General features: G+C 44.8%; 1 long non-coding RNA gene across 1 annotated transcript; it reads left to right on the forward strand.

Annotated features, from left to right (window-relative positions):
• The first annotated feature begins 25,436 nt into the window (after positions 1-25,436).
• On the forward strand, positions 25,437-47,393 carry LOC121829814 (uncharacterized). The gene is made up of 5 exons (XR_006072890.2): positions 25,437-25,572; positions 28,260-28,454; positions 31,599-31,673; positions 34,006-34,075; positions 45,228-47,393. It is a non-coding gene; the product is annotated as an uncharacterized LOC121829814 (long non-coding RNA).
• The last annotated feature ends 24,696 nt before the right edge of the window (positions 47,394-72,089 follow it).

A 72,089-nucleotide genomic window follows, 5' to 3' on the forward strand; every position in this document is an offset into this window, starting at 1 on the left:
ACTCATATTCACAGCATACAGAAAGGCATCCCACAGCAGATCATCAAAGACAATTTGGGATCCTCTTCAGTCTGAAGATGTTATCAGAGGAATCAACATATCAAGATTTACTAACCAGGGCCAGTGAGATGGCCAGGTGGGTAAAAGTGCTAGGTGACTTGAGTTTGAGTTCCTGAAGCCATTCTCTGACCTTCACATTTTGGCAGGCAGGCCTCCCCTCACTCCACCTCCACCCCCTTACTCCATAGTAATAAAGATTTTTCAAATTTACTAACCAATCTTTCTTGGCCATTCATTTGCCTTTCCCTAGACTGCTGCTCCTAGAGACTCCAAGTCCTTTTTCTATGTCCCATTGCTTCTCTTCTTTGTGAAGATGCCAGGTAAACCTGAATTCAAAGTTTCCTTCTCCCATGAATCTGCAAATTACACACAACAATAAACAACATTGTGTTTTTTGCTCATTAACTCGAATTTTGTTACAGGAGGCCCATCTCAGCTGAGAAATAAACATGGACAGGAAACTACATTTTCACTCTACCACTTGTCTTTCAGCATGATGATATATCTGTGGACCAAAGAACTCAACTCAGCCACCAAGAAAAAAAAATGAGGTCTTAGGAGAATGGGGGACTATGTGTGTTGTATCCTGTGCACAATGCTTGTGTGTGAGAAACACCATATCCTGAATGGTGACTAGGCCACATCCTCACATATGTAAGGACAAGAGCAGGTGGGAGGATTTGAGGACCAGTCAATAAAAAGCTAAATAGGCTCAGGGCAATTAGTGGTTTCCAACATAACACAATGTGTACACGAAGTACTGAGTACTATTTTCAGTGGTTCTGAAATTTTAGACACCAATATTTTGAGAATTCTGTCCTTACATAAGCCTTGAATAATGGTGTACCCCATTCTTAGCTCCACAGTAAAATTTGCTTATGTAGGGTGCAGTACTTTGGAATTTGTATTAATTATAACATAGTGACTTTGTTTGGTGAAAGTTTGGGTGAAGAGATGTAATTTAAATCTTCACTTTTGTGAGTGTTGCACATATGATATGATGTTTGCGGAAACTGTAATCTCAGCTTCATTTAGCCAATTTTCCTTATTAGGGACCCATTCATCTCTGAGTTTATAGCATCTGAGTATGTAACATAATTATCAAGATTTCTTGCAACAAATTCCATAGTTAGCACGCTTTATAAAAATTAATTCGAGCTGGGGAGCTGGCTCAGTCAATACAGTGCCTGCCACAGAAGCATGAGGACCTGAGTCTGGGACCCTAACATTCATGTAAAAGTTGGCCTCGATGGCATGTATCTCTGCCCCCAGCCTTGGGGGATGGAAGACAGGTGGATCCCTGGAACTTCTTGGGTCAGCCAGTCTAGTGGAATCCATGAGCTCCAAGTTCAGTGAGTCGTTCTGACTTGGAAAGTAGGGTGTACAGCAAGGAGGATACCTGATGTCAACCTCTGGCCACCACTTACCAGCTCATACATGTGTATGCTCACCTGCGTGCACACACTCATATGAACATGTATTTATGTGCACACACTCACATGAACACAAATTAATTCAAGGATCAGGCATATAGCTCAATGATAGAACACATGTTTAGGATATGCAAGGCACTGAGTCTGATCCCCAGCAACACACACACACACACACACACTGGGGGGAGGGGAGAAGAGAGAGAGAAACTGAGTAAATAAGTACATGAGTAGCTGTAAAAACCAATGACATCATGAAATCTGCAAGCAAATGGATGGAACTAGAAAATATCATCCTGTGGTTGGTATATTGTACACCCCAATAAACTTATCTAGGGGTCAGAGAATAGAACAGCCACTAGATTAGACATAGAAGCCAGACAGTGGTGCCACGCATGCCTTTAATCCTATCACTCAAGAGGCAGAAATCATTGGTCTGGATCTCTGTGAGTTCAAGGCCACACTGGGAACAGAGCCAGGCAGTGGTGGCACACACCTTTAATCCCAGGACTTGAGAACTCATGCCTTTGGTTGAAAAGACACATGTCTTTAATTCCAGGAAGTAATATGGCAGGACACAGAAAGGTATATAAGGTGTGAGGAAACAGGGACTCGCGCTCTTAAGGCCTGAGGACCAGGAAATAGAGGCTTTTTAGAACAGTTCACCTGAGACCCTCAGGAGTGAGGACTCAGAGGCTTTCAGTCTGAGGACTAGTGGAAACAGGATCAGCTGAGGAGTTGGCGAGATGAGGTTGGCTGTGGCTTGTTCTGTCTCTCTGATCTTTCAGAATTTACCCCAAAATCTGGCTCCATTTTTTTTTTATTAATAAGACCATTTAAGATTGTGTTACAACATCCAAAGTGAGGTAGCCCAGACTCAGAAAGACAAACATGGTATGTACTCACTCTGAAGTGGATACTGTATATAAAGCAAAGGATAACCAGACTATAACCCACAGCTCCAGAGAAGCTAGGTAACAAGGGGGATGCTGAGAGGGACACATGAATTGCACTGGGAAGGGGAAATAGATGAGATCTCCATGAGTAAACTGGGACGGGGTGGGGGGGGATAGTGGGGAGGGGATGGGGGATGAGAACATGAGAGAACAGGATGGTAGAGCTGGGAGAGGGACGGAGTGGGAGAGCAATGAAAGAGATACCATGATAGAGGGAGACATCATGGGAATAGGGAGAAACCTGGTGCTAGGGAAATTCCCAGGAATCCACAAGGATGAACCCAACTTAGACTAGTAGCAATAGTGGAGAGGGTGCCTGAGCTGGCCTACCTCGGTTATCAGATTGGTGAACACCCTAACTTCAGAGAGCCTTCATCCAGTAACTGATGGAAGCAGACGCAGAGACCTACAGCCAAGCGCCAGGCAGAGCTCCAGGAATCCAGTTGAAGAGAGGGAAGAGGGATTCTATGAGCAAGGGGAGGTCAAGATCATGATGGGGAAATCTACAGAGACAACTGAACCAAGCTTGTAGGAACTCACGGACTCTAGACCAACAGCTATGGAGCCTGCATGAGACCACACTAGGCCCTCGGCATGGCCGACAGAGTTGTGTAGCTTGGTCTGTATGAGGTGCTCCTGGCAGTGGGATCAGAATCTATCCCTGGTGCATGAGCTGCCTTTTTGGAGCCCATTCTGTATGGTGGGATGCCTTGCTCAGCCTTGACGCGGGGCGGGTGGGGGTGGGGGTGGGGGTGGGGGTTGGTCCTGCCTCAACTTAATTTACCAGGCTTTGCTGACTCCCCATGGGAGGCCTTACCCTTTTAGAGAAGGGGATGGGGGGGGGAGGGAAGGCTGGTGGGAGCAGGAGGGGGGATGAGAGGGGGATCTGTGGTTGGTATATAAAATGAATTTAAAAATATTCTTAAATAAAAAAAAATAAGCACATGAGTAAATGTACTTTCAAAAGAAGAAAATAGATTGGATACTTTACTTTGGCCCTTTAAATGTAAACTGCCCGTAGATAATGATAGAACTCACTAAGGTGGTAGTGGGTGATCACATGGCTTGACATGTCAGCTCCTGGGGATTCCAGTCACTGCACCAGAGATCTTCTCTCCCTTGACCCCTGGGCATCATTTATAGGAACCACAGCCACCATCTTCCAGTTCCTACCAAAGGAAACATTCTGCCCTTATAGGAACTTGGAAACAAATGATCACTGGGAGAAGAGAAACCCCAAAGCCCTGACAGATTCAGAGCCACATTCTCCTGGGACACTCTAAAAGGTTCCTAAACACAGCGGCTGGGATATTGCCTGTGCATTTCTCCCTTTCTCTCACCTTTGGGGTTCTGTTCCGGCCCCCTGAGAATCAATGCGCACAACAGAATTGCTGGTGTAGTGATCTTTTTGCTGACTTAAGCATTCTTTTCTACCAAAATGGGAACAGGGCTGGGAAAGAAAGTGAAATCTGGACCATGGGGAAGTAATGAAGGGAGAATTTCATTTAGACACTTGATTTCTTTTTTCAACCACAGTCAGTCCTGGATTTATGACCTCCTTAAAACAAAAGTCTAGACTACAAGTCCCATTAGACACACCCACTTCCAGAGCCATAGCTACCACCATAAGGCTTTGTTACTACACTACATCTTATCATAGGGCAGGGGAAGAGGAAAAATTTTTAGCCTCTTTAACAGATTGTCATACTCCACCTCTGTGATGGTCCTAATGTCTTTGTGACTAACAGGTGAAACCTTGGGGCAATGTATTAACTAAACAGACCACCAGTTTCTACCAGCGAGAAGGCTAAGAATGGCCTCCGAGGGCAGCTGAGGCCTACAGCAGAGGCTTGCTGGCTTTGCTGCCCACGATATTTTCACCAGTGTTTGGAAAGTATCTTGATGTATGATTTTCTTTGTTCTGTTTCTGTAAAACTTGGAATTGTTACCAACTTTGAATTTGGGGCAAACTGAGTCTGTTTTCTAGGATCATGCTCATTCATATTTGACTCCAACATAAATCATCTCTTGTCCACTTTGAGATGAGGACTGGTTTTGTATCAACATTATTGAGTATACCTGCCATACACAAAGAAGATACTCGGGGAAAGTAAGTGGGTCTCAAGAGTAGATCTCAGCAAAGGGGGCCATGAGTCTAGGTTAAAAGACATCCCTTAGCTGAGATGAAGGAAGGAAGGCATGGGGGTAACACCAGCCATGAGAAGATGCTCCAGAAAACACAGCAAACACGAACAAGGGTTTCCACTGGGTAGCTAGTTCTGCAGATCACTCATGTGACTCTAAGGTCTAGCTTCCTGAACTGTGAGTTGTGGCCTCATATAGGATATACACATATATAGGATACAGCATAACAGAATGTGGGTGCCATGAAAATTTGGCTAGGAGCAAAGATTTCTGAACATTCAATGACCAAAGGTTAACTCAAAATCATTGCATAATAAATTCAAAATGTGTCAGTGCTAGACTGTTGCTGTATTTTCTTCCTTCCTTCCTTGCTTCCTTGCTTCCTTCCTTCCTCCCTCCCTCCCTCCCTTCCTCCCTTCCTTTCATGTTTGTGTTCATATACATGCATCTGTACTTGTTCATATGTGTGTATAGTGGGTTGTGGGTACTCATTCATGGAAGTCAGAAGACTACCTCTGTCCCCCACTTGTCATCTTGTTGAGACAGAATCACTTCACTTGGTGTGTTACTATTCCCCAACATAATGTTTACATTTTCCTTTAGAAGAGTAAATATAATATTATTTCCATTTCAAAGTATAAAGATGGTGTTGGTTTGTGTCTTAGTCAATGTTCTATTGCCATAAAGAAACATCGTGACCACAGCAACTCTTACAAAAAAGCATTTAATTGGGGCTTGCTTGCAGTTTCAGAAGTTTAGTCCATTATCATCCTGGAGGCGAGCATGGCAGTGTGCAAGCAGACATGGTGCTGGAGAAATAGCTGAGTTCTATATTTGGATCTGCAGACAGCAGGAGGAGAGTGACGCTGAGCCTGGCTTGAGCATTTGAAACTTCAAAGCCCACCCCCAGTGACACACTTCCTCCACCAAGACCACAACCTAATCCAACTAGGCCACATCTCCTAATCCTTCTCAAGTAGTGCTACTCCCTGAGGACTAAGCATTCAAACCTATAAACATGTGGGGGGCTTTCTTATTCAAAACACCACAGTTTGTATCACATATAATCAGAAGCAACAAAACTTTGATGGTTTATTGTTCTCAAATCATTCGGTGTTTACACTCAAGAATGGTACCAAAGGAGAGTCAGGACCTTATAGCAGAACTGACTGACCCATAAGAGAAAGAAAGACTAAGAAAATAGAGCTAAGCTGAGTGTGATTGCCTGTGGCTGTAGTCTCACTATTCAGGAGCAGAGGCAGGAGGATGGCCACAAATTCAAGGCCAGTCAGCCATACATAGTGAGACCTTGTTTAAAAAAATAAACAAATAAGCAATCCACTAATAGTTGCTGCCAGTTGCTCCATTCACAAACTTGAGTGTGTGTGTGTGTGTGTGTGTGTGTGTGTGTGTGTGTGTGTGTGTGTGTGTGCCAGCTTCAGAGAATCTTGTGAGCAAAGTCCTTGCTCCTGAGAGATGGTTCCTAGACTTGCAGTAACACCATCACCAGGGAGCTGGTTCGAAACCAAGAAGTTCATAGAGCAGTGGTGGTGCACACCTTTAATCCCAGCACTTGGGAGGCAGAAACAGGTGGGTCTCGGAATTCAGGGCCAGCCTGGTCTACAGAGTGAGTTCCAGGACAGCCAGAGCTACACAGAGAAACCCTGTCTTGAAAAACAAACAAACTGTATCTGTATCTGTATCTATATATCTATCTATCTCTATCTCTATATCAATATATATGGAGACTCAAGCCACACCCCAAATCTGCTGCATCAGAATGTTGCGCAGGTACATGTGTTTGTGCATGTGCATGTGTGCAGAGGTGCATATGGAGACCAGATGTCAACCCCAGGCTTCTTTCCTCAGGCACTATTTTTTGTTTTGTTTTGTTTTTGAGACAGTATCTCGCTGGCCTGGAACTTGCTGATTTGGATAAGGAGCTGCAAGGATTTGCCCATCTCCAACTCCTCAGGGCTAAAATTGTAAATGCCTGTCACCATACCCATCTTTTCCTACTTGGAGCTGGGGATCAAACTCGGGTCCTTCTCATATTTGTGCAGCAGGCACTTTAATAGCTGACAGATGCATCTCTCCAGAACAAACAAATCAACCTCTGAAGGCACAGATAAGCAATCTGGACTCAGCATTTGGAAGCAATATCAAGGTTAGTTCCCCAAACAAAAAAGAGATAAAAATTGCCGCCACCATGCTCAAGTATGGTGGTTTTATTGTTAAGTGCTCCAGGAAGTTCTGCCTCGTTTCCAGTGCAACTATCAGGGTTTGGGTGGCTGTGTGTCAGGTTGAGGGGTAAAGAAAGCAGGAAACCTCTATTCTGCTAGGGCCTTTGGTTTTCAGTAAGAGCTTAAGAAGCAACAGGGATTGCCTTGAATTGTTGACAGTTCAAGGCTGTGATTGAATCTTTAGCTATCAGGAAGCTAGGTCAACTTGCATTTTGTTTGGGATAAGAAGTCCTTGTACCAGAAATAGATAAGTATAATCAAGAGAATGGATTAGATCCGGAGGAAGCCATTATCATGGAGTGTTGGTGAGTAAAATTAGCATGTATTTTTAATAAGTCTGTAATTACTTACTCTAGGATAGACCATATGGTGTAGGCACTTTTCGTGAACCCAAACACTTAAGCCCTCAAATGCCATTTAGTTTTAAACAGATACACTGTGCCTATTGCACTTTCTCAAAGAAAACAGAAGGGTTTTGCATTTTGAGCTCCAAAACATCCCCTTAAGTAAAAATTCAAATCACTCTCAAAGGCAGGAATTTTACACAGTGTTTGCAAGCCACAGTGACACACATCTTCCCTCGCCTACCTCAGGCTTTCTTTCTTTCAGTGGGCTGAGAGAAGTATATATGAGCTAAGCTTTTGACTGTTAATGTTGATGTCCATATTTTGTGAATCTTTGCACCATACCTGATATTGTTGCTCAAACTAAATGACTGTTTTGTTTTTGTATTAGAATTTCATCAACTTGGGAAACAAACTCTGCTGCTTCCATGGAGAAAACGCCTCTGTTCCCCCATCTCTGGACTGTATTTTCGAAAGACCTTTTGATGATGTCATCGAGGTGGGAGAGAAACAGGCAAAGAGAGAATTCTGGGAACACCGAAGGCAGAGGGGCCAGGACTCAGGAGTTTGGGTGAGGCCTCTCATCAGCTGAGCACCAGGAATACAACAAAATTGACGATATTTTGTTTATGGCCTTTCTGTCTTCCCAAGTGCAAACCTGAAAATGTCTAGGTCTCTCACCGGAAACCTCATTGACAGTGAAAGGCCAAACCCTAAGCCCTCTGGCCTTCTGCTCAGCCCGAGAGGCTTCTGATTGATCTTGTGGACTAGTAACCCCAAGCAGGACCTCTAGGGAACCTTTATATAGTCTCAATTATCAAAAAGGAGAAGTGTGTATGTGGGGGGGGGTCCTTAGAAACACAATGAGCAAGAAAATTCCAAAAGCTTCCCCGATCCTACTTGCCAGTGGGACACCTAAGTGTGACTGTCTTGAGAAGGCCACGCCTGCACCTGGGTGTGTCTTCGTCCTTCCGTGAACATCACTCTAGTAAGTCTGTTAAGAATGCGTTTTTAGTAAAGTACAGCTCTGCTCCACACTGGCTCATTCTGAAATGCTTTCCTGCAATGATGCTCTGAATTGGGCTTTGCTTGAGTGGAGTCCCTAAGGACTGAGACCCTTTGGCTGCAGGCAGCGGTGCCGGGGTGGCTCCTGCTGTATTGTCCGTCACACACACACATGCGCTCTCACACACACACACACACACATGCTCACACACACACACACATGCTCACACACACACATGCTCTCACACACACACACACACACACACATGCTCACACACACATGCTCACACACACACACACATGCTCACACACACATGCTCTCACACACACACACACATGCTCACACACACACATGCTCACACACACACACACATGCTCTCACACACACACACATGCTCACACATGCTCACACACACACACACATGCTCACACACACACATACATGCTCACACACACACATGCTCTCACACATACACACACACACATGCTCACACACACACACATGCTCACACACACACATGCTCACACACACACACATGCTCACACACACATATGCACACACACACACACACATGCACGTGCACACACACACACTTTATGACTTCATTTGGGTCTTTAAAAAACACCAATTTAGTGTCCTTAAGTTACTTTTTTTCTACTCTAAAAGGCTGCAGAGGGCTGGAGACACAGCTCAAATATTCAGAGTTCTTGCTGTTCTCCCAGAGGTGGTGCACGTGGTGCCCAGAGGATGGTATTAGGTGCTTCTGTCAATCTCGTTTCACTTTTTTTTTTTTTTTCTGAGACAGGGTCTCTCAAAAAATAAATCCAGAGCTCACTAAAGTGGCTGTCTGGTGAGCCTCAGGGACCCTCTTGCCTCCGCTTCCTAGTGTTCCTGCAGATATAAGCCGCCACACTTAGTTTCTGAGGTGAGTGCTGGGAATCTGCAGTCAGGCCCATGTGTCTTTATAGCAAGCACTATACCAACAGAACCATCTCTTCAGCACTACAATCACTATTTTTCAATACTTGTGAGAAATGGAATACTAAATATTAACCTCAGGGAGACAAGTTAGTTAATTTTAGATGAATATGCATTTTTAAAGTTATCAGATTTTTTTTTTTTGAGACATGGTCTCATCTGTCCTAGACTGGTCTCCACTTTGATAATATAGCCAAGGAGGTCCTTACACTTCTGATCCTCCTGCCTCCTCCTCCTGATTGTTGGGATAACAGGCATGCAGATTATGCGGTGCTGGGGCTTTGCACATGGTGGTAAGACTCACTCTATCAATTCCAGTACATCCACAGCCCTTTTTAGGTGAGTTTTTAAATTTTACGTGTGTGTGTGTGTGTGTGTGTGTGTGTGTGTGTGTGTGTGTGTGTTGTCGTCTATGGAGGCCAGAAGAAGGCATCAGATCCCCTGGATCTCCTGGAGCTGGAGTTACAGTAGCAGTGAGCAACCAGACAGAGATGGTGAGAATCGAACTCAGGTCTTCTGGAAGAGCCACAAGTGCTCTTAACCTCTGAACCACCTCTCAGGCCTTGTGGATTTTTATTTTTTATTTATTTATTTATTTATTTATTTATTTATTTATTTATTTATTTATTTATTTTTGGTTTTTCGAGACAGGGTTTCTCTGCATAGCTTTGCGCCTTTCCTGGAGCTCACTTGGTAGCCCAGGCTGGCCTCGAACTCACAGAGATCCGCCTGGCTCTGCCTCCCAAGTGCTGGGATTAAAGGCGTGCGCCACCACCGCCCGGCTTCTTGTGGATTTTTAAAAGTCAGTCTGCTCACTGTGGGAAAGTTGCACCTCTCAAATGAAAAGAAATGTCACCTGGAGAGAAATGATAAGTGATCATCCACACGGGCCACTTCTTTGTCTCAGACTGCCACATGGGTATTCAGGGCACTGCCCGCTGCTTGGAAGTGCTGCTTCTAGTGAAGAGCAGATGGACAAAGACTTCGCCCTTTGGGGCGTTTGAACTCGATGTTTCCAGCAGCAGCAGCAGCAGCAGCAGCAGCAGGAATCCAGAGTGGAGCTCGGGCTGTCTTGCTGCCCTTCTCTTCAGAGAATGGAACAGTGGCTGGGTCACAAGTCATAGTGAAGACGCCTGTGTGGACTGCTGGACTGGAAGCCCGGGAGCCTGACTGGTTGCTTCCAGGACCCATGGTCCTCTGGGGCTGAGGAGGAAGCGCTCACCCTCCCCTCAGAAGGTTTGCTGGGCTGAACTGACAGCTAATGAATTCATGACAGAAGAGAACACAGATTTAGTTAACATGCATGGAGGCAGGGCAGAAGGGCGAATATTTAATAATGTACTGAATTCCAGAGACTAGTAGACCCTCGTTCATGGGGTGGGGGCGGGGGTCAGTAAGTGAGTTTTGAGTGATACTTAATGAGTGTTAGGGCAATGAATGGATGAGTGGATAGGCAATAGTTTGCAAATTATTCCATTTAGAAGATGAAGGTCACCAATGAAATAAAAATTGTCTCCTATCCCTCTGGGGGGATAAGAGACTAGAGGTTTAACACATTACCTACCAAGAATAGCTCCTTTACTCCCATCAAAATACAGGGAAGGTTGTCTATCCACGATGTCCCTCATCTTTTCATAAATAAAAATCCCACCGGGTACAAGGTATATCATGATGTCTCTAGTGACCAAATGCTCCCTAGATCACACATGGAAAAATCTCCTCAGACTAGTCTGATGGCTGTTAACAACGACAAGACCCCTGACCACTCTCAGAGCCTGATAAAGGCCTGTTCTTGTCACTGTTGCCTGGCAGCCTGAATGCCCCCCTTTCCTCAACTCCCCTTCCCTTCTAATTAAGACTTTCAATTAGAATTCAGGCTCCATGTCTCCGTTTTCACTTCTGCAGTCTCTACCGTGACCATTCGCCCATGCTAACATCAGGAGGCAGACTACAGCGGTTGACAAGGTGTCCAGCTGAAGATCCTGTCTTTATCATTTGTTACATTTTTAGTTATGGGATCCCAGGGAGTGAATTAAAAGCAACTGATTGTCTCTATTTTTCTTTTTAAGAAATTGTTTTCTATATTTTCTGTAAGCTCATGTTTTTAAGCTTTACTTTTTATTTTAATGTGTGTGTGTGTGTGTGTGTGTGTGTGTGTGTGTGTGTGTGTTTCTTATGTGCAGTGTCTACAGAGGCCAGAGAGGGTGTTAGATCTCCTGGTACTGATGTTATAGGCGGTTGTAAGCTGTCGGATGTGGGGGCAACTAACTGAACTCCAGTCCTCTGTAAGAGCTCTTAACTTCTGAGCCATCTCTCCAGCCCCCAGATTTTTCTTTCAAACAGACAGGAATGACCCAGTAAAGCCTCTTCCAGGGTCCTCTGGTCTCCAAAGACCTTCAATTTACAAGAATAAGCACACCAGGGTGCTGCAGTATTTAGTTATGATTCATCCCAGCCACTTCCAATGATTTGTTCCCTGTGGAGTAGCTGGCAATTGAAACTACAGCCTTCTCCTCATGGCCACCCCTTGGGATCAACTCTTATAAACAAGACCTTGACAAGACACCTAAACTGTCATTTACACGCAATGTGACAACCTTCAATACATCACTGAACATGCGGGGCCATGCTTCTAGAATTGGGAAGTCATAGAACATGTGCCCTGGGTTCATCCTAGGAAGCTTCAGCGACCTGTGCTCACCACAGAAAGGACCATAACACTGTTCTCTTCCAACACTGGGTCTGAATCGCACGAAGCCTGGGGTCTTCAGAATAGCTGTCTTAGTGCTACTGACTTTGGGCTGCTTTGGAAGGAGAACTTATGATCTGCAAGATGTAACTGTTTTCCTCTTTGGCAGCATCTGTCTGTCTTTAGGTAGATAAATGACTACCCTGTGGACTGGGAACATCTATGAAGGCCGGAAGTCACAGGTAGTCCTTACGTAGATAAGAGATCTCAGTATAGATACCACCCAATTAAAGGCTTCATTACTGTGTAAATGCTATTATTTACTAAATTAAGATACAGCTTAGGCCGGGCGGTGGTGGCGCATGCCTTTAATCCCAGCACTGGAGAAGCAGAGTCAGGCGGATCTCTGTGAGTTCAAGGCCAGCCTGGGTTACCAAGTGAGTTCCAGGAAAGGCACAAAGCTACACAGAGAAACCCTGTCTAGAAAAACAACAACAACAACAACAACAACAACAAAAGATACAGCTTAGACTTAAAAGGCTGAGTGACTTTTCTGAATGGGAGCAGGGTGTCAAACACATTACACTCACGAGTTCCGCATGACCATGGGCTGCTTACGTTCACTATTTTCTTTTCAATAGAACCCTTTGGGCTGAGCTCAGATACTGGCAGCTCATTTAACCAATGGCTGCTGCCCCATTTGGAACTTTGATGGTGTTGGAGATAAACTACTCAACTACCCCCAGGATTTGCCCTCGAGGAGCTGATGGTCTCCTGGGCTATGAAAAGGAGGAAATGGAAAGGAAAATGACTTAAATAGAGCAGGGGAATGGGAGTGAGGACTAAAGGAAAGGTGGAGCCACATCTGGAAGGCCTTGATACTGCTCTCAGTCACATCTGGAAGGGCCTTGACATGGCTCTCCATTTGGACTTCAATCTGAAGACAGTGTTGGTTTTTAGCAAGGAGAGGATCAGTTTTGCATTGCTGAATAATTTTCTCTAAAGCTTGATAATATGGAAAAATATTAGGTCCTTTAATCACATTGTTTAAAACACAGCCTTTAAAATTTTCTAACAGATTTTTCACATATACACTTAATATGGGAGCCAGCGTACGTGAGTGCAATTTATAAATACATTCTGTCGTGTGGGACTGACTGTTCTAGAGAGATCTATCTGAGGACTGGGGAGATGGGCAGCTCAGTCAGCAGAGTGCTTGCTGTGCAAACATGAGGATCTGACCTGGATCCCCAGCACCCACATAAAAACCCTGGGGACATAGCACAGCACCCATACCCCAGTGCTGAGATGGTAGAGGCAGGTGGATTCCTAGCATTTGCTTGCCAGACAGCCAAGTTCAAGTTCAGTGGAGACTCAGTGGGTGGATCCTGAGGATCAACACTCAGTTCTCTGTCCTCCATACTCATGTACACAACACACACACACACACACACACACACACACACACACACACACACACACACACTGCTCTCTCTAACTGCAGCAGAGAATGCAGATTCCTAGAGGGGTTAAGGCCAGGAGCCCAGCTGGAGGCTACGGTGTTGCTGAAGTAGCCTTGAACAAGGACAATGCATTGAAAATGGGAGAAAGTGGCTCGGTGTGAACCAGGCACCAAGATCTGTTGTGGGTTAGAGATGAAGTGTGGCTTACATGTTGAGATCTTCGGCTCCAACACAATGCTCAGAAGTAGAGCTTTAGGGGAATTAATGGAACATGAGGGCTCTGACCATGACCTTGGACAGCACCGGACATGTGATAGCTATTCTTCCCCTGTCACTATCTCATAACAGACGTGTTCCACATGTGTAAGTTGTCACCAAACACAATTTGGTCCCACTTGAAACAACTACGCATGCTTAGCAAAAATCAACATCCCATGATGAAAAGAGACCTGGTTTCCCCCTTCTGCTCCCTATGAAGCCCTGAGATTGTTTCCTCATCTGTCAAAGGAACTTAAAGGCATCTCTGTCCTATTCTTGTGAGTATGTGTTTATATATGCACATGTGTACACATGTGTATAGAGTCTAGAAGTTAGTGTCAGGTGTCTTCCTCAATTTCTCTCTTCCTTAGTTTTTGATATGAAGTCTTCACTGAACCTAGAATTCACTGATTTGACCCTCCTAACTGACCAGTGAACCCCAGGAACCCTTCTGTCTCCCCTCCTTGGGTTAGGATTGCAAGCACAAGATGTTACAGCCAGCTTTAAAAACAAAACACAATTTATTTACTGAAACTGGGAATTCACATCATACAGCTCAATTCCGTTCACCTCCCAGTCTTCTGTATCTTCACCTCACCCCTGCAGTGCCCCCCAAAGAAAACTTAAAAAACAAAACAAAACAAAAACCAAATCAATCCAAAACAAAACAAGCAAACAAAGAAGAAAAACAAAACAAAATAAACAAACAAACACTAACCTCTTCACTCCTCTGTCTGTTCCCCCTCTCCAACACCTTTCCATCCATCATGGTGGCCGTGGGAATGGTGTGTCACAGATCACCTTTGTTCAATCAGCTTTACTTGCAAGTGTTCGTTGCAATGAGTCTTTGGTCTGGTTCAGGGCCTCTGGTGTCTGGTACACCATCCTCACTGGATCCTCACCAAAACTCCTCTCGAATATCCTGTGACTGCCCCGAGTCATGGAGGTCTGGAAGGTATCTTTTCACAGGACAGGTCCCTCCCTTAGCTTCAACAGGTCCTAGAGGGGGTAGATAGAAGTTAGGGTGGGCCAACCCCAGGCCCTAATGAGGGTCTGGGTGGTAGTTGAGCTGGTCAGTCCAGGCCACTGGGGCCACCCCCTTAGGCAAGGGGCGGAGCCAGCTCCCTTAGGCCCATGTCATCAGGGTCAGTTCTCCCTTTCTGTGTGAGGGGTGGGGCCATCTCTCCTGAGTGCAGGGCGTGGGAGCAGCTCTTTTGCTGTAGTGTCCAGCAAGGGGCAAGACCAGCTGTCCCAGGACCAGCGAAGCGTGGGGCCTGCTCAGCATGGCCCTCTGATTTCACCACTCGTGGTTCCGATGGCCCATTGAGGTGACACAGGCCACAGACATCAACACAGACCCCAGCTGCATCAGGATCATGGACCCAGCCAAGGCCCTCGACAGCGGTTTAGGCCGGATGACATCCTGGCTCTGGGGAGAAGCTCAGGCCACTCAGATCAGAATGGCTCGACCCTCAGACACCAACAGGACCGCAAGGTTGTGGCCGGGACAACTGGCTTTCGTGTAACCTTTTATGGCAACACGGGCCTTGGACTTCAACACAGACCTGGGCTGCAGTAGGACCACGAACCCAGACATGGTTCTTGGCAACTGCTGGATCTGACATGCCGCTTTTCACGTGGATCCAAGCTCAGGTCCTCATGTTTGTGGGACAAGTACTTTACTGACTGACCCATCTCCTCTGCCTCGTCTGTCCTGTTTATTGACTGAACCTTCCAAAGGGGAGACATCTATACCCACTGGGCTAGAGACAGAAACTTCCCTTTCCCTCAAGTCTGTTTCCTGACATATCCCTCATGTGACCTTTAACAATTCCATGTCTTTGTTTATCTTGTCTGGGCAGTGTGTATTCAGTTCAGATGGATGATTTCCAAGAACCTTCCTATAGATGTCATTATTCACAGCTGTGATTCTATTTGCCTGGTTGGGAAAGAAGAGGTGGTATAGGTTGTGGGCGGGGATAAAATATTTACCACTGGAATTATTTGCACATTACCCAAGCCATGGAAAATGGAAGAAGCTGTGAAGATTTTCTCCATATGCAGAGCCACCAAGCAATCGCTGACAATAAAACTGTGACTCCAGCAATCCATGCTGTGCTTTAATTTTCTGACCCCGGTCTGCTCATTATTTAGGCATACATTTGGATTGGTGCCAGCATGCCCCTCGCCAAACACAGCCAAGAGGGGTTGCAGAGGAGACTCCTCCGGCTCATACCAGTAGATCTGGGGGTTCTTCAAATGCTAAAGATCTTAAAGGGTCAGGCAAAGGAGTTGGTGCAGCAAACTGTATAAAGGACGAAGGGAGTGGGCAGGGATTTGGCGGACTATGGAGGAAGAGATCTTAATGAACTGGACTGGCAGGAACGTCTGCATGGAACTAAGGGAGTGTCACGACTGTGGATGTTTCACTGAGAGTGCAGAAGGGAAAATAAGGAGGAGAAGAGGACGGGGGATTCTGGAACGATGACACCTTGTTGACCTCTTTCTCCACTTTGGTCAGGGATGGAGGAATTGCCAGCTCCAGCTGCAACTGTGGTGGTTCCTCTTGGTGGGTCAACCTGATGGGATTTAGAGTCCCTCAGGAGACTTATCTCTGGCCATATCTGTGAGGATGTTTCCAGAAAGGTTTAATTGAGAAAACCTGGGCTGAATGTAGGTGACACCATTCCATGTGAACCCACATGTCCTAGACTGAATAAAAAGGAGAAAGTGGATGGAGTAATCTCATTCTGACTCCAAACTCATGAAAGCCACCTCATGCCCCCACCCCTGTGTCTTCCCTAACACAGTGGACTGACTGTACCTTTGAATGCGGAGCCAAAATGCTCTTTCTTCTTAGAGTTGATTTGTCACGAATTATGTCACAGCAGCGAGAAGACTAATAGGGACAGGCCTCATCCTGCCCAAGTTTCCCGCCTCCCCTACCCAATTTAGAATTGCCGCTATCTTGAATTCCACCAGGGATTCATTTTTTTTTTTTTTTTAAACAAGTCTCTTCAGTAGTTTAGCATCCCTGAGTTCTGTTTCTATGCAGGGTGCTCATTTCCCACAAGAAACATGTGCTGATCAGTCTGCAGGCTTTCAGATCATTCCTGCTCCCTCTCACCTTTGAATTTCATGATGCTGCCCCCATAAACCTCTCACCCTCCTCACGTTGTCTGTCATCTTTCCTTCTGCTTCCGCAGAGAGACCATTCTGTACCATTACCTCACATCACTCTGCACCTTCCGTAGAGAGACCATTCTGTACCATTACCTCACATCACTCTGCACCTTTACTCACACGGCCAGGCTATGTCCTCAAAAACCCAAGAATGTATTGATAACAGCCACAGTGATCTACTGCTTTGAGTGGCAAGGAAGGAAGAAATACAGGGTGGAAACAGATGAAAAGAAAGTCAAAGGCTAAGAGAAACATGGGCTCACTGCTAGGAGGAGCATAAAGGAAATTGGCTTTCAATAAATGTGTGGCAATGTCAGATATGAACGTTTCACTAAATAGCTCACCACCCTGGGGCCTTCTGCAAACGTGGCTTGAGAAGACACCAGGCAGGAAAGCAAGGGAACAGACAGACAAACATTGGTTTGTCTCCATCCCAAATGTATATTTTCCCTCTACTATTCACCAATTCCTAAATGACCTTATTTAGAGCATGCACAAAAACAATGTTCTTTGCATGTCTTCAATTCTCTGCCCAACTTTATAGATTTTTGTGCCTTTATTTATTTTTTTTAATAAAGCAAAAGAGCATTGCGGAAGCTCATGCTATCTCACTGCAGACATTTCCCGTTTTCTCGGCTTTTATGACTGAGACTATCAGAAGTGATGTATATGACCAGATGGTGATGTGAGGACGAGCTTCTGTGTGGTCCGCTGCAGGTGGTTGGGAAAGGCAAGACAAGCGTTGGGAAGAATGCTTCTCTCATACTTGCCTGATGGACCTGACGGCTTAGAGATGGAGTGTCACTTCTGAACTTGTCTTTACTTCTCTGAAATCTGAACATCCGTTTACTAAGTAGCCCTTGGTTCCGTTTCTAGCAGGTACCTCTGTCACTTTTGTGGGGGTTTTGAGTTCCATCCTCCGGAGTCATGCTGCTAGGTTTGAGATGTCTTGGGTATGGAGTTTAATAGAAAAGAGGGATAGTTCACGAGTTAAAGTTGGCAAAGGCAGAAAATTTCAGAAGTGAGTCAGGATTTTTCTAGAATAGAGTGGATTTTCTGTTCTCATGTAGGACTTTCTGATGTGCCATGGTGTCAGGTATCTAATAGAGGCTAATTGGACGGAGATGCCAGTACAACAAATAGAGGATATTTAGAGGTCATCTGTCAGCCCTATTGGTTCCCGTCAGTTTGGGATGATTCTTCGCTGTTCGAGTGGTCACATGATGTCTCCGCCTCTAGCCACTTGCCTAGTCTGCCCCTGGTCTCCCTTCCCCTCATCATCAACAATCTAGTTTGCCTTATTTCCTCCCTCAGATTTCCATTCCTTAATCTTAAGAGGTTGAATGGGTGAGATCCATTTTCCAAAACTACTTATCACAGACCCTGGGGGGCCTGCTGGCCTCTTGCAGAAATAGAAATCTTTGGCTGCTCGAGCTATAGGAGGCAGAGGTGCTGGAGGTGGCGGTGAAGTAGGAAAGTGTATGTTGATGAGGTGGAGAACATGGGGACCACAATCCAGGCATGGTAGTGCACATCTGCAGTCCTCTCACTCGGGAAAAAGAGGCAGGAAGATTCAGAGTTCACAGTTATCCTTGTCAACATAGTGAGTTTGGGGCCAGCTTGGGCTGTGTGAGACCCTGTCTCTAACAAACTAACAAATGTGGGGTCCAAATATGAGGGACAGAGTAACATAATAGAACTTACCAGATGCTCAACAAAAAAGGTAGGAACCAGCTTGTACCTGGTGAGGTAGCTTTGGTTTCCATTCAAATGGGGTTCGAGCATGGGCAACATTATTTTAGAAAGTATATGACTATGGAGTCCTAGAGTAAAAGGAATCATGAATCATAGGGCAGAGCATAGAAAGGATTGCAGCTTGAGGTGGAGCCACATGGAGCTATTTATACTCTTACATGACATTCAGGCTGTTAAACACACAGGCACCATGATGCAGCCTCTATTCTAGATGCCAGGCCCTAGGCTATGGTTGCCACACTGTAGACCTAAAGACACTTACAGTTGCTGGTTCCACATAACCCAACAGTGAGTGAGTAAATGAGAGAGGGGAAGACATGTATGATGGACAAATGTCTTAATAGGCAGGTGACATCTCCAGGCAGGAGCCCACAAAAGAATGTGTAACCAGCCACTCTGAGTAAACAGCTGGCCTTTGGAGTCTTCCCTGTGATAGCAGTCAATCTCTTCTTAGATACGAACTTTCTTGGGGACGGTTTTATGTCATGGAATTCCTTGTTGAGAATTAGGGTATTAACCTCTTGAAAACCCTTGTGTCCTTTTCTAGGGTCGTGGTATAGCTACCAAGAAGAGAAACACACGGAAGTGGGTGTGGTGGGAACCTCAGCACACTCTGTGATCCCAGTACTTCAGAAGCAGAGGGAGGAGAATGACAGGCTGAAAGTAGCCCGAGCTATACAGTGAGATCTTGGATTACTTCTAATGCTCCAAGCCAGCCTTGTATCCATAGTGAGAACCTGTCTCCAAACTAACTCAACACCAACCAGTGCTGCTTTTGTCTCTGATCTTCCCGTGGGCATTACAGTTTCCCATGCTAATAACTTGGCACTCAACTGGGATATTGGTTACGTTTGCCAGAAAAATAAGTCAATAGAGTGGTGTGTGTATGGGGGGAGACAGACAAAGAGATAAACAGAGACAGAGGGACAGGGGAGAGAGGAGGGAGAGGAAGGAGGGTAAATTTTAATACCTTCTTTTGGGCGTTTTCATTATTGTTCAAAAAAAAATAAACAAAGAATACATGATTACTTCAAAAAAATTGGGGCACATTTTAAATAAAATAAAGCTTACTTATAATCACATAATCCCAAAGTAATTGCTGCTAATTTTTATGTGTAATATTTTAATCTTTTTCTTACACAAAATGGGGTCATATATAGGGGAGAAAAAAATCTCTTATTCTAGCTGTGTTGGTCTCTTCACCTGGAACCCTAAAAATTTAGACTGGTGAAAAAAACTCTAAGAAGAAAGGCAGTGGTCTATTTATTTGTTTGTTTGTTTATGTGTTTATTTATTTATTTTCAAAACAGGGTTTCTCTGCATAGCCCTGGCTGTCTTGGAACTCTCTATAGACCAGGCTGGCCCGGAACTCAGAGATCTGCCTCTCAAATGCTGGGATCATGGATGTGCACCACCACTGTCCAGCTAAGCAGCAGTTTATTAAGATATGCACTGGACTTACTCATGGGAGCACACAGAGGTGAGAAACATAAGGGAATGTGTGCTGGGTGTCATTAAGTGGCACTATTTACTGTGCGAGAAAAGCCACAAGGTACAACAAACCCCAGTATAAGGGTTTATTAAGGGAAGGGAATAGGAAAGATGTGCATAGGCCTATGGAATGACCGTGCAGGAAGAGGAGGGAGGAATATGTGGAACCTGCTTTTATAGGTTTCCCTTTGTGCATGCGCATATGGGCTACGTCATCTACGCACATAGATGACGTGATCATGCAGCACCTGGATTCCAAAGGCGGTTCAGGCCCTGGGATGACTAAGCAGCTTGCCAGCACATGGTCGTGTAGCTGGAGGAGTGGCTAGGAATTCTAACACCGGGAGATGGGACTTGCGAGCTATGTAGTTTAAGCCAAGTGAAAGGGTTCTAGGACTTCCAGGGGGAAGGAGAGAGTTAGAAGAACAACAGAGAGAGTACAGTTAACAATGCTCAGAAGAAACATGCTAAAGAGGCGTATTTCATAATGACGTACTGTACAGTTTCTCATACTGCAGAGAATATTTAGTGACTTGTGTTTTACTGTTGACCATATGCTATGTGAATTACTTCAAGGCGATATATTTTTTTCTATTATAACAGAACTGACATACCATTCTTTAACGAATTATAACTAGACATTAAGAGTCTCTAATCTGCTCCCATCATAAACAAGTCTATACTGATCACACATTTTTTTTCTACTTGTCCAGTTACTGTCCTCTGATGAATTACTAGAAAGTAGGTTACTAAGCGAAGAGGTGTGTGTGTGGGGTGGGGGGTGGGGGGACCAAATCTAGAACCTAGTATGTACTAGGCAAGCACTCTGGCCCTGAGATACATCTCTAGCTCAATGGCAGGCATAATTTCGAAGGGACTTTAATGCCTATGAGCAAGCTCTTCTTCAGAAAGGTGAGGTTATTTTAACAGCTAATGTCTATTAGAAGCAGACATCATATATTAATACCTGGGAATGCTGTTAGGAGAAATAAGCCTGTCTAAATCTGAGGAGCAAAACAGAAGCGGCTCAACCCTAACTCTAGTTTTGAAGGAGATTCTTTCCCAGAACATTTTCATCCATCTCCTTTCACTGACGTGCCGTTTCCTGTAAAATGTTCACTGCTGGGCCACAGATAGAGCTCAGCAGGCAAAGGTACTTGCCACACAGCCAGAGTTCAATCCCTGGAACACGTGTAAAGTGGAAGAGGAGAATCGACCCTACAGAGTTATCCTCTCATAGCTACACCTGTGCTGGAGAGCACACGTACCCCTCCCCTTCTCTCTGTCTCCCCGTCTCTCTGTTTCTCTGTCTCTCTTTTCCTCCCCCTCCCCCATACACACACACACACACAGACACACACACACAGACACACAGACACACACACACACACACGAATAGAGCAATTCACTTTAAAATATAAATTGTATAATCTGTAAGAAAGGTGACTTAAGGGCAGGTGATTCTTAAAAGAATGTGTAAACTGAGCTAATGACCCTTGGTAGCAGAGATTTGGGAGGCTGAGTGAAACGGGAGCTGATGCTGGAGTGGATGGATGTCTTAGTTCTGAAATACATCCAGCAAGGACTTCCATGGCAGGGATTTACTCCCCACAGCCATCCTTCTGTCAGGTCAGTTGAGAAAAATCTCAGGACAAGCTTTAAGGTAGCTTTCAAGATGGCAGGCAGGTGCTCCTGAGTGTAGGCGTGAACTGTAGAATGCTTGGTCCTCACAACTAGTGTCGCAGAGGAATAATGACTTCCTCTATCTTCCCTAGTCCTGAGGCAGGATGGACTCCTGTGACAAAAGATGCATCAGTAAGAGAAAAACAGATAAAGTTTAATAACATGCAGGCCTCATGCATACATCAAGAGGTACCCAGGGAGAGTAAGTAAGTCTCATGAACTGATGTAAATATCATCTAATACTGAAACAAAAAAGCATGTGAAGCCTGCTGCCAGGGAGCTGTCTGGGAAAGGCATACTAACCTATAGGAATGAACTTTGCTATACAGATGTACCTTACCTTACACCTTCACCATGGACATTACTCCACCGGCTGGTGACTAAGAGTCATCCCTCTTTTCCTGGTACCAGGAGGAATGGGAACTATAAACACAGATGTCTCTTACAGTCTTTTCCTTGCAGGTGGGTACCATCTTCATTTTTAGAGCCTCTCTACCTACAGCTCTTCAAAACAATCCTTATGCCAAAAGGATTGGTTCCAGAATATCCTACAGATGACAAAATGATAAGATGCCCAAGTCCCTTCTATTAATGCATGGACTGGCATTTCCTGAGAGAAGCCACGCTCTCATTCAACATTCAACAAGGCCGATTGGCTGATGAGAACTTGAGTGATGGTGAAAAGGTTGCAATGTTGCAGGGCCAGAGCCAAACCCTCGTAGACTACCTTTAGCCCTGTCAATCGTCATTGCTTGCCCACCTCTGTGCACACAACCCGTGACTTTTAGGTAAATCATTTTCGAGTGTGTGATCAAGCCTTGAGCTTCCACCAGCTCTAGAGCTAAGAATATCAGGTAGTCTCTGAGGCATTGACTTCTCCTCTTGTTGAAGCCCTCTTCCTGATGTTTCCAAAAATGTGTGTCAACAGTGTGTTGACTTGTGACTTTCTTTCTTGTTACTAGAACAGCCTTCTTGAAGCTGTCACTGTGTTGGCATTTAAGTATCTGTGTTCCCTGGCTGTGGTCACTCATATTTGACTCCAAAGAAACCATTTATACCCTTTGAGGTGAGAGCTGTGTTCTCTTTGTTTTGTTTTGTTTTTAAACATTGACAATAGCATAGTATTTACATATAACAAAATGTATGTGCTGCATACCTTAACCAGTAGGTGATTATAAATATCTAACAAGATGTAGATAATATGTAAATGGATAGCATATTACATTTTTAGGGAGTAACCACACAGGGAAAAAAAAAAGCCTGCTTATACTCAGTATAGATTCAATTCTCCTCTTCCCTCCCCCAAATATTTGCAAGGTTGGCTGAGAGCCTGGAACTCATGTATATGGAGGATCAAGCGTGTTTAGGGGAGGCACATTCTAGTCTCCTGTAATAGACACTCTTATCTGCACCAAGCCTCTACACGCCACTGTCATGACTGCAAGGGTAGCCATGACTTCATCATGGAAGTCACAGAGTGATTGTTATTAATGACTCTGGACCTTCGATAACTATGGTCAGAGCCTCCGTCCGTGTTTGCTGCATTGAATTACTTCATTGTTACACTGAGTTGCTCAATAAATGTTTGTTACTTCAAATGGCTCAAGGATCGCTGCCTCTTTCTCCGGCGTTCACATGAGGGTGAGCCTAAATGCTATCGACAAACTGACATTTGTGCACCTAACAAGACAGAAATCAGAGGAGGCAGAATGGGAAGTGGGTTAGGTGCCAATATTTCTAATGTTTATGAGGGGCCAAGGAGGTTGAGGGGAAAAAACACATGGATGCATTAAAGCGCATGGCCAGCATTCAGCATTCATTATTAACTGTCACATGATAATCCTGGGGCAACTTTACCTGTCCCTTCACAAACAGCAACAAACATTTTCTGTGAGCCAGGAACAGCAATAGCTCAGAAAAGAATTCCCAGGCAGGATTAATCTGGGGGTGAAGTCACTTCTGTCCCCACAGTGCCTCACATCTGAGCTGCCATGATGCCTCTCTTTAAATACTGACACCAATGTGCCAATTACGAGCCTGACTTGCAGTGGGACAATAGAGTAGACTGTGGGTTTCATCCCCCGGCTCCAGCTAAACAAAAGCAATGGCAGCAGAGCCTTCTTGATAGTCATGGTTACCCTCTACATCTCAGCTCTACAGCACCAGCTCCATAGGTAACAAAAGCGGGTGGCAGGATGGGGAATCGAAACTTTCGGGGCTCAGCTGCCATGGACGAGGACTCCAAAGAGTAGCAGGCTGACCTGTATGTACTGTTTGTATAACTTAGGAACCCAAACCGTCAGTGACTTCTGCAATAATTACTGTCTCCTGGAACCCATACAGTACAATAACTCCTAAGCCTTCCTCTTCTGCATTATTAATCACGCTCATGGAGCCTCACTTAGCAGGTCACGGTGTTGACTTTACTCTCGGGCTCCACAGTGAACAAATTAAAGAGGTTTGCTCTGTTCAGTGAAAACACACTATTCATTTTTCCTGCAACCCCCCCCCCTTCCCATTGGCATTCTAAGCATGTTGCATGTATTTTTAAAAAAGTCTCTGAATAGGTCAAGAATGTTAAACCCTTACGCATGACAATGATTACTCTGTGGACTGTGTACACAGAGAAAAGATACACACACTGTGTTTGTGTGTGGTGAGTGTGTGTGTGTGTGTGTGTGTGTGTGTGTGTGTGTGTGTGTGTGTGATATGTCCTGGGCTGATCCCTCTGGTGTCTCAGCATTGTGGATTCCAACTTCCTATTGTGCTGGAGCCTTTGACTGGTGGTCTCTTTCTCCTGCAAAAAGAGATTACAAACACAATCCTGGACTTGCAAATAGAGTGCTGGATGTCTTTTGTTCAGCTTCCTGTCCAGTTGTTGCAACTTTTGTCATGGTAATGAACCATCAGCATTTCATAGCCTGTAAGTTCTCTCTGATGCCAGGCATCAGGCGCCTAAATTTTGGTGGGCTTGTGGCTCCCTGCCTGGCCTGTTTCTGCTGTCCCTGGATAAAGATGACTGGAAAAGTGGGCCCTCCTCCTGCTTTAAGATGCCCAAGGGTTCTCAATGGAAGCTGATGGTTTTCCTGGTTTTGAAGGGTTCAGACCAGCAAAGAATTCTGTCTGGGACTCTGAAAAAGAAGGTATGCAGTGCCCATTTTGTCTATGTGCTCTTGAGAAAGGGCAATGGCGGTGTGTGTGTGTGTGTGTGTGTGTGTGTGTGTGTGTGTGTGTGTTCCTATTCCATATTGGATTTCTCCCAGTTGATCCAGAGTGGCTTTCGTTACTCATTTAACAACTCACATTGAGGGGTACCTTGTGTTTGGCACTAGCTATGAAGAGGTGGGCACCAGGAGCACAAAGGAACAAGGAGATGGGGTTCACCCGTGAGGGCAGCAGGGCCTTTCTTTGAACAGGGTGAGCTTGACTCGTGGGGTGTAGGGTGCGGATGACTGAAACCACCCTTGCTGTTTTAAAAATATAATAAGTGGCACTGTTACCAGGTGAAAAGATCATGAGACAGGACAAAAGCCAGTATCAGAGCTTTATTGGTGGGCAGGGGGACGGAAGAGAGTAACCAGGCCTGAGGGAAACACATGTACAGGAAGAGAGAGAGAGAGTGGGGGAGGAGAGAACAGAGAGAAGAGAGGAGGAGTCTGTGTCCGGCTTTTGAAGGATTCCCGTGTACATGTGCAGGTAGGCTAACGGAACTATGCCACGCATGCGCTGATTGCATGATCACACAGCGCACTGATCACACAGCGCACTGATGATGTAAGACGTAAGACCCCTTGCTCAGCTACTGAACTGCGCATATGCAGCTGAAGGAGCTGCAGATTCCTAACAAGCCTGACCAGAACAAGGAAACAAGGAGTAGGAGTGAGCAGAGTGAGTTTAGATTTATGAGGAAACAATGAGAAAGACAACAACCGCGAAAAGCCTTCCCGGAGTGGGGTCAGCCCAAGGGAGAAGTACTGCTGTGTTTCCCTGTTTTTATGGCTCTTCCACTGGGAAGTGGATGGACGTCCTCATGCCCAGAGTATGCTCCCTGGACCCAGATAGAAGGTGTTCACCCCAGGGGAATGGCCACAGCTGCTTCACGCCTTGGTTTTGATCCACCAGGGGCTGGTGGTGAGCTAACCTCTGTCTCTTCAAAGTGTTACAGTATCTAAAGCTGATTGCCTTGATAGATAATTTCTATGTAATTATGGGTTGTAACACAATAATTGGCTTTGTGTCTACAAGGTATGTCAAGATCATAGCATTTTTATTTCCTTGTGATACAAGGAATATTGGGGTCCCATCTTGGGGTTCTTAGTCTCTTAATGGAGGAATTTAAGAACAGTCTCTCACAGAAGCTCAAGGATAATTTTTCTTAGAATTTAAAAGAAAAACCCCCAGGAAAGACAAGTCATAAATCTTACCAGTGGCCCTAAGAATAGGGAAGAGAAGAGGCGAGGAAGTAAACACTGTGTCAGCCACGTGGTGGGGAGGGAGGCTTCAGAGAAAGTAAAGAAGTCCACCGTGTTAAAGGCAAAGAAACAGAAAACGGGCCGGGCAGTGGTGGCGCACGCCTTTAATCCCAGCACTCGGGAGGCAGAGCCAGGCTGATCGCTGGGAGTTCGAGGCCAGCCTGGGCTACTAAGGGAGTTCCAGGAGATGCACAAAGCTACACAGAAAAACCCTGTCTCAAAAAACCAAAAAAAAAAAAAAGAAAGGAAGGAAGGAAGGAAGGAAGGGAGAGAGAGAGAGAGAGAGAGAGAGAGAGAGAGAGAGAGAGAGAGAGAGAGAGAAAGAAAGAGAGAAAGAAAGAGAAAACAAATCGTGCTTTCTGAAAAGCAGGCAGGCTTGCAAAGCCGTGTGGCTGTGGCCTTTAAGCCAATTGCACCAGGGGTGGTGAGTTTGGGAAGGAAAGGTACAGTACCTCATTCAAAGACTAATTTTCCCACCTCTTCAGCATGGCTAAAGGTGAGTCTGCCTTCTTAGGGGTGGTTCCTTGGCCAAGGGAGCAACTTGACCCAACTGGAATATTAGGTCTCCATCCAGGCCAGAGATTCTATTCTCTTGACCAGAAAAGTCTTCTTAATGGACTTTTATTGCCACCATAACACTTGAATGTTTATTTATCATGTGTTATGTGCTGGCAACCCTTGGGATCTTCCAGACACGTTGAAATACACATTGCTGCAGCTACAGTCACTCTACTGTGCCAGAGAATTTGAGAACTATCTACTTATTTACCTCTGTTTCTAAACATGTCCTATGACTTTTAGATCACATTTCACTAACAAATGCCCCAAGAAATACTTATTCTGACCTTGGTTATGAGAATACTGCCTGAAGGTGGGGTTCCGAAAGTTAATTTCCTATTAGAGTTACTTCTCTTCTGTTGCGGCCTTAACTAACTAATGCCTGCACAGTACAACAATATCTCTGCTAAACCACAGACATCTTAACAGTTTACAAGACAACTTCTTCTATATTTGTTTTCTGATGTGTAGGGATCATTTATTTCACCAATATTTCATCAAATTGATGCCTTGTTGATTCGATAGCTTTTTTTTTTGTCACAAAGCACAAACTGCTGGGGTGGGTGGTCTGTGAGATTACAGACTATAAAAGGGCTTTTTATTTTCCCAGCCAATGCTTCTCTCCATCACCCCAGGGATAAAGGAGACTTGAGAGCCATTTAAATTGGCCTTAGAGCCCTTGGCGATTGAAGCTAAGCGCTGTGGTCCAGTTTATGTAAAGTACCTTGCACAGGCCTGGGCAGAGAGCCACCCCTGGGTATCTATCTGTTCGGGATTGCCCTTCAACGCTGGATACATGCAGTTAGCAATCCAGGGATACTTTCAAGCTGGTGTGATGTTTACTTGAGTTTGAATTGGGAAATCATTGGTGAAGCCCAAAATAGAACTGATGAGAGTCTCCATGTTCTACTTCTAACCCAACACCTCCCCTCGTGGGTGCCTGCCTCCTTCTCTGCAGGAACCTTTGCCTAGAGAGAGAAGGAGGCTCTCAGGTGATTTCCAGGTTCTGATAGTTTCCAGGGAGAAACTTTGTCCAACACACACTTTGGCTTCTTCTTCTTCTCAAAATGCACGTGGTTTGCACTTCTGCAGTCACAGAGTAACAACATGAGAAAGAAAGGTTTGTCTTCTTCCCTCCCCGTCTCTGCCTCCCCTCCCCCTGCCTTCCTCTCTCCCTCTCCCCGCCTTCCTTCCTTTCTTCTTTCTTCCAACCTCCCCTCTTTCCTTTTCAGTCACATCACCTCCAAAAAGCATCAGACAGGGCTGGGAGGAGGAAAGAAAAAAGGAAAAAAGGAAAAAAAAAAAACCCTTTTAACTATTTTGTTCTCCCTCTCTTTTCTCCACCCCTCGTGTGTGTGTGTGTGTGTGTGTGTGTGTGTGTGTGTGTGTGTGTGTGTGTGTGTGTGTGTGTGTTGGAGACTCAGAGGTGTAAGGTGGGGAGATACAGGGGGAAAAAAAAAAGCCAAGCTGTACCTGCTGCTATAAATTCTAACTTCAGAAACCTTTGAAGTGTGGTGTCTGTGACAATGCATTGTTTTCCCACAGGAGGACACCTCATTCAGTCTAGGAGACCCAAAGAAACAGAATCTTCTCTAGCAACACTCACCTGAGTTATTGGGATAAGAACCCTCTAAAAGCCAGGCAGTGGTGGCTCACACCTTTAACCCCAGCCCTCAGGAGGCAGAGACAGGTGGGTCTCTGTGAGTCTGAGACCAGCCTGGTCTACAGAGTGAGTTCCAGGTAAATCAATAAATAAACCTTATAAAAGATCCTTGCACCTATCACGTGATCATTCCACATGCTCATGGCCAACTGGGTTACCTCTCAGCTTCTGGGCTTGTACTGAACACTTGTCCAAGCTCTGCCTGCGACTGCAGACTGATGTTTGGGATGCTGTAGCCTTCTCCTCTCCCCCCTGTTCCCTTCTCCGAACAGCCCCCTCCCTACAAAGACACCCCTGAGCCGAGGCTCCCCCAGAGCTCCGGCGCAAGCCCCCTAATTCCTCACGAGATGAACAATAATCACTGTAACCTCCTAATTAACATTGTTAAAAACTGCTAACAAAAGACACGTAACAATATCTTCATTAGGGAAGGATTTCCAATTTGTGATATGGAGCATGTTAGACAAGCAGAGCACAGTTCTCCCTTTGTTTCTGGACTCTGGCAGCCAGAGAGATTACAAGATATGACACCACACACGCAGCATCTGCCATTTATCTTTCTGTGTTCTTTACACATCGGCGCTCCACAATTAGTGTGGCGGCTAATTTTACCTGTGGTATTGTTTGCACTGTGACTTGGAGAGAATGGGGAGGTGATATATGTTGGGGTGAATGCCCGCCTCTCTGGTTCTTCCTAGAGCTGACTGAGACTCTCAAGCATGTGTGGGAAGGGACCCTGCCTAGCAAATCAAGGAAACTTTGGGGGACCTCAGGCCGTGGAGAATAGGACAGTAAATGGGTAGCCTTTGGGATCACGTTAAATAAACACGTGGGAAACTAACCGTCTCACGCCACATTCCTTTTCTATGCACTCACAGCTTATTTTAAAAGTTCCTATTATCTATCATTTAATTATTAAAAAGTGTCTACTCTGTTTTCATAAATTATCTATGTGTTAGAGAATTGGCATATGGGAGAAAGTCTCTGAGAAAGGGGACATCCAAAGCCAATTATTCTACCTAGAAAGATTTTTTTTTTTTATTTTTAGAATATATAGAATCCTTGAATTATTCTCAACTAGACCTTTAAGGGTTTGTGTGTGTGTTTGGTTAGGGCTGCTGGGGGTGCAGGGAAAGGAATAGTTAAAATTGATAACAATTCCTAATTCACTATTTTTATGTACTTTTCAGGGCATCCTTAGTGTATCCTTTTCCCTGTATCTTTGCTTCTTTATTCTGAAAACAGGAGAAATTCAGTGAAGAAACAATTAACATCAGATATTATCTGGGATTACTATTTGAATAATTACTAATGAATAAGCTAAACTCAATGAAAAAAACATAAGAAAACTACTTAATAGCAGGTCTGGCTCATGGAAAATATTCAGTACATTGTTTCTGTAATAAATTACATCATAACATCTAGCTGTGTAAGAATACATGATGCCACCAATGCATTTCACACTCCACAGTGCTGTATATAATACATAATAAATTGCACTCACACACACACACACACACACATACACACACATGCACACATTTATATAAGTAAGGAGTCTTGCTCTCCATCCTCCTAGGCTTAATAGGAAGTATTGGAAATACACTGAAAACAGATTAATAGAGAAAAAGTTGGGCAGTGGTGACACATGCCTTTAATCCCAGCACTTTGTATGCACAGGCAGGCAGATCACTGGGTTTGAGGCCATACTGTTCTATAGAGTAAGTTCCAGGACAGCCAGGGCTACACAGAGAAACCCTATTTCAAAAAACAAAACAAACAAAAAGAAGAAGAAGAAGAGAAAAGGTGCACAAATTTACTATATACACAGACAAAATACTGTAGCTAGCTTAAAAGGCTGTGAGATTAAAGAGTTTATATACTATCTTCATGGGGTCACGGGATGGGGGGCATAACACACTACAAGAGTAAGTAAAAGAATCTTAAGAAAACACATCAGAAATGTGGTTCGTGTCAGTTTGTCTAGGGAAGCGTTTGTATTTTTTGTGTTGCTATAATAAAATACCACAGTCTGGTCATTTGTAAAGAACAAACAATTTCTTACCATTGAAGAGACTGGACAGTTCAAGGTCAAGGTGCTGGTGGATGTGGTGTCTTGTGAAATTTCACTCTGCTTCCAAGATGGCATCTCATAGCTGTGTCTATGTGGATGACATCTTATGGCTGTGCCTTTACGTGGATGTTATCTCATGGCTGTGTCTACATGGATGTTATCTCATGGCTATGTCTTTACATGGATGGCCTCTTGTGGCTGTTTCTACATGGATGTTATCTCATGGCTATGTCTTTACATGATGGCATCTTGTGGCTGTTTCTACATGGATGTTATCTCATGGCTATGTCTTTACATGGATGACATCTTGTGACTGTTTCTACATGGATAACATTTTGTGGCTGTTTCTACATGGATGGCATCTTGTGGCTGTTTCTACATGGATGGCATCTTGTGGCTATGTCTTTACATGGATGTTATCTCATGGCTGTGTCTACGTGGGTGGCATCTCATGACTGTGTCTTTACATGGCAGAAGGGTAGGAGGGAATGGCGCTGTGTCATCACAGGGCAGAAGAGATGGAGGAAAGGAACTGCTCTCTGGACCCCCTTTTATAAAGACACAGAATCCCTACTTTGAGAGAGAAATCTCTCACGATTTAGTTGTCTCCAGAAGGCCCTACCTCTTAATCTCATCACACTGGCAAGATCTGGCTTTTGAAGGGGGACATTCCCTGGTGTTACCTTCTATTCTCCCCTCTGGTAAGACTTTCCCTTCTCATGAATAAACTCCCTGGGAGCCTGGTGACACCTGAGCTTAAGCAGAGCAGACAGCAACCATTCCAGCCCTGGCTGTCCTTCCTAGAACCTTCTGCTCAAAATAATTGACAGATTAAAGAGCCATATTTAGCCTACATGTCTGGACTCTTCATATGCAATATGCAATGTAATTGAATGTTCATGTGCCATTTCTAGACTCAGATCTGAGTCACTCAATGACTTGTTCCCTGAAGATATCAGGAGTAGGCAGGCCAGGACCATAAATGCATCCTCTAACTTGTCAAACACAACCACCTAGAACTTCCCAGCAAGACAGAGTCCCAAAGAAAAGAACAAAAAACATTAATGAGTCTAAGTTGGTATTGAAAGCTGCTGACCTTGACATGACATGTTTTCCCTTTCTCTATCCCCACCCTGCTTCTCCCCAGTATTCCTAGTGTGAGCCCATGGTTATAGCCTCACCGTGGGGAAGGCTGCTGCATCGAGAAGACCGCTCCAGAGAGGTTTGTGGTGGAAATGGAGAAGCGTGGGAAATGGGTCTTTTTCTGTCCCTGACGCTTTCATTAACTTCTTGTTTAAAGAGAGGTGTTATTCCTAGCATCTGTTAGAGGAAGTTATTTTGAGACTTGTCAACAACAGTAGGAAAGACTACCCGGGAAGGGACTGCTGGAATGGGTTCCTGCATCACGGGGGGAGGAATTGTGCTCAGCTCTGAACACGAGAAAAAAAAATGGGTATTTATTTACAGATAAGCAGCCTAGTGAGTGGTGTGGATGCAAAATGCTGACACATCAAAGGAGCTAGCCTGACCCAACAAGACTCCTGCTGGAAACAGGCCAAGATGATCAGCTATCACCTGGGGGAATGACAGACAGGAGGAAACTGTTCAGATGTTAGAAGTGGGGGGATGCTTTGTAAATTTAGAAGCCTGCTAGGCTGGGGAGATGCTCAGTGGGGAAGAGAGCTTGCTGCACAAACACAGAGACCCGAGTTTGAATCCCTGGCACCTATGTAAAAAGCTGGGCGTGGCTGTGTGTCTATAATGCCAGGGATGGGAAGTGGACAGAAGCAAGCAGATCCTGGAGAGAACCCTGCTAAAATTGCCCGACGAGGACCCTGTAGATCAAGATTTACAGGCTCGTGGGAGCCAGAGTGAGTCTGGTTAAGGTCACAGTCTTTGTTGTGTTGTCTTAATCCATTTTCTGTTGCTATATCTGACCACCACGGACCTATTAATTCATAAAGAATAGAGATTCATTTGGCTTATAGTTCAGGGGGCTGAAAAGTCTAAGAAAAGCACCAAGCTGGTATCTGGTGGGGCTGTCTTGTTGCATCCTAACATGATAGCAAGTTATGGAACAAAAGCTTGTGTCAACTCACAGATTTTTTTTCCCCTTTTCTTTTGAAGCCATTAATGCCACCAAGGGTACCCCGCCCCATATGGCCTCATCTAATGCTTATTACTTCCCAAAGACTTGCAACTTCAAATGCCATTAACATATGAGTTTGTGCAGTAAATGTCCTACATATGAAATACGGGAGATTTAAATCATCCTCCCATTTTCTGTCAGCTCCACACACACACACACACACACACACACACACACACACACACACACACACACCCTGAGTTAAAATAGTTTGATCATGTGTAGGTAATCTTAGCACTTTAGAGTGGGTGAAGGCTTTAGAGACCAACACCCTCTGTCTTGTTTTACTAATTGTGAAATTTTGGCCAGGCCTGGGGGAGAGTCCTAGACACAAGGAAACTGCCACAGTCTCATGGTGTCAGGAGAGATGTAGCCAAAATCCTAGGGTCTTTGCCCCTAGACGGCAAGAGAAAAACGCAATTTGAATTTCGGTGAGGTAGCATGGGAACACGTATAGGAAGAAGGAACATAAAATTCTCACTCCTCAAGCTCGTCAGATGTGGGCCGTTCCTGAGCACTTTGGAAAGGGCAGAAAATTGAAGTGGTGGAAGTTTCCTGCTTGGGGGGAGGGGCTTATCTAAATGGACATGCTTTCCCGTGATTGCTTGCAAAAAACGATCCCTTTTTGATGATCCAGCAGCCTTATCAGGAGAAGTAATTTATAGAGACCATTTCAAAGGGGGGGGGGGAGAGAAAGGCCCCCAAAACCCAGCAGCACAGAACCACAGAAGGAAATATTGCTTTCGCAACAATAACAACAACAAAACAATAAACTTCTCTCATGCTTTATATGTTGAAAAGGTTTGACTGTAAATCTTGGCTCTGACAGTCATCCCAGATCCGCTTGAGAGGCAGCCCACAGACTCAACAGGGCGAGAGAAAACACTAAATCATAATCGCCTCATAAAAGCCAAGCTTGTTTTTCTGAACACTTGAGAACTGGTACAGCCTTTCAAAATATCATAAATCTATTGTGCTCGCTCCTATTTTACTTAACAGCCAATTAATGTTACTGTTTAAGAGAATTAAAGCCAGGGCTAAGAAGGGGGTGAGAGTGGGGGGAAATGTCTTTAAACAGGGGCTAGTGTGGAGATAGAAATGCGCATCGGGCCCTCATTACAGATAGGCTCATTAAAACACTCCTCAGCAGAGCCTGCCGACATGCGCACCCATCGCTGTGATCTCGCCCTCATTAGCATCCTGAAAAAGGAAAACATTCTGCAGCACAGTCTTCCATAGGTTTTGATGCCACTCAGGGCGACATCGGACATTATGGCTGAGGGTCTCTCTCCTTCCCTGGAGGTTGCCCCATGAGTGAAGGAATTGAGCCCCTGAGATGGCCAACAGTACCACATCATGGGGTAGTAATGTAGACTTAAAACAAGGCTGACATCTCTACCCACAGGAGTCCCGACACCATCACGAGAAGCCAACGCAGCCATGGCCTTTGTCACACATTTTTCAGTAAAGACAACGTAAGTCCCCATTTGTTCTCAGTGGTTCGACTGTCACTTGTCATTCTTAAGCAGTTTTTTGTTTGTTTGTTTGTTTGTTTGAAGTGGTCTCTCTAAGTTCTAAGCAAAGGGTGAGGCAGCTTGTGGTGGTATTATGTTCCCCAAAATATTGTGCACCCTAATAAACTTATCTGGGGTCAGAGAACAGAACAACCACTAGATATAGAGGCCAGAAAATGGTGGCACACACGCCTTTAATCCTAGCATTCCAGAGGCAGCAATCTGCGTGGATCTCTGTGAGTTCAAGGCCACATTGGAAACAGCCAGGCGTGGTAACAAGAGCCTTTAATCCCATGAAGTGGTGGCAGAAAGCAGAAAGATATATAAGGTGTGAAAACCAGGAACTATCCTGGTAAAGCTTTTAGGCTTTTGAGTAGCAGTTCAGCTGAGATCCATTTGGATGAGGACTCAGAGGCTTCCAGTCTGAGGAAACAGGATCAGCTGAGGAACTGGCCAAGTGAGGTTAGCTGTGGTTTGTTCTGCTTCTCTGATCTTCCAGCATTTACCCCAATACTTGGCATCAGGTTTGATTTTATTAATAAGACCATTTAAGATTCCTGCTACAGCAGCTGGGTGTGAGGACTGCTGGGTGGGGGGACTGCTGAGTATGAGGACTGCTGGGCAGAGCATGAATATGAACTCAAAATGATGCTGCTAGGTGCTGCCAAGCCCCAACTCAATCTTCTGCATGGTGGTAACTGAAGATTTTAGGTAAAAAACCTGGACTCTGGCATTCGTGACAAGATAGGCTCAGCCCACCTATCCCAGTATGCACGTTACAGAAATGAGTATGACTGGGAAGCCGCTCAGCGGATAACTCTGGGTTTCATCACCACTACCACAGGAACGGGGTGTGGTGCTATACACCTGTCATCCCAGCTCTCTAGAGGTAGAAGCATAGTCCATCCTTCAGGCTTGCTCACTGCTTGTATGAGTCCCATGTCACAAAGATGTTTCTAGATCAGTCCTATTGTTGAAATTCAAGATAATTCAAAATAAAAAGTTAAGGAGGCAAATGCAGAGCCAGAGAGGGACAAGATGGAGTTAGTTAGGCCAAGTGACAAAAGCCTTCCTTCAAGACCTTAGATAAGCATACTCTTTGGGCCTCCATTTTGGAGGGGGGGGCTCTAGAAAAAGAAGATGCCATTGACCACTCTAAAATGATGCAGAATGACATTTTTATTGTATATAAATTTCTCTGTAGAAAGATGATAGTTTGTTAAACCAGCAAGGGACCAGGGTGGAGTCTGATCCATTAGAAAGGCACTGTGGTCATTAGGATAGATAACAACAACAAAAAAAACAAAAAAAAAGAAAGAAAAGAAAAGAAAAAAGAAAAAAGGTCAATGTGACTACATTAGGATGTGTTGGCTGAACATGGGCCACAGTTCCTGATGATCATCGATGTAACCCTGAGCAAAGGCTTATGGGAGCGTGGGGGTGGGGCGGGGTGGTGTCACAGGGCTCAACTTGACTAAGTTGTCCTCTAGCTGTAAGAATAACAAAATTCTTACCTTCAGTTGTCTTGAATTGTCTTAAGGGAGGAAAAAAGCTGCATTATACATTTAATTAGAGGTTAAAAGTGAGATGCCAACATCACAAGGGGTATCTGTGCAAGAGGAAAGGAGGTTGCATCTCATGCACACTTTGGGGGTTCAAGTTTAATGAATGGATGTGAAAGCCAAACACTTGCACCAGTCATAGTAAATACACCCTCTCTCTTCTGGTCTTCACCCCATCTCTCCTTGATACACATACAAATACATAGCAGTGTTTGTCTAGGTTGAATAAATTCAATGCAGAAAACTCCAGTTCAGATATGTACATACCTTGCATTCTGGATACAGTGAGTAAGGGGGTTGATTGCCTGTCAAATGTACAGTACTCAGCCAATGCATGCTACCATCCCCTACCTCACTTGGAGAGCCCAGTTTATGACTACATTTGAACATAGCTAGACAAACCATACTCAATGACCAACTTCCCCTCACCAAACATCTTCATTCTTGAATGCCCTTGAAGGAGACAAGATGTGTAAAAGGAAAGAAGAATGAAAGAGAAGAACATTTATGTCAATAATAAGAGTATCAATAATGAATATGTTGGTGGCTGGTATTGCTGGAATGCTACAGTTCAAGTCACATGTGCACTGTCAGCTAAATATTATGAATTATTCACTGATACTGCTCCTTATTAGGAACTGGGCGGTGTGTTAGATCCTTTCATATGTGACAGGAAAAAAAATCAGCAATAACTATGGCTTCTTCCCCTTAACATCTGTTTCGAAGAATTCTGTATAGCTTTTTGGTCCCCGAGACCTTGAAAAATTGGAAGGGGGTAGGGGGATGGGGCGCAGGACTCAAGTGAGGGCAAGAGATGAGGTGGGATGCCCAATGGTAAGGACAGAGTTTATTGTTCTCCTAGTTAGCGTTCTATTGCTATGATGAAGACCATGACCAAAAGCAACTTGGAGAGGAAAGAGTTTACATAGCTTCCACATGCTAATCGCAGCTGGAACTGGAGGAGAGACCGTGGAAGAACTCGGTTCACTGGCTTGCTTCCAGGCTCATGTTCAGTTAGCTTTCTTATACCTTCTTAGGACCAGAGGTGGCACTATTCATACCAATCATTAACCATTAAAATGCCCCCACAGACTTGTCTATTGGACAATCTGATGGAGGCATTTTCTCAGTTGAGGTTTCCTCTTGCCAGATGACTCTAACTTATGTCAAATTGATAAAAAGAACAACAACAGCTACCCAGCCAGCATACCAGTGGAATCAAATTCAGGAAAGTGAGAAAAGGACCAGAGTGAGGGAGGGCTGGACTGGGCAATGAGCTGGGCTTTACATGGCAAAAGAGACAAGTAAGATGTGGGCAGGTTGGGGACAGTCACGGGGAGGGTGAGAGAGAATCCCAAGAGGACCACGCCAGCATGAAATTCCACAAGAAAGGAGAGCTTTGTAACTATGTTACAACTACTGTCCTTCCTTATTTTGGTGCTTACTTCATTTTCGGTGGTTGTATAATTCTTTCTGTCAGAAGTCATGATTGTGGCTTCATCTCTAACTTGGGGTCTCGCTACCTGTTTTCTACTTTTCACACAAACAGCCATCGTTATTATGTTCATTTTCCCACTGCTGTAACAAGTACCTGAGAAAAGCAGTTTAGGGGAGGGGAGATTTATTTCAGCTCATGGTATAAGAGGTTTCAGTGTATGATCAGCTGACTGTATTTGTAGGGTAAAAGGGCCAGTGAAAGAAACCCACCCTGGCCCTGAAACTAGAGCCAGGGAAAGAGACACACTTCGACCCTGAAACCAGAGCCAGATCTGCCCCTGACCAACTGAGCACAAAACCAACCAATCCTTGAGCAGGAAAATCAACCAATCCCTGAGCATGAAGTCCAGCCAATCTGAGCTTGTCCAGGCTCAAGGGGATTGAAGTCCGACCAATTCCCATCCTGAAAATCTCCTCCCTGGAAAAACTCCACCCCTAAGAAGCTATATATACACATAAGCCCTGTGCCTGGTCAGCTGGCCGCTGTCCTTCTCCACCCTGGCAGAGGCAGCCACTCTCCTGGATTCCTCCTTCCCAAATAAATCTCTTCAAAGAGGTTTGGGTGAAGACCTTCTTTCACCAGAGCAGAGCAGGATCTCTGCTGGGAAACTTTCTTTGCAGAATGGAGCAGAGAAGAAATGGACCTTTCTGCTGGAAAACTCCCTAGTGGAGTGGAGCAGAGAAACAATGGGCACCTCTAATGGGAAGCTCCCTTAGGGGAGCAGAGCAGAGGTCAGCTGTAGTGGCCGTCTGAGAGGAGGAGGTTGCCACATCCTGTGGGGAGACCATCCCCCACCAGAACCCAGCTTCAGATATAGCCTGACTTCCTGACAAGTCAGGATACCTTTCTCCTCATAGCTGTAGGTATCCAGGATACCTTCCCTGCACAGCTGTAGGTGTAGCCTGACTTCCAACAGTCAGGATATCTTTCCCTCCGGAGCTGTAACACTTGCAATATTACCTTCAGACCTATGATAAAGTAGGGACATCAGGGAGGAAGGGTGTAATGGAAGAAAGCTGTTTACCCCTCCAAAGCCAGGAAGCAAAAATAGGGACAGAGAGGATACTGTGATAATATATAGCACCCGAGGACACACTGCCAATGGCCTACTTCCTTCAACTAGGCCCGCGTTTGAAAGCTGCCATCACCTCTCAGCAATGAAATAAAATTAGAAATCTATCCATGGATGAATTCTCTGATGAAGACAGAGTGTGGTCCAATCACCTTTCAATAATTGGATCCACCAGCTGGGGACTAAGTCTTCAACATACTAAACTTTGGGGAAGGGACAGATACCTTATATCCAAACCATAATAGTCATCATTGCTCAATTCAGCATCTGAAATTTCAATTGTAAAAAAAAAAAATCCATTAAAAATTGCTGGGATTAACGAAGCCTCCAGGTCTGACCCTATGTGGTGGGTCTCTGCAGACCTATGCAGCGCTAAGGAGGCCTTTCAGTGACTTCACTAAGTCAGTCATTGGAAGTTGTTTTCCCAGCCTGAGTTATTTTAGGCATAGCTGCTTTTTGTAGTGGGCATGTGACAGATATCGGTCAAAGGAGGCTGACTAGACAATAACCACTCTTAGAGACCAGCATGGCTACCTGCTGGCTGCCTTAGACTTCTGTAGATGTGAAAATCAGGTGTGTTTTCCTGTGTCCCGTAGCTACTTGGTCCCAAATAAACATACAGAGGCTTAGATGACTTACAAATTGTTTGGTCTATTGTAGTGGGTAGCTGTTTCGGCTTTTAACTTGAAGCATCACCCCAGTGTGGCAACCAGTAACTGCCACGCCCACCTAGGACCTGTCCCTGGGGTGTGGCAGGGACAGGAGCCTTTAAGACCCCAGATCTGGATGTGCTGGCTCTCTTGGTTCCTCATAATCCTGGAGGCTGGATGGCAGACCGAGTCAGAGTTCTCCAGAGAACACCGCTAGACTGCACCTCACCTCTTCCAGATCCTGTAACCAACCCCTTTACTGGCTGTAAGTTACCCCAAAATAAACCTCCTTGAAACTATGTGGAGTTGCCTTGTTAAATCCCCACATTAGTCTATGGCTCAGTCTTATTCTTAACCAGCTCTTTCATCTTAAATTAACCCATTTCTATTAATCTATACATCACCACATGTCTTGTGGCTTTACCTGTGTTCCACTAAATCTTGTATTCCTGATGGCTCTAAACATCTGTGTTGACTTTGTCTTTCTTCTCCCTGTATCTCTCTTGGATTTCCTGCCTGGCTATAACCTATCTTACCATAGGCCAAAGCAGCTTCTTTATTAACCAATGGTAACAACACAAATTCACGGCACACAGAAAGACCATCCCACAGCAGTCTGGATGTGCAGGTCCAGGATTACTGCCAAGGATGTTTGGCTGCAAATTAAGCAGCTGGTCTCTAGAGACCAGGTCCCCAGGATATGTTTCAAATGACTGACATCCAGTCCCAAGCTAAATCCTTGAACTTGCAAGCGTGTCCCTCAACAGTCCACGGTTTTTTCCAACAAATGACTATACAGATTGTGAACATTGTAAATAGAAAGAAAACTGGTGAGGGCCTGAACCAAGGCTGTGGTGTGAGCCTCTCACTTCCTTCTTTTAGGAAGTGAATGTGACAAATTGAGGAAATGTTGCCCAAAGACTTTGAGGGCATCTGGAAAAGCGGTGACTTGGAATTTTGTGGTCAAGGCCACTTGTTCCGCCATTTGCCTTGTTAACAACTAGTGAACAGACCGCTCTGAGATTTTAGATTTAACTTTCTCATGATGTCATTCTTTGAAGCTAATTAAATGAAAACCTTTGCTCAGGCATAAAGAACCCATTCAGTCTATGGGGTATTGATACTTCCTGGTCTGCTAAAATGAAAACGAGCAGCTATCATCTTTCTGGAACTTTCACTTGTTTTGTTTTAAGAAAAAAATAGCCACTATCTCTGAGACCTTGACTTCAGTGGTGAACATACATTAGCGATGCACCTGAACTCAGAGGACAGGAAAGCTTGGAAGATGGAAGTGGCCAGTTAGTAGTGTGTTGTTCTAATGTGGACACTGCCAGTGTGCCCACACTGAGGGTCAGGCTGGAAATTCCGATGTGTGCCATCCCAGTCACCTTTCATGTGGTTATGGGTCTTAACGAAAACCCCACCAGGATGGAGCTCCTGCCTCTAATTGCAAGCTACTCACATGTCCCCCTGCCACCTGCTACAGAGTCCTTCTGTGATAAGAGAAAGGGGGTAACATGAGGTCTGCAATTTGTGATAATCACTGGTACCCAGAATTCTATTGTGTTTCAGATGATTACTGCAGCATATTATTCACATTATGAAGTTAGGCTGATAGTTTTTAAAATTTAATGTCCTGTCTTATTTCCACTCTACATTCATAGATTGTCACTATGGGAACAGGTGGCTACTAGGCATCTCTGATTGGACATAAGAAGGCAGAGGAGGAGGGTATGGAGAGATATTCTAAACACAGGCCTAGGCAAGAGCACTACAGAGTGGGTGGCATTCACAGAGATTATCCCAACACTTAACGGAAGTGGCACACTGCTTCTCTACCCTCCCTACCCTGACTTGTTGGTGAATAACCTTTAGCTTCCACCATATGGTGATGATTGAAGTTTTCCAAAATGGTAACAGAGACTGTGGATCCCTCAAATCCGTTGATAGCTACGGCTTTCTCCCTAGATTGAGTACTTGATACGAGCTACTTATAATCTTTATACAACTGCACTGCCTAAAGGATGTCCCAGATAAGGATATCTCTGTCAATATCATCACAACAGACCTCTCAGTGCTCACGGAAAGCTTTACCTTTCTCTGTCCTCCCTGTGGAGAAGAGAGTGGCTTCTCTTAGCCAGGGGACCTTCAGGTGTTCCCAAGACTTGCCCTCAGCTTTCTCTTCTCCAGGACGAGGTGTCAGACTCCCCTAACATTACCTGTGAACTTCTTCTCGAACTTTCTTGTCACCACTTTTCCTTCTATGGTCAGAAAATTGGGTCAATGTTTTCCAAGTCCCTTTTTAAAACACAGTGATCTCATTTTATTATATATTTCTGATTAGTACAATGTGTCTCACAGACTCTAAATTCAACTTTAAAGTTGAATTTCACGTTATATTAGCTGCAGTCATTTGATATGAAACTGTATTAATTTAATCCACATTACTGCCCCCAAAGCTAATATTTCTCTTCCTATAAAATCATAGCTAGGAAAATTAAAAGATCTAATAAGCCAATTCTCAAACCTCCAACCATTAAAATGGAGAAACAGACGGAGTTCTGTAAAATATTCAGATTTCATTGTATGGCTGTATGTTTTTTCTTCCCCCAAGTGGCATAATAGGATTATAACAGCAAAGCTAAACAAAAATATTGAACTTAAGCTCTTAACTCACTGCCTTTGTCTTTACAACTTCAGACAAATCATTTAACCTCTCTCTGTGCTTTAGTACTTTATGATTTTGTATATGAACAAACCCAGGCAACAGCATCCCTAATCCATGAGCGCTTGGACCAAGGTCTTAAAACATGGTAGGAAGAGTGCATGCTTTGGGTTGGAAGCAGGCCTACCCAGGCCTCAAGATTCTATAAGTTTAAAGAAGTTGTTCTTGGGCTAGGGCTTAGCTCCACTGGTAGAGATCTTTCCTAGCATGCACAAAGCCTTGGGTTCTGTCCTCTATAGCACATAATCCAGACATGGTGGCACATGTTTGTAATTGCAGTTCTCAGGAGGTAGAGGCAGGGGGATTAGAAATTTAAGGTCAACATCAGATATTCCAGACCAGCTTGGGATATATGAGATCTCCATTTCACAAACAAACACCCAAACAGACAAAAATGGAAGGAAGGAAGGAAGGAAGGAAGGAAGGAAGGAAGGAAGGAAGGAAGGAAGGAAGGAAGGAAGGAAGGACTGTGAGTCTTTGTTTACAACTCCCTCTCTCATTTCTACTCCTTGATGGGACTTAGGCAGGTGACCAACGGGTGCTGACACAGAGGAACATCTAAGGCACCCAGTCTGCACTCTTCTTAGATCGATCCTTTATAATAATCAAGCCTTTCTCCTTGAGCAAAATCCATTATGCCTGGCTTGTTTCTTTCCTGATACTCCCCTGGGAGGCTTCTCAGCCCTCATTCAAATAAACTTTAGTTTATGGATGTGTCCCACAGTGGAACCAGAACCCAATTGGTCCAGCCTTGCTCATTCTAGACCTCTATGCACATTCGCATAGCTGGATCAGGGCGTGGTAACGGCATAAATATGGAACAGCCATTGTTAGGCAGAGCTTCCATTGGATGTAGTTCTCTCACATGTTTTTATTTTAGATTGCACAGGGAAATTCATCAAAGTGTGATGTGTAATATAAAATGCTTAATTCTGGGAAGTTTGAGAAAAATCTGATGAGTGATAGGCAAGTCTAAAAGTCCCTGAGAAGAAACAAATGTGTGCAAGTTCCTTCTCATCCATGGGGGAATATGTTTCAAGACCCTCATCCACAGTACTGAATCCTATAATTCCATGCACATTCCATCTTAATGAAGCCATTATCATCTACTATGGTCATGATGCTGACAGTTTGAGATGCAATGGCAAAATTAGCACAAATTCCACCCCCCCATGGTTTTGTGCATACAATATTTGTTCTTACCACAGATCTTAACAATTGCAGCATATGAATTTCCCCACACTTTACTGATAATTTTCACCTCTTTTGACTTGCAGGAAATGTTTCCTGGCTTCTCTTTGGTGCTCCTGAATTGTCAATATTAGAATTCTTGCACTTTGGGAGCATTAAGTAAAATAAGGGCTGCTAGAACATAGCACTGAGCTAGCATGACAGGAAATTTGGTAATGGAACTAACTGGCAGGTAACTTGCAGAGTGTGGCTATTCTGGGAAGAGGAATGATTCACATTCCAAAGAGGTCAGAGTGATATATGAAATATTTCATCACACTACTCAGAAGTGTTCAGTTTAGAACCAATGAATTTTTCTAGAATTTTCCAATCTCTCTCTCCCTCCCTTTCTCCATATCTATATATCCTCTCTCTCTCTCTCTCTCTCTCTCTCTCTCTCTCTCTCTCTCTCTCTCTCTCTCTCTCTCTCTCTCTCTCTCCCACACACACACACACACACACACACACACACACACGAAACTGAAACTTCAGAAAGTGCCAGTTAGTTAAAGAAATGAATGCCAGTGTTCTATTGCTATGAAGAGACACCATGACCAAGGCAACTCTTATAATAAAAAGCGTTTAATTAAGGATTACATACAGTTTCAGAGTTTGTCATCATGGAGGGGAGCATGGTAGCATGCAGGCAGACATGGTGCTGGGGAAGTTGAGAGTTCTACATCCAGATCTGCAGGCAGTAGGAAGAAAGAGTCACTGGGCCTGGCTTGAGTGTTTGAAACCCCAAAGCCCACCCTCAGAGATGCACTTCCTCCAACAAGGACAACATCTCCTGTTACTTTCAATTAGTGCCACCCAAGGCTTTCAAATACATGAGCCTCTGGGGGCATATCTATTCAAACCACCACAGCCCCTGTTTCCAAAGCCTTCAGAGTGGAAATGTCACCTGTTTACTCTCCAATGAGTGCTTGGTGACCCCATGTCACCTGCCTTGGACAGTGCCTAACTGCACGATGCTTGCTTGTGAAAATTTGTTGACGAGGAAGAGCAGTGACCAGTTCAACATATCTGTCAACAGCATGGACCATTTCCCAAAGTTGTTTCCTTTTGTGTCTGTTGTAGTAGCCCTGCTCTAAATATTATGGGTTGGATGTAAAATGTCCCTTGTAAGTTCATGTGTTTGAACACTTGGTCCCCCTCTGATGGCTTTGTTTCAGGAGGCTCTGGGACCTTTAGGAGGTGGAGCCTCATTGGGTGAAGTGGGTCACTAGGGGCTGATCCTGGTGTTTCATAGTCAGGTCCCATGTCTTGTCTGATCTCTGCCTCCTATTCTGGGAGGAGGGGAGAGGTCACAGCTCCATGCTGGGTCATCATGGTGCTTCCCACTACAGTGCCTTCCCCGGCTTGATGGAGTGCACCCTCAACCTCTCAACCAAAATAAGCCATTCCTCCCTTAAATTGCTTCTCTTCAGACATTTGATCACGGAAAACAGAAAATTAACTAAGACAATTGAGCTATGTACATGGTTAATAGATGAACTCATGGTTTTGATGTATATCACCATGAGCAAAGAACTTTGCCCTTTTCAGTATACCATTGACCACAAGCCAGGACTGTGGGCAGCTTCCTGGGCTGTGAATTAAAGCCAACAACAGACCAACCTCTAATAAAAGTAAGAGCACTATATGGGTTGCTCTGTCTCTGCAAGACACAAGCTTAATGTAAAAAGCCACACCTGGGGCTAAGGTATATTTTCTAGAACCACCTTCTTATTTCTTGCTTCCTGGGATGGCCTACTTTGGTATTCCCACAGCACTCATCATAAACTTTGTCACACCAAAGTTGATTACAGCAAGCCTGATTGCCACGTGCTCTCCAGGGCTATTCTCTTTCTGGGGACTGTCTTGGCCTGTACGAGTTTCCATTGGTCTTAGAGAATCGCTGAGTGGAAGTTTCCTTTCTGATTGTGCTCCCCAGCCTTTCCAGCTCTCGGCACTCTGCAGCATCCTTCTTCTGAACGTGTTGATTGGCTGACTGGCTCCTTTGTTCATCAAATGCTTACTGAGCGGCTGGCACAAGCTCCATACATTGCTGTGCATGGGGAGCATAAAAACAAGAATCCACCAAACTTTCACTAAATTGTAGTGACTTAATAATTTAATGAAACAGATGTGATAATTTAATGAAGTGAGAACGACTCCCAAACCTCTATTTGTCTTTTCGGTGTTTGCCTTTGAGACAGGCTCTGTCATCCAGGCTGACCTTGACCAAGGGATCCCCCGGTTGCAGGGAGCTTCCCTTTTCTTTTCGGGTGCACTGGTGACAGCCCTCTGGTTTGGGAGTCTTGAGGACAGGCACTAGCCCCTTGATTCCCTCACTTCCACAGTGCTGAGGAGACTGAGGATTTCTGTTCACAGATTCCCATGGAGTGTCGTTGATAAACTTCTGAAACAGGAAGCGGAAGCATCAAGACTGGACAGAGGTGGGGTCTGAAGCCTTGCTCTGGATGTTGCACAGACAGGAAGCAGGCAGCAGCGAATGGGAAAGGAGAAGGAAGGGGATGTATTTCCTTGATTTGATGCCTGCCACAGTTTGAAGGGAAAAACGTCCCCCACAGGCTCTGCTGATGGTGATACTGGGGAGGTAGGTGATATTGGGCACAGAAGGTAGGACTTAGATTGAGGACTTGTATTGCTAGGGTATGGACCTGAATCCATAACTGCTCCTCTTCCTCTGCTTCTTTTCTGCAGAAGGAGGGAGTGATGAAGGCTATACCATCACCTGAGATTCCAAACACTCCCTCCTGCCAGCCACCCAGCTACCTGGAGGGTCTCTGGGGAAAGGGGTTTTAGATTATACAGGAAATACAAGGTTGACTGGAAGGGGAATTCCTTCTATGTAGCTTTTGGGAGACCAAACTGGGATGGGATTCATTTGTAGTGCAGTATTTGGGGTCACCCATGAACCTGCAAGCAACTCCGTTAACTCACTGGTTCACCACACTGGACTTAGATGGAATCATTTCTTTGGGTTGGTGGTGGTGGTGCCTTTTCTGGGGTGAAGAGCTGTTTCGTTCAAGTGTCCCCAGGAGAAGCCCAATACTGGTTAAGACTTTGGAGCACAGCATATGTTGGCAGAGTTACTCTTTGGCGGTTGTCGAGGACAAATGGCCTTGTTCCTCATTCCCTTGGTGCCCACGTCTATTGCTGTGGTTGGGAAGGGCCAGGGACCAGGAGGTCCTCCTCACCAGTTTCTGTCTCAGTATCACAGGGGCCTTCTCCGATGCTGGACTCCGGTCTGACTGAGGAAGTACCAAGCCTGCCCACTGCTCAGAGTGCCCTGCTTCCTGCGGGAGGGATGACTTGATTCATGACACCGCCCCCTGGCTCTTAGGTCTGACTTTTCCATGGATTCGCTGAGTGGCTTACCATCTATCTCTCCATCTGTTTCTCATCTCCATATACTATAGTTGCAGATGACAGATATGTCCTGACCCTACAGAATGTGATGCTTGTGTTATTGTTTCTTGTTCCCTTTATTGCTTCGGAGTGGTTCTTGGAAAAAGGAGGCGGCGGAAACATCTTTGCCACATCATCTAAACACTTGGTTATCTTTTCAGAAACACTGATAAGCACCACACAATAATGGGGCATCTTACAATTCAAAAGGAAAGCCGGACCTTTCCCTCCTCAGCCTCCTCCTTCCCTCTTCCCATCAGTATAACCAAGTACACGATAGTCCTCTTATTCCGGCGCTCAGTCCTGTTTCCTTGGTCCACACATTCCTACCAAATCTCCCACAGGTCCTGCTCTCAGCCGAAGCAGGCAAGGCTAAGCTCAGAGTGACTTGGAGGAATGCACCATGCAGAGTAGGAGGGAGGAGAGCCTAACAAGGAACCAGCTGCTCTTGGGAGGTTCATTTTCATTTTGGAAAGTAGCAGAAGCAATTACTGTGCCTCATTAGAAGCCCCAGCTCACATACTGGCTGCAAAATTATATTTGGAAAACCGTACCCACTCAGCTCTGAAGTGGTGAGAGGTGAGGACAGGTGGAGGAGGCAGGAGACAGGGAGAGACTGGAGCCTGCCTGACTTGAAATCGCATCTACAAACAGGTGATTTGAAGTTCCAAAGGAGCAAGGCAGCTGTGGAGCTGGGACATCAGGCGGAACAGGGACATGAATCTTGATGGATCCGCCTCTGCAAGGCGTGTTCCAGCCCTTTAGAGAAGCGGGCTTTCAGGGGAGAGGCCTGGGACAAGTGCCGAGCAAGTGAAAGACCCTTTCTGCTTACTGCGACTGCTGAGGACGTCCAGATGGTACAGCTGACTTCTAGGGGTCCTGCTGCCAACTTCTGGGATCCACCCTGAAGCCTGCCTGGCCCTCAGTTACCAGAGAGACCTCTGCACCCTGCAAAGTTTCTATCCAAGCCTCCAGCTGCTTGTGATCTAGCAGGCTACCATCATGGCTTGCCTTTGTTCCGAATCAAAGGAACCGTCCTGGACAGGGCAATCTATTCTTGGGGCTGTGAAGAGAGGGACCCTGGTGTTTGTGAGATGAACATATTCCAGGAGGCGCTCAAGGGGGAAAAAGAAAAGAAAAAGAACCAAAAAAAAAAAAAACAAACAAACAAAAAACAAACCAAAAAAATCCTAAACTTGTGTTCCTGCCATCAAATGAGAACCTTTGGAGTCCTTTGTTGAGTGATTTTATAAGCTGAGGGATGGAGTGGGTTAAGGTGTATTGATGTGACATCCTAGAAAGTGTTTTTATCAGGATTGCTGAGGGTGGTTTCCTCCTACACAACAGAACAATACAAACCCCAAACCAGGGGCTCTGCCTACAGGGATGAAGGCGAAGAAAGAATCGGCCTTTGGCATTTGTATTGGTATCCAACCCAGGCAGTACCCAGGTGCCTTAGAGGAACAGCCCTAGTCCTCTGTACTGACGTCAGCCGGGTTGTTGACCTCCGCCTTTCCCATAACTGTCACATATAAAATTCAGGCAGGTGGAATACGTTCTGTTTTTAAAAGGAGTGAAGTAGTAGCATCGAGGAAGTTTTACCGACTTTCCCAGAGCCATAGTCGACCGACAACACGATTGAGACATGAACTCGTGGCTGAGACTCGTAATAACAAATAACTCAGGTAATCCCCAGGTTATTTGACTCATTGTGGGTATTATGTAGGCATGTGTCACCCTCACCTGTAACTTAAGGAATAATTCACCTCACATGTGGGGAATAGGTCACGGTGAAGCAGGCCCCTGTTGTCTTTCTGGTCTGCTGTCTTAGCTACAATCTTTGGCTCCACTCTCAAATGTCTTTTATCTATGTACTTGCTTCTCTGAGTCTGAAGCTTTCTCCTCTTGCATGGGCAGCAGCCATATTGTGTTGAGGGTCCATCTAACTGTGGTACCGCCTCACCCAGGAGAGTTACTCACCTGAACTTCATTCTGTGAACATCCCCTTCCTAAACTCCAATAATGGCACATTCTTAGGTGGACACAAATCACTTCATCATGCTGTCAGAGGAGTAGAGACCACTCTAAGAGATCTCTCCTCTGTCATTTACCCACCAAAGCTGCAAAGGAGCCTGGGAAATTAAGTACAGGTTGGTAAAGGAGGAAGAATGCAAGTTAGGAGACGCATAAAGCCTTTGTTTAATTTGCCTTGTTTGGGCTGAAGAGCTGGCTTAGAGGTTAAGAACACTTGTTGATCTTGCAGAGGACCTGGGTTCAATTCTTAGTACCCACATGGCAGCTTATAACCATCTGTAACTCCAGTTCCAGGGAATCTGATGCCCTCTTCTGACCATGGACACCAGGCATACTTGTGGTACACATACATACATGCAGGCAAAAACACTCATGCATATAAAATAATAAAATAAAAAAGTCTAGAAAAAATTAATTTGCTCCGTTTTAGGTGAAAGGCAGATGGCATCTATGGGGATAGCATCTCTGGGTCACTTTGGTTCTATGTGCATGGCTTTATGTAACATTATTAGTCCTTTCGTGTGCCTCCCCAGTTGGATTGTCAGGTTAGTGAGACCGGGGGTGGGGGGTGGGGGCTGCACCTTTGATTTCTCTTGTACTTCATGAGTGTTCAATGTCCACACATTATGCTGGATAAACCATTGTCTCGCCTGCCTTGCTCCATTCTCTCCCAAGGACCTCCTGATGCCAGCTGTGAGAACTGATGTTGTTGTCTTCCTCCTCCATCTCCACAGCTGCTACATTTCATAAGTAAGTCAGTGGGCTGCCCCTTGTGTGGCCAAGGGGAGAATCAATTCCTTCCTAGATACTCCCACTTTGGTGGACTGTGTGTGGGAAGGGTGGAAAGAGGAAGCATTATTACTTCAAGAAACTGAATCCTACCCCCGAAATGGAATTCAGTGGGATTGCTCTTTATGCTCTGTTCTCTGGAACCCCAGCTCCAGTGTGCACACAGGCGCTTGCAGGTTAAAGTACTCCTGGCCCCAGTGGCAGCTCATCTTATTCCTTAAGGGGTGTTTCTGAAGGAAAAGAAGCAAATCATAATACCAAATCCAGCTTCTAGATGGCTGCCTAAGAAGAAAAGTGCATAGGCAGAGGAGGAAGGTGGGCAGGTGGATGGATGGACAGGTGGATGGATGGACAGGTGGATGGGTGGTGGATGGACGAACCCAGAGATGTGTGGCATGTTTGAGGGATCTGTGCAGTTCTAAGTATTCCGTGCTTACTTCCTTCATTGTTCTCTGATGCCTCCACCTCCCTGGGCAGGGTTGATAGATGACAGACAATGGAACAGAGTCACCTTGGGGGACTTTTCCAAATATTGGACACCCGAGTCAACCACAGATGGAGACTCTGACCTAGTCCATGTCAACCAGTCCTCAGGAAGGGTGTTTTGGAAAAGCTTCTGCTGTGATTGTTCACGGATCCCAAGGTAAGAAAACCCTACGTGCTGGTTTCAAGGGCAAACTTGACTAGGAAAAGCTCCATCATGAACAGGGGTTAAGCCAGACAGTTGCTTCCTTTCTAAAGGACTTTGACCTCAGCCCACACCGAAAGTTGGTTTTTCTGGAAAATGAGAGCAATAGAAACACCAGAGACCCGGAGTAGAAGGTAATGGGGTACAAGGGGCTGGGGAGGTAGCTCAGTCAGTACTGTGCTTACCATAAGGACCTGAGTTCAAATCTCAGATCTCACTTAAAAACCTAGGTATGGTACCATGAGCTTGAAATCTTAGCAACAGAGAGGTAGAAACAGGTGGATGACTCCAGAGTGTCTAGCTTAATCCTCAAATTCACGGTCAAGTGAGAGTTCTTGTCTTAAAACAAGGTGGGTGACTCCTGAGGAAGGGTACCCAAGGCTGACCTCTATCCTCGACATGCACATGCGACCATGTGCACCCATGCATAAATAAATGCATGTACACACACACACATATAGATAGACAGAGAGATAGATAAAAAAGAGGGGGAGGGAGAGGGAGAGAGAGGGAGAGAAATATATCCAGCCCTTTTTTATAAGCACAAATTAGGCAATCTTAGGAAGAATGTGATTTGCCCACAGTCATGTAGCAAGTTAGCAACAGGACATAAGATCCTTAGGTCCTCTTCATTAACTACCTACCACCATCTAATCTCTCTCTCTCTCTGTCTGCATGTCTGTCTGTCTGTCTCTGTCCCCCTGGAGGTCTCTTTGGGTGCCGTGCTCACATGATGAATTACTTTAAACGGGAGATGGGTTGGGAGACGGGAAGGAAGCCGGGACCATGTGCAGTTTCCCTCCCAGTGACTGGCAGCCTTCTCTTCCTCTCATCACTTCAGGCCAGTTACTCTTCCTCCTGAAATGCCCATGGGTTGCAAGACCAAGGCAGAGGGTGGACGGCTAATCAAATGTTGCAAATTACAGGAGATTTCTGGATGCAGAAGCATCCGCTTAGCATGGTCTGACAGCTGTTCTGAATACCTTCCCTAGAGACTGCAGGGGAGAGAGAGGGAGAGGGAAGGAGGGAGCAGAGAGCAAGGGAAGGCCATCCCCCCAAATCAATTAGGAATAAACATAAGCTTCCTTCCAAATTAAAACAACCAGCCACTAAGGCCAGCTTCTCTTTAGGTCACCCTTAGCTGCTCCTGATCTCCAACTGTTTGACAACCCCAGTTCCCTCGCCCTTTCTCTCTGCCTGGCTCTCTCTCCTCCCTCCACCACGCCCCTCTCCCCCTCCCTTCTCCTTTCTTCTCCCTCCCTCACACCATGTTACCATTATTGTCAGTAGAGCGAGCTGCATGCATGCCAAATCAGGTCATTCACAAATATAGAACAAACGTCTGTCACTACAGATTTACCGCTATGACGAAGGCTTGGCCCTTCTGTCTGTAAAAATTGTGCCCATTAGTGCTGTGACATCCCAGCCCCCAGAGCCTTTTAACCCTCTCTCCGTCTAGCGGAGGCCAGCGTTCTTCCAATAAACATCGTCTGAGCATCTTCAACGGGTCCATTGCGTGGACTCCATGTGCAGGACTACGTCTGAGGACCGTCCGCATCGCTTTCTACCTCCTTTCGCCAACGCTGTGTTCAGGCCACTTTCGGGGGTTTACTGCTTACCTGTAAATATTTGTTCTGGGCTGAAATCTGCTGGGGGATATTTACCTAATGCCAGGTAACTAACAATACTCAATTAAAGGAATGAGCTGGAGTTGAGACAGCCTCTCAAGAAAAAGAACTAAACAAACATTAAACTCCATTTACTCTGCTCAGAATTCTCTGTTGGACATTTTTAATTCATTGCGAACTTTTACACCGTTAAAACCAGACTGATTCTCCTTTCCACCACGCATTCAGATGCTCTCAGTGAAAAACAGGAGAGGGAAGGCGAGAGGAGGAAAATAACAGAAAAGAGTCAGTGTGAGATGAGACACTGGACCTGTTTGTCTGGTCTTGTTCTCCAATGGTTTGGTTCATTTCAAAGCACAAAAGCCAAAGGCTTACACCTATGAACGAAATAATTGCTGATGAGGGATATAATTACATATTGAACGGAGAATGCACCCAAACTGGAGTCCTTTTCTTGCTTTGCTAACAATTGCAGAAGTCTAAAGTTATTTTAAAGGACTTTCAAAATCCAAGTTAAAACAAAAAGCCCAAAGCAAAAAGTAGAACCTAAAACCTATATAACCCGAGAGTCTATTTTAGTGCATAGGCTCGATCTGCTTTCATAGCTAAGAATTTTTACTGGTTGTTGGAGAAGGCAGTAGGAACTACCAGTGTTACAACAAGAAAATCAGACCTGTTATAATTGCTTCAAATGCCAGAATCACCTCCAATGATCCTGCTTGTAAATGACTTTGCCAGTTAATTAGGACATGGTAGTTATCTCCATCTCGAGTGGTTGTTGTTTTGTTCTTTTCTTTGATCACTACTTGGCTGGTTCAACCGTCATGCTCAGGTTGCAATTAGAATTCATTACCACGTGATGCCGGCAGTTGGGGGGGTGGGGTGGGCAGGGTCGCCAATGGGACATGGGTTGAGAGTCTTGCAAACACTGAATCATGCAGCACATTAGCACTCATTTTTATGCGTGTTTGCCCGCATGTTGATGACCTGGAAACGCAGGCTTACGCTCCATATTTTTCCTTGTTGCTCCTGTGGTAGGAATAGAACAATATGGGCTTCCTCCAGGGGAGGAAACAACACCTACTTCTTCAGCATGGAAGGGTGAGAGGAGCAGATGGATGCAGACTATGCTCGGAGGGGGCCAACAGAGCGCGTGATGGAAAGGGAGTGAAAGTACCTGGCATCGCACCTGGGCGCGGCCAACCATTTTGGCAGTCAGGCTGGCTAGTGAACAGGAAGGCTCAGGCCCAAAGAAGGGGGTCTACCAGGACTGCAAAGAGCAGTCTTCCCAGGGGAGAAACCAGAGGGTTTAAAAAGCCCAAGCCCTGAGCCAGCATGATGGAGCAGCCCAGTTATCCCAGCGCTTGGGAAGAGGTAAGTAGGAGAATCAGTAGTTCAAAGACAGCCTGAGCTACAGGAGACCCTGCTTCAACGGTGCATTGGGAGGAGAACCCACAGCGCTACTTCTCACAAACAATGAAAGTTTATAAAATTTAGAATATTATAAACATATTTCCTGGGTTCTCAAAGGCCAGGAGAGAAAAATCTCCCATCACCTTGTTGCATTAGTGGAGACAGATCACATTTAATGTACACACATTCATTTTTTTTTATGCGATGTGGGTCCTAACTGTATGCTGATGGTTTTATCTCATGTTCATGGAAAAGAGAAAAAGATATGTTCCAATAATGGACATAAATGATTGATTCCATAGGAAAGCTGCATAGTACCTGGGAAGCAGAGGTGGAAGGGCTATACATTTGTGGCAGCATAGACTACATATCTCAATACAGACAAATAATAGCGAGGGGAGATGCTGTTGGACACAAGGCACACACACTGTTCCCTGTAGGTGACACAAAAGATCTTGTTTGCTGGAAGAAGGATGCACTTTGGTACCCGGGGTCTCCACACCTGACAACTGTGGCTTGGAGACAATCTGTTGTTCTTGTCAACTGGTCAGAAGGAAGACTGTGTTTATACAGAAGCTAGCTTCTCCCTGCTTCATACCCTGTATACATCTCTTTTCCAGTTTTCCTGTCAGAGAACTTTCCTCATGTCAAGAGCAGGGCAGTGGAGGTGGTGTGGCAAGGACGTTACTGAAGGACAATCTAGTGTAATGAACTTCTGGTAGGAGGTCTCACCCTAAACAAATTGTGTGGGTTTTAGAGTTTACACGACAGCTCCATCTAGAAGTGTTGGTCCAGGGTGGTGACTTCCTAAGCATGGGAGAGACCTTGCTTTGTCCTAGACATGATTATGTGCCAGTAAGGTGCTCTTAAGTCTGTTTTCTGTTGCAATAGCTGAATACCACTATTGCAGACCACATCATTTATAAAGACTAGAGGTTTGTTTAGTTCACAGTCCTGGAGGCTGGGCAGTCGAACAGCACGACACTGGCACTTAGTGAGGCCTTTTTTGCTACATTCTAATGCAGCAGAAAGCATCACATGGGAAGTCAGAGCAAAGGCAAGGCAACTCGAGAATCTGGTCCTCTTCTGGTAAATCCCTTAATCCCAACATGGGGTTTCCCACTCTAAAGACTATCTAATTCCAGTTCCTTCCCAATGTCCCTTCTCCTAATACTAGTAACAGGAACACAGAAACCAAAACACTGTTTTCTTCTTTATCAATCTTACCTCCTCTTCCAATGGTTATCAGGTTGTAAGAGAAAAGACATTGTCGTTATCTTTTCTCTTGTACAGAATTATGCAAGAAAAACCTAAGTAGAGAAGGCCATTTGAAGAAAATGACAGACAAGGGGCAGGGATGGAGACATCGGGGCACAGCATCACTAGGCAGTGAGCGAGAGGAAGGAAGTCTGCAGGAAAACCTTTACTTACAAACTCAATTTAGAATAAGGTCTCCACTGTTTGTCTTACAGTGGCCAGAGTTCATGAGGTCTTGCTCTGACCCCAGGGACCTCTTTTCTCCACGCTAGGCCAGCTCTGAGTAGGAGGAAGCCATATATCTCCTAAGAATATTTCTGTCTTGTGCTTAAGTTAGCCACATTAAGAGAGGGAAATGAGGTCATGGGAACTTTCCCTGGGCATGATGGGAGTGTTCCAGCTGATACAAAGGATTCCTTGTGAAGCACGCTCCTGTGTTCTCCAGGGGAGAGTCAAGCTTACTCTACTGACTGTCCTAGACTTGACCAACTCCAGGGAGGGCAAAGAACATCCTAGAACAGTGACTGCCGTAACATGTTGCTGCACGCGCAGGTGGTCAAAACACATGGTAGGATAGACCCCAAGTTAAACAATGCTCTGCACGGCAAGTGAGACTAGGTATAGGATATTTTAATGACTGGATCAATTCTGCTGCTAGCTTTCCGTTATTTCAATTCTCACATTAAAAAAAAAAAAGATTGCCAGGCAGTTGGTAGGTTAGGATTAAATCCTAATATGCCAGACTGGCAAGACGGTTCAGTGGGTAAAGGTATTTGTTGCCAAGCCTGAGTTTGATTCTTGGGACTCATGGGATGGAAAGAGAGAGCTATCTCCTTTGACTTCCCCACAAACACTCTGCATCCATGTATATCCCCTCACCTCTTAGAGTTGTCTTAAACCTTAAAAATATAAGAAATTGAACTGGCACCAAACAGGGCTCAAAGGAAGAGAAGCCTGCGTATTTGGGGCGTCCTTGGTACCCCAGAGATACTTTTAGCATCTTTTACTGGTTTGGATCTCTCTCTTGTGTGGCTAGTGAGCATGATGGCAATCTAGGCACAAAAAGAGGGGGAAATATTCTTAAACCAAAAATTAATAACTTTAGACAGAGCGCATAACTACAAAGCACCTGACCCCTCCCCCTCAGAGAGCCACCAGCTTTAGCTTCCTGTATAATGGCTGGGGCCAGGTCCCTATACTACTGCAAATTATGAATAAAGACTTGGTGAAAGGCATCGGAACGCTCCTGGAGCTAGTAAAATGAAAGGGGGCGGGCAGCCTTTCTTAATAGAACTGTCTCCACACACTGGAGTTGAAGAAGGAGGAAAGCACATGCTTTGATATTTGTACCCAGACACTTCCTACTTTTGCACATTGACAATAACTGATTCCAAATGACCCAAGAAAGAAGGGCTGCTGAGCTCCTGGGAGGATGCAGAATCTGAGTTCTTATTCTGTAAGGACCTGGGTTGACAGTAGCAGGAAGTATGTTACATCCAACCAAAATGGAACGTAGTCAGAAGTAAAGCCGAGTGGTTGTGAAAAGGTTGGAATACCACAGAGGGTCTGTCTGAACTCTACCCTGGCTTGGAAAGAAGCAGACTTAGGAAGAAACAACAGCAGCAAGACCCCAAGAACTTAAGTGTGGCTGGCTACCTGATCAAGAGACAGAGGTAAGCCCCCAACCATACACAGACTAGACTCCAGAACATCTCAGAGAACATCGAGTCCGAAGGCGGTCTTCCTGAGTCAGATATCCGGGGCCCATGTCTGACAGATTGTATGACATTTACGTAACTTATGTGTGCCCCAGATCAGCTTTGGGAACTTGTTTTCAGTCTTCTGAGAATCCCAAAGCCTCTGCTTTCTGTTCTAGAACCACATTGCTCCTTTCAGCACAAAGACAACCCTCCAAAGAGGTATTTCATGCTTACTGTAGAAGACATCACTGGTTTATCTTACGAACAATTCATTGGCATTATTGAGTTATCTCTCCCTCCTGCATGTTATGCAGTACTCAGTGTGCTTACACATGATGGGTAAATGGGCTTTTCTGAACCGCTGGTGAGTGGGGTCTTGGGTCTGGCTGTTCACAACCTGAAAGTTGTATGTGAAACAGCTGAGCAGACAGAATGTACCATGGATGTTGGGAGGCTGTTTCACCATCTACGATCATGAGAATTAGTTAATAAGATCTGTGTAAGGCGTGAGAGTGGAGAGAGATGCTTGGGAGACCTGGCTAAGGTCTCCAATCTCTGTTGTCTATAATGGGAGTGCATTAACAGGAGGAATACTTTATATTTTGTTCTAATTCTAGAGTCAAATTTTGATGCAGTTCAGGCCGTGTAAAGGTAGATCCCATGAGCCAAATATCCCTTAAATTAGTTTATTTTCCCCTTGCTTCTGTGACAAAATAAGTAACTAACACAAACAATCTAAAGGGCAGGAGTTGTTTGGGCTCAGGGTTTCAAAGGGTGCAGTCCATCACGGGAGGGCAGACTCTGCAGAATGGATCTGTTGTGGCAAAAGCACATAGCATAGTTCATCACAGGGCAGATGGACCAGAAAAGTGAGAGCAGGACATGCAGGGCCAGGGCACAACACTCAAGCGTGTTCGGTTGAACCTTCTCCATCAGCCAGGACTCACCTCCCAAAGCTTCCACAACCTCCTGAAAACCACCAGCAGGTGAGGACCAGGTGTCCAAACTCACTAGCCTGTGGAAGACATTTTGATTCACACCATTATATAGCCTGTGACCTGACTTTGCATAGCCTGTAAGAATATTTTTTTAATGTTTGGGGAAAAGATAAAAGTTATAGTTCATGACACACACACGTGTTTTCTAAAATTTATATTTATATTTTAATGTCCGCAAGTAACATTGTATCAAGGCACTGCCACCGCATACTGAGTGTGGCTGTCTTTGAGCCATATTGACAGAGTTGTGCAGTCACAACAGAAGCCACATGGCCTGTCAGATGAGGAAAATATTTGCTATTGGCCCTTGACAGAAGAAGTTTTCTAACTCCTAAGAAAGACCTAGTTTATTTCTAAGTTCATCTTGGGTTCCTAAACAATGTGAGTATTCACTAAAGTGCATGGATTCTTTTAAACAGAAAATTATTTTGCAACCTATTGGAAAATGAACCATCAATTCTTATAAAATAGAATATAGACTTTATTATTAAAACCTGAAAAAATAGAAAAATATCTGTTTTGAGGACAAAATTTTATAGACTAGACTCTGCACGGGTCAAGTGATATAAATGAAATCTAACCATCCTGTTTGTCAAAGAAATGCAAGTTAAAACTGTACTTGGGGCAGACAAGATAGCTTAGCAGGTAAAAATACTTGTCACCAAGCCCAAGAATCTGAGTTTGACCCCCAGTGTCAACATCGTAGAAGGAGAGAATCAATTCCTGCATATTTTACTCTAGTCTCTACATATGAGCTGTGGCATGCACCATTCCTTCTCCATACCCCAAAATAAAATAAATAAATGTAATCAGGAAGAGAAAAACTGCCACAGTTTCACACTTTAGGCTCATATGTTTAAACACTTGGTCTTCATTTGGTGGAACTATTTGGGAAGGATTCAGAGGTTTACCCTTGTTGGAAGAGGTATGTCACGGGGGATGGCTTTGAGGTTTCAAAAGACTCGTATCATTCCCAGTATCTTTATCTATCTCATGGTTGTGTCTCAAGACATAAGCTCCCAGCTACTGCTCCAGCACCATACCTGGCTGCCTGCTGCCATGCTCCCTGCCATGATGGTCACGTACTCCAATCCTCTGAAACTGTAAGCCCTAAATAAAGACCTTCTTTTATAAGTTGCCTGGGTTACAGCGTCTTCTCACAGCAGTAGAAGTGACTAAGACAGTGAAGAAGTTGTAGTGCCTGTGCAAAACCTGTAAAGGCAGGCATGTTACGAGGAAACATGCGGAGCTGTGCTTCTGGCTCCTTTGTGGCTAATTCCAGGCATTGGGCAGAAGGGACACATATTGTGGAATATTTATCCAGCTGATGTGAGGCCCCTCCAAGTTACACTGTTCTCCAGAGAAGTGACACTGGGATCTAGAAACGATTTCAAAGTGAATAATGATATTGCTTATCAAAGCTTACTGTTGTCCTCTAAATTCTTGTCATTATACTGCCTAATGCTACATATCAAAATTAACCATGCTTATAAGGGAATGTATAGCATAATTGCATATATTAGAAGAGGAGAAAAACTGAAAAAAAAATCAATAACCTTTGAATATTAGATTGAGATCCTCAGAAGCAGACCTTGAACTAATTCAAGGGCAAGTAGTTTATTAGGAATGAACTAATTAGCTCAGACTGATATAACAAAGTACTGGGGATTGGGTGGACTAAACAACAGAAATGTCCATTCTCACAGTTCTGGGGACTGCAACCTGAGATCAGAATGTCAGAGGGTTGCTATCTCCTGATCCCCCTCTGCACCTTGCAGATGGCTGTCTCTCCACTGTGTCTTCCCACCAGGTCACTCTGGGCTTTCCTGTGTGTCCTCATCTCTCCCTTAGAAGCACACCAATCAGGTTGAACTATAGCCCACCCACATGATCTCATTTGAACCTGATTGCCCCCATTAAAGACTTCATTTCTAAATACAGTCCTACTGAGGTCCAGGGGTTAAAGATTCCAACTTAAGAATTCTGAAACATGTCTATGTTGAATTTGGGGAGTCCACAGTTCAGCTGACCACAGGGAAATGGAATTATAGGTAGAAATGGATAGAGAAGAGAGATGTGTTATGAAGCAGCTATCATAGCAGGTAAGCGGAGCTCTGCTGTCATTGGGTACCAAGCTAAGTCTAGAAAACTGTGCAGAACACACTTCAGAATGTCCCCAGCAAGCCACGGAGCCAGGATCTAAAACTCTATGGTCCATGGCTCAGTAGCAAGTGGGGAAAACTTCATGGTTCCAACTTTATGGCCTTGTTTCATTTTCCATTTTCTCACAAGAACTAGCTTGAGGCCCATGAGAACTATATTAATTCTTTTTGAGGAGATACTTCCAATGCCTTCCCATTGGCTCCACCTCATAAAGATTTTGCTACCTTTCACATGGCCACACTCGGGACTACACCTCTGACACAGGAGCCTCTGAGAGACGAGAAGCATCCAAACCATAGCTTCTACTGAAGTCTTACCATGTAGGCGGAACATGCCTAGCAAACAAGTCTAGTAACATGCACCAAAGAGTGGAGTATATCAGAAGTAAGTTTAATTTAGAAGGGAAAAAAAAACCCTAAAAGATAAATAGGGGAGAATCTGTTACTGTTTTGCTAAATGGACATGATGTCAAACTTCTGCAAATTGCATATATTTAAACCAATGGAGAACCTTTGCTTCCAGCCTTCATTGAGGAAGCTTCTTTTGCAATAAGGTGGTAATAATAAGTATAGAAACTCATCAATGGTCAAAAGGCTGATAGTGATGTGCCATGCTCAGCAATAATTGAGACGGCTATATCTCTCCTGCTAAGGCTCAAAGAAAATAATGCAAGAAAAAAAGCATAAGAGCCCAAGGCTGGGGAGGAGAGCTGTGCATTGGTGTCTTCTGGACACGGCTGCTGCACACAGGAACTCACTGCGGCCGTGGTTATCTGCTCACGACTGGACACGCCATTATCGCACCATGCATGCGAGAGGGGGTTATGAGGCCCTTAGTGGGTGCTGGGGGTAAGGGCATCATTTTCTTCAGGGGTGTAGCCACTGATAAGTTGTCCGCATTCCTGTAAATCAGCCCCCGCTCATGCTCATGCACACAGCCTCAGTTAAACTCAGTGAGTCAAAAAGGGAAAAGAACATTCATCAACATAGGAGGGGGTTGGTGGTTGAGACAAAGAAGATCTCAGCAGGAAAAAGAGGGAGAGAGAGAAGGTAATGGAGAGGGAGTGAAAATACCCCAAACTCAGTATAGAACGTATGTGAAATTGCCAAAACCCTATTTTTTTGAAAAGAATTCAAGTTTAGGGAGATTGTTGTGTGAAAGGGATTATCATACTCCTTCTACTCCTCCCTAACTCAGAGGGTCCAATTTGAACTACAAAACTTAAAATATAAAAGCTAAGCTAACACAAGAGTCATGGCCTCTCAGTCAGTTCCCAGAATCAATCCACTTTACAGATTCAGATGCCTCCGAGTGATGGAGAAGCTGGTCCCCTGGAGGAAAGACCCTGGTACACTGCCAAAGATTTATGTTATTAATCTTTCTCCTAGCCTTCCCCAAAGGGACAGCTAACCTTCTACTAGGGTTAAGTGTACATTGAGAAAGATGAAATAATCAGATCTTTTGGATACTGCTGGACACTGGCTATGAACTGAATCTGAGTCCAGGGAAACCAGTTGGAAGAGGGGCTTAAGGAATAACTTATGGATTAGTTAGTAGTGCTTTATTTCAGTTATGTCTCACAATGGCTCAGTGTTTCTCTGGGCTCAGCCTGTGGTTATTTCTGCAGGTCTAAAATGCATAATTGGAATGGACATACTCAGCAGCTGGCAGAACCTCACCCCCACATTGATTCACTAATCTTAAAATGTGGGCCAATATAACGGGGAAGATCAAGAGAAAACCACTAAAACTTCCCCTGCCTTGGAAAATAAATCAAAAGCAATAGCACATCTGTGTGGGGCTTTCAGGGATTAGCGCTAACATCCGGAACTTTACAAAAGAAGGGTGATGATTTCCACCAGATTCCCACTCACCTTGCCTGCTGACACCATGCAGAAGACAGCTGGATCCAGAAGAATGACACTGGATTATTAAAAGCATAACCAGGTGGTGACTGCCATGGCAGCTGCTGTGCACCTGATGTGGCTTCCTTGATTGAACAACTGAATGCGTCTTGTATCAAGCATGCAACAATCAGTTTGACCAATCTACTTTTCTTCATAACTACCAGAAGCAGTTTGAAACACATCTTTGCTGTCTTGCCTCTGAGGTGTCCAACTCCAGCACTATTTCATGGGGATCCGAATGGTCTTTTTCCTCCCAGAGATATCACACTACTCCATTACGTTGATGATAATGTTCTGATTGGAGCCAGTGGTCCAGAAAACAACAACAAACCCAGCTAACCAGCTACTTTAGGCTCATTGTAACACACTCACATGAAAAATGTGTTACTCCAATCTACTAAGTGGCCCAGAAGGCTTCTAGTTTTGAAGGGTCCTCAGAACAAGAAAGGGTTCTGCAAAAGGTAAAGGTCAAGCTGCTCAGCCACTTGGGCTGTGTGGTAGCAGGTCTCATGACACTTGAGGTGTCCGTGGAAGACAGAGGTGGCTTTTTTTTCACCTTTGGCAAGCTCCCATGGAGAACACTTCTGCTAAAATGGGCACCAGTAGATTCCTAGAATGCTTTATCTCTCATAACAGTATTTATTCTACACATCATTGTTTCTGATCAAGGGGGCGCATTAATGGACACATGTTTATGGATTTTATCCTGAAGCAGCTGGCTTAACAGAAAGGTGGAATGACCTTTGAAAGGCTCAGTTACAGCACCAGCAAGACAGCAACATCTTGCAGAGCTAGAGCTGGAGATCGGTTCTCCAGAAGACTGCATGTGCTCTCAGCCAGCATTCAGTATGTGGTCCTGTTTCTCCTATGAGCACCATTCATGGGCCCAGGAATCAAAGGTGGTGGGTACCCTTAGGAACCCACTAGAAAATTTTGCTTTCTGTTCCCATAAGTTATGCTGTACTGGTTCAGAAATCTCAGTCTCAGAGAGACAAATACTGGCACCAAGAGACAAAAGTGTCATTGCATTGAATTGTAAGTTAAGACAGTCACCCGGCCACTCTGGACTCCTCATGCTTCTGAATCAGTAGGTAAAGGAGGTATTGTGCGTTCTAGAGGGACTGGCCCCAACTATCAGGAGGGGAGATTGGATCCTTGACTCACAGCGGAGGTAAGACAGAGTGCGTCTGGACACAGGCATTCTTTTTGGTGCCTTGTAATGTTATCAGGCAGTGTGATTTAAGTCAATGAAACACTAATAACCCAAGCTGGCTGGGACCTCCAGCACCTCAGGAAGGAAGTCTTCCACAGTAGAGTGTGAAAAACTGTCTCCAGCTCAGGCGCTTACTGGAGGCAAAAGGGATAGAGAATGAGCAGCAGAGGACGAGGTCACAAAAATCAGCAAATTTTTATAACTGCCCTAGATACTTCTTGGTTTATTGTTGTTGATGGTGGTAGTGGTCTGTGTGTGCATGCACAGCACTGTTTCTTTTATCAGGACTCCAAATTCTGGGTCAGAGATCTCACTTCAGGAGGAGGCGTGAAAAATAGTCTTACCCCACCACAGACCTTCAAATACCTCTCCCACTCCCCAGGCCACTGTGATCTTCCTTTAGTAGAGGGCAAAAATATATTTTCCTATAAGTGAATATTAACCTGATGATAAGCAAGGAGAAATGTGTAGAAAAAGGCCTGAGAAAATGATCTGGTCTACAAGTTAATAAAACATAAACTTTTTAAAAATTAATGCTTTTAGTTAGCATATAAAATAATGGGTTTCATCGTGACACTTCTATACATGTATATCACCCTACTTTGGTCAGCCCCTCCCCCCACACACATTTTTTAATACATTTCAGAGAACAGAAATGTGCTTTCTGGAAGTGCTGAAGGCTGAAAATCTGAAATTGACTGCAAATTCAAAATCTGTGTGACTGCAGATTCACATTCCTCCAGATCCACGAGGGAAGAATCCTTCCCTGTAGCTCCCTCACTTCCGGTGGCTCCTGGAGATCCTTGACATACCTTGGCTGTGTCCCTTCAGTCCGCTTCCGTTTCACACCACCTTCTTTGTGTCTGGGTCTTTTCTTAATCAGATCACAAGCCCTTCTTTTATGCAGCGTGGTCATGAGCTTGAGAGCTCATCACATTTCAGTATGACTTGGTCATACCTTGGTTATATTTGTAAACACCCATTTTCAAAACTGGTCCCATGCACAGGTATGGAGACTTGAACATACTTAGAGCAGACAGGAAATGCTGCCAATTCTAGTCCATTCTCTAGCCTCCAAATTCCCACCTTCCCCTCATGTACAATATATTCGTGTCATGTCAAGACTTTTAGTTCAACCCTAATGTCTGAGTCTAATTTAGTATCAATTGTAAAACCAAAATCACATGTAAAAATTATCAAGTCAATGAATTCCATAGCTCATCATTTAATTATTTAAATTAGCCTGTCCCAGGCTGCCAGTTTATCTGCAGATATCCCATTCTTAAAAAGCTTATTGATCTTCCACACACTTCACAGGGGATGTAAGTCAGTAGACAAGAGAAATATATACATATCCGTCTAGGATAAACCCACTTGTGTTTCTGATTTCTACTGGAAAAATTGATTGGATCCTCAAGATACACTCATTTACTTAATCTCTACAGCAAAGTGTTATCTGACCCAAGCCTTGTGTTCTCTCTAGTGAAGCATCCATTTTTGGCATGAGGATGTATGTCAGTTGGTAGAGGGTTTGCCTGGCACATGCAAAGCCCTGAGTTGGATCCACAGCACTTTATAACCCAGAGGTGGTTAATGTCAGCACTTGGAAGGTAGAGACGAGAAGCTCAGAAATTCAAGGTCACCCTCTGCTGCATAGTAAGTTAGAGGCAGGCCTGGGCTACATACATTTTTTCATATTTTTGCCTTTTGTATTTTGGTGAGAATTTTCATTATCATTAAGTGCTAACTAGTTCATTTTTGCTTAACACTTTCTTGCTCTACTTACCTTTCCTCTGACATCTCACTATAAATTTCAAAGGGAAATCAGGTAACACTTCCCACGCCTTGTTTGGAAATCTCATACATTCAATATCCAAGTTCATTGTCATAAGTTCTGTTTCCACTCAACAGCATAACAAAGTCAGCCAAGTTCTTTATGCTTATAACAAGAATGGCTTTTCAGTTTTTATTTTATTTATTATTATTATATTATATTATTAATAATATTATATTATTATTATTAGGTATATGCACCTGTGAATGTGTGTGTGTGTGTGAATGTATGTGTGCATGTGAGTGCACATGTGTGTGTATGCGTGCATGTGTACCCATGTGTGTGGGCAGGTGTGTGTGTGTGGAGGTAGTGGAATATCAGTGGAAACTTTTTGGAGTCCATTCCCTCCTTCCACCATGGGTTCTGGTGTTCAAACCCAGGCCACCATGATGGTACCGCAAGCTCTTTTAACTACGAAGTCATTTCACTGACCCAGGGTCAAGAAACACATTCATAATTTCCTGGTTCTCACCGGAAATGCCATTAGCATCCCTATTTCTATCAACATTCAGCTCATGACAGCGTGTGTTCTCTAAGGTGACAGAAGACTTACCTACAGTTCCTCCCACTTCTTTTGGGGCCCTTAGCACAGGCTCCTTGGTGTTCACACTTCTACCAACAATCTCTCCAAGGCTTTTCCCACTGTGGGTTTTGAATTTCTTTCAAACATAAATGTCACCCTATTCAGGAGCAACTGTAACTGTGTTTGTTTGTTTGTTTTAAATTTTGTCAGTATCCCTTAGCAAGTTACAGTAAACAGCTTAAAAATAGAATAAATCATCTCTCCCCCGCCCTCTTCAAGTTCTAGAGGGAAGCAAAACCCCAAAGGTATAGACATAGCCATAAGCTCTTCAAGAGCTACAAGGAGAAATCTTTTCTTGTCCCTTCTCAACTTCCAGCCAGCCTTCCTTGGCTTCCAGCAGCATTAGTCCCATCTTAACATCTGTCTTTATGTGTCCTGTTCCTTCTGTCTCCTCCAAATCCACTCCACACGCAATTAAACAAGATACACTGTGCAGTATCAAATTCACTGAAAAAAACCCTCATGCTCAAATGTCTGTCCAGGTTGTGCTAAGATTGTCAAAGCAACAAAAAATGGCTCTGTTGCTTTGGTAAGTATTGCTAAATAGCTATCAAAAGCTGTAAGCATTCCCCAGCTTTGTCAAAAGACCTCCAGCCTTGCCCACCACAAGGGTACACAGCACACCAACATGGGCTAAAAAATCATAAGGAATCGTGCGGTTGCTCAATAACACAGTCTATGAAAGACCTTTTTGATAGGTTTTGGGTGGTGTTAGGTGTCTCCAGGAAAGATTTAAAGAATTAAGCCTCACTCTGGGTTGGATGCTTCTAGGAAGTGAGAGGCAGTCTATGACTAAATGTCCAGGAAAAGTAAGGGCTAGAGCTAAAGGTAAAACTGGCCAAGAAGGAGCCATCATTCCTACTCTTTAGAAGAACAAGGTGATGGGCCATGTCTGTGGCCTAGACAGCATCCTCTGTTTGTCTGGACTCAGACATGGTTGTGTGGATTGGTTTTGCTTTTGCCCAGGTGCATGACAGCTTTGGCATGGCTCTGTCTGAACTTGAGCCCCAGTATTCACATTCTGTGGGAAAACTGCACAGGCCGGCTGTGTAAGCCAGGCTAGCTCCTGGATAGCACGGGCTACTTTGTTCTTTCTTGCCATTTAACCCAAACAGCTTAGAAGTCAGTTGCGAGGCTGCCATAACAAAATACTGCAGACTGGGTAGCTTTAACAACAGGAATTAATTAATTCATAATAGATCTTTCAAGACGTGGTCTTACCTTGTAGCCCAGACCTGCCTCATACTCATAATATCATGATCCTCCTGCTGCAGCCTCTTGAATCCTGAGATGACAAGCATGTGCTGTTATTTCCAGCTCAGAAATCCACTTTCTCCATATTTGGAAAACTCGAGGCATCACCAAATTTTGTTTTCTCTGAGGCCTCTCCTCTTGGTTTGCAGATGACTGTATTTTCTCTGTGTCTTCGTGTGGACATGGAGGAAGAAGAGGTCTATGGTAACTCTCCTTCTAAGGATTTCCACAGGCTTCGTGCCTCATCCTTAAGACCCTTACCCACTCTGAATTACCTCTTTACCAACCTTTTCTCCAAATCCAGTCTTATTGGAAGATAAGACTCCAATCTAAGAACTTAGAATCCTGGGAGAGCCACCGTTTGCTCCCTGGAACCTACATAAAAGTTGGAGGTGGTGGTGCCCCTCTGTGAATTCAGCATTCTACAGCAAGATAGGAGATAGAGATGGGAGAATCTCCTAAAAGCTCATGGGCCAGCTGGCCTGGAGGGTGCGGCATGGAAGCAGAGATGAGAAACCTTGCTCAACAAAGTAAGACAGAAAAGACTCACGAAAGTTAACCCCTGACCTCCACGTGTGCATTGTAACATGTGTGTGCCTACACACTTACACACACACACACACACACACACACAGAGAGAGAGAGAGAGAGAGAGAGATAAACAGGTAGGAAGCAAAGGGACAAAACTCAGCCCACGACACTGTGCATTCGAGTCCAGAACTTCTAGCAAAAGCTTCTGCCAAAAGCAGAGGTGATGTGCGTGTAGATAGCAGTATTAGAAATGGGCAAATACCCAGGGCAGCAGAGTAGAGGATGCAGGGGAAAGGTCAGAGACAAGCAGGCTTGCTCAAATGGTGTTAGGGCGGCTTTATTGGGAGCTACTGTTTTTATTTTCATGTTGCTGCAATACTGCTGTTAGAGCCATCAGAATGCAAACACCCGTGGGAAAGTTGGTAAACTACCTCGAACTTGTGCACTCTTTAGTGAACAAGTTAGTGAAAGCTAGTGTGAGCTCCATCAGCATGCTTTGGGGTTTATATGTAGAAGACAACCAAAAAGGGGATCAGCAGGGTGCTGCAGTGTGGGGGGGGGGGGTCCCCAGAAGAGTGGAGTGCCGCAGCGACTAGACAAAGCGGTTAGCGGAAAGCAGGAAACATTCCTGACTGCCGCTCCTGCTGTGAAACTCAGGATGACCTAAATGATGTCAGGCTTCTGCTTCAGATGCCTGGTGACAGTGCCCAGGGCCCTGTAAGATGGGAAAGAGGAAGAAGCATCTCCCTCTCCAGCACCCCTCACCACCTACCCCCACGAGACTCGCTCCTCTAAAACGATCATCTCCTAAGTCTCATGTCTGTGATCACAGCCCCTGGGAGGCCGAGGCAAGAGTACCTAGAGTTTGAGGATAGCCTAGGCTACAAAGTGAGAGTTCCAGACCATCCTGGGCTACGTAGTAAGACCTTGTCTCAAAACCAAAACCAAAAAGAAATGAACACAAAGCAGACATTCTCCAAGGCAGAAGACCTTGAAATCCTTCAGTCTGGTTTGTTCATTCCTGCTAGCTGTTCACTCAGAAGTGCCCTCAGCAGAAGAAACTGGTCACGTACACTGTAGACTGGAAAGTATCTTGAGGGGCCCTAAGCACGTGGATTACACCTTGATTTAGGAAAGATCGCTATGGAAGAGAGCATGGGGTTAACTTACAACCTCAAAGCAGGGTGCGATGTTGCCAGCGGGACCAACTCTATAAAGACTCCAGTCTCCCGGAACTACTGGTGTACCCAGTGCTATCCCTGCCTCCTCGTCCTGAGTTCCATGCGACACCACCCCACCCTGCCCTCCTCTTTCACACAGGGTCCTCTGGAGGTTAGAAGAGTTTATTTTGAAATGGAATGACAACTGGCAAGGGCTTTCATTTTCATATGGGAAAACTCCTCATAAAGCACTGCTTTCCCTTCGTGACTGTTCATCACAGCCGCCTGGAATGCTTTCTGCGGCCAAGTTCTGGTTGATCTTATAACTCTTTCCTGGATCGGGAATTTTCCCCTCCGCACATTTGCTCTGCTTAAACCTTTCGGCACATTTGTTAACTTGAGTGACATCTGAAAAAAATCGCCACCCCATTAACTTGGAGCCATCCAATCTGTGGGATGCGCACGGTGCCTTTAATGGGGATGGCTTGGTTCCCTCCCAGATGTTCCTTTTCAGCAGACATCATTGTGTTTTAAAACTTTGGATAATTATAGCTCTGTAAAGCTAGAGTACAGATTTGTTGGCTCCAGCCCACCCTTGCTCCTTCTGTAATGGCTTCATTGTTTAGTAATCGCCCTATTCACAAAGCGGAGGGATCTGTGTCAGCAAAGATGTCTCTTCAAAGCACCTTCCCAGTGCCGGGACAGACAGGAGCCGGAGCAGTGAACCGCGTGAACCAGAACATCCACGGGGACTTGGCCACACGTTTGACCGGGGATGTTTTTCCCCCTTCTGAAATCCAACCATTCTTCAGAAAAGTTACTTTTTCTCGACAAATCGGCTTCTCGGCGATGTTTTCTGTGTGGGTGAAAGCCTTCTTTAAGAGCAGGCAGCTGCAGTGGATGGGGTCAGCCTGGCGTGGGATATGGGAAATACTGCAACCATTGCAGCTGAGCCTGGGATGGGATGCAGAGCCCTGCTGGGGAGTGGTCCATCTGTGCTCTCCCTGAAGAGGAGGGAAGGAGAAATATCCTTAAGCTGGAAGGTCCGGAACAACCTCTGTGAGCATGGTGAAGAATTTGCGGGGCCACTCCCTGCATAAAGAGACTCTCACATTGCACTAGGGCCATGGCAAGGGAGTTTATACCCCAAGCTTCCCAAATGTTGGGATCCAAGTGATGTTAGAACCCAGATATCTCTGGCTCCTGCCCAAGCAGGCTCACACAGGAGTGTGAACCATCTGAAACATCTGCTCTCCTTTGCTGCTGTTTCTGAGCCTCCTTGGGAAATCTCAAAAGTAGATAAAGACTCTGAAGGTGTGAGGAAAATACCTTTCACTGCTCCTCCACCTCCCAGAGTCTTGGGAAAGGGCAGAGGTGAGTGGAGGAAGAAACAGAGAGAGGGTGGTTTGAATGATTATAGTAAATGGTGTAAGTATCGACCCCATCTGAGGCTGGTTCACTTTGGACCTGAACTTGAAGACAGCATAATGTTCTTTCCAGAATCCGAGTGCTCAGAACTATCAGAAAATGGCTATCCAGCTACTCAAGGTGCGTGTGTGTAGGGGTGTGTGTGTGTGTGTGTGTGTGTGTGTGTGAGAGAGAGAGAGAGAGAGAGAGAGAGAGAGAGAGAGAGAGAGGAGAGAGAGAAGTGCACATATACATGCATGTATATATGCATATATATGTATGGAAGGGATAGCTATTTTGGCTGAAATATTATTTTAAAGTAGACACAATTAAAATCATACCATAACTCAACTTATCTGACTAAAATAGAACCTTCCATAACTCTGCCTGCTCAAAACTCCCCTCTGAAGAATTTCCTACAAATTCAGGAAGGAGACAGATTGCAGTTTCCCACTGGTATCAAGGAAAACGCAGGAATCTTCCATCCCTTCCTGCTGATGCCTTAACTCGTCTCACACCCTTTTGTTGGATTGATCTACGAATCTTTGTCTCTAAGAGTTACTCTTGAATAACTGCGCATGCATGAGTAAATGAACCTGTGTTTTCTCCTTTAACCCAGTACCGGTTTGAAGTCCACATCCATCCGTTCAAAACTAATAGGAGATAAGCAGTCTTCTACACACACACACACACACACACACACACACACACACACACACACACACACACACACACAGGGTTGGGGGAGAGCTGATACTCCCTGCAGACACCCTCACACTAGGAAAGGGTCTGGCTACAGCTACCACTGTACCCTTTTATCATTCACATAAGTGGTACAAGGGTGACGGACTTATAAATGTTGGTTCAGAGAAGAATGCAATGCAGAGGTGACAGGAAGGGACAGTATCCACTTCCAGGGCTTCCACAACAAAGTGTCTTCCATTCAGTGGCTTATAAAACCAGACATTTATTATCACACAGTTCTGAAGTCCAGAAGGCCAAGCACAGGGAGTTGGCAGGACCCTGCTCCCTTTGAAGGCCCTGGGAAGAAATCTGCTTCAGGCCTCGCTCCTGAAGGTCCTTCGCTCTTTGTAGCCAAACTCCAACCTTCACATGATGCTTTTCCCATGTGTCTGTGTCCAGATTCTTTTATTATAAGGATGCTCAAGTCCTAGAAGGTAATGAGCCCATCCTGCTCTAGGAGGAAGTCACCTTGACTAATTATTAGACCTGTAGAAACTCCTATTTCTGTTTCTAAACACTCATTTATTTTTATTTTGTACGAGAATTTGTGTGTGTGTGTGTGTGTGTGTGTGTGTGTGTGTGTGTGTGTACATGCCAAGGCATACATGTGGAAGGCAGAACACAACTTTCTGGTGTCAGGACTCCCCTCCCATCAGGAAGTCCTGGTGATCACACTTAGGTGGTCAGGCTTAGCAATATGCACCCTTACCTGCTGAGCCAGCCCACCAGCCTGTAGTTGGTTGATTTTTATTCTTTGACTCTTAGGGGCTCTCCACCCAGCTCCCAAATAAACACACATAGAGACTTATTGTTACTTATGAATACCCAACCATAGTTTGGCTTATTTCTAGCCAGCTTTTCTTAACTTAAATTATCCCATCTACCTTTCTTCCCTGGGCTTTTTCTTTTCTGTTCCTGTATATCTTTTCTTTCCTTCTTATTCTGTCTGGCTGTGTAGCTGGGTGGCTGGCCCCTGAAGTCCTCCTCTCCTCCTTTTTCTTGCTACTCCATCTTTTCTTCCCAGATTTCTCCCTCTATATATTCTCTCTGCCTGCCAGCCCCACCTATCCTTTCTCCTGTCTGCCTATTGGCCGTTCAGCTCTTTATTAGACCAATCAGGTGTTTTAGACAGACACAGTAACACAGCTTCACAGAGTTAAACAAATGCACATAAAAGAAGACAACACATCTTTGCATCATTAAACAAATGTTCTACAGCATAAACTAATATAACACGTTGTTAGCTGATATTCTACAACACCAGACCATAGCTCTAATTTCTAAGTCTATCAAGTTCGGCAGCCCTTGGAGTTTGTTCAACATAAGAATTTTGTGTGAAGAGCCCACCACCTAGGTGCCCCAAATTTATGTTATTTTGCCTGCAAAATGATTTCATACAATGCAAATGCCCTTGACAGTCTTAACTATTCCAATATAAACTCAACTCTCAAATTTCCATCCTTTACATGAATATGGATGAGATTGAAGAGCTGGTTTGTTCTGGGGTACCATTCTTACCAGCTACAAGCCTAGGGAACCTGACCCGTTAACCACTTCTAAGAATACCGTGGTGGAACTGACAGAGGGTAACATTACCTTTCCAAAAGGGAGAGATAGGAGGGGACCCAAATAAGTTCAAAACACAGCAGGTTAAATTCTATTGAATGCGCAGACTCTGTGATGGCCAGTTTTGACCGTCAACTTGATTATTGAGTTAAGTAACATCTAGAGAAATAAACACTCCCCACGGCTGTGTTTATGAGCTCATTCCCAGAGAGGACTAAGGGGAGGGGGACACTCACCCTAAATGTGGGCTGTGCCCATCCATGTGCTGGGTCCCAGACTAAGTAAAGTGAAGAAAGCATGCTGAGCAGGAAAAGCGTTCACCTCTCTCCACTTCCTGCTGCAGACATGGTATGATGAGCTACTTCATTCTGGCTACTGTGTCCCCTAAAATAGGCCCCACCTTCCTTGTGTCTCCTCTCGTCTGGTATTTGGTCACAGCGAGAAGAAAAGACTTGCTAATAATCATCATTTGTTGTCGTCGCCGGTCAATATTCCAAGCCCACCCACCTTTTGAGGGGTAAGCTGCTTCACTGGAAGCCTGCTGATATTAATCACACAAAAAACAATATCTGCAGAACAGCGTCTACACTGGCCTTAAACAAACAGCTGGGCACAGCAGTGCCACCAAGTCGATACCTAAATCAATTGACATACATACTTTCTGAAAGTTAATTGAAATGTGTCCAAGATGGAGGAGTATCAGGAAGTGACAGCTGGAAGTGAAGGTAACGGTTTTTGGCTGTTTGTCCTGGGCAGTGGACGGAAGGAGAGCATCCAGGTGAGTGACTGACTGCACAGTGCTGTGGCGCAGAGGAATGGGTGGGACTCACGTTTTCAGGGAAGGTAGAGCCCTATCATTTTCCTTGGTGTACAGCATGTGTTATGCTGTGGGTTTGGTGTGTCTCCTAAGGGTTCATGCTGGATGCTCTCTTCTGACAATATTAAGAGGTGG

The sequence above is a fragment of the Peromyscus maniculatus genome, chromosome 5 (genome assembly GCF_049852395.1).
Source record: "Peromyscus maniculatus bairdii isolate BWxNUB_F1_BW_parent chromosome 5, HU_Pman_BW_mat_3.1, whole genome shotgun sequence".
Taxonomy (NCBI): Eukaryota; Metazoa; Chordata; class Mammalia; order Rodentia; family Cricetidae; genus Peromyscus; species Peromyscus maniculatus.